Below are 72,089 nucleotides of genomic sequence, written 5' to 3' on the forward strand. Positions count from 1 at the left end.
GAAATTTCTCAGAAATTTTCAAAAAACAACTTTTTAAGGACCAGTTCAGGTCTGAACTCACTTTGTGAGGCTTACATAATAGAAACCACCCCAAAATGACCCCATTCTAGAAACTACACCCCTCAAGGTATTCAAAACTTATTTTACAAACGTTGTTAACCCTTTAAGTTTTCCACAAGAATTATTGGAAAATAGAGATACAATTTCAAAATTTCACTTTTTGGGCAGATTTTCAATTTTTTTTCCAGTTACAAAGCAAGGTTTAACAGCCAAACAAAACTCTTTATTTTTGGCACTGATTCTGTAGTTTACAGAAACACCCTATAAGTGGTCGTAAACTGCTGTACGGGCACACGGCAGGGCACAGAAGGAAAGGAATGCCATACGGCTTTTGGAAGGCAGATTTTGCTGGACTGTTTTTTTTGACACCATGTCCCATGTGAAGCCCCCCTGATGCACCCCTAGAGTAGAAGATCCATAAAAGTGACCCCATCTAAGAACCTACACCCCTCAAGGTATTCAAAACTGATTTTACAAACGTTGTTAACCCTTTATGTGTTCCACAAGAATTAATGGAAAATAGAGATGCAATTTCAAAAGTTCACTTTTTTGGCAGATTTTCCATTTTTTTTCCAGTTACAAAGCAAGGTTAAACAGCCAAACAAAACTCGATATTTATGGCCCTGATTCTGTATTTTACAGAAACACCCCATATGTAGTCGTAAACTGCTGTACGGGCACACGGCAGGGCTCAGAAGGAAAGGAATGCCATACGGTTTTTGGAAGGCAGATTTTGCTGGACTGTTTTTTTGACACCATGTCTAGAGTTGAGCGGACACCTGGATGTTCGGGTTCGGCAGGTTCGGCCAAACTTGAAAAAAAAAGTTTGTGTTCGGGACCCGAACTTGACCCCGAACCCGAACCCCATTGAAGTCATTAAAATGGCTCTAAAATAGTCCTGGAAAGGGCTAGAGGGCTTCAAAATGTGCTTAAGAGCATGGCAACTGTGGATAGGGAAATAACTTAAAATAACATACAATACAGAAAAATTAAAAATAACAATCTGGATCTAGGAGTAGGAGGTTGAGGAGGCGGTGGATGGGTGTATGTGGCGGTGTAGGTTGACAAGGCGGTGTAGGTGGAAGCGGTGGTGAAGGAGGAATAGGTAGCCAACACTGATTTGTGTTATTTTTTATTTTTAAATTATCCCCCAAAATATTGGGACATATAACAAAATAAAACTAAGAATAAGTGCACTTGATTACAAGAAAGGATGGTTGAGGCTGGTATAAATGTCTATTCTGCACAAGGTATGGACAAGTCCTTTGGGATCCATGCCGGGTTCATTTTATTAAACGTAAGCTTGTCCACATTGGCTGTGGCCTGTGATAATGCTCTCTGCCGTGCTAAACACACGTTCACACTATACACTAGCTGCAGGGCAGGTCAGCATCTCCAAGGCTGACAAAGCTTTTCCACGTTTGGGCCATGCTAACCCTGCCTTCTCAGGTGCTGTTGGTGCCCCAGCTGCGTTGGCGCTTCGCCTTGTGCTTCCTCTGTGCCCCCGCTGTCAGGTGGGAATGCTATCATCAGCGTGTGCTTGTAGTCGCGCATCTTCCGATCAGTAACAGATGTTCTCACTAAATTTAGTTCCCTGTCAGCAACGCAAAGCAGAGGTTCATTCATGGCAAAATGGGGTTCATGTCACCCAGCAATAGAACAGAGGATTTTGAGAGATTTAGGCCCGTGTCACCCAGGCACAGCAGGGGTTCATTTACGTCAAAAGGGGGTTCATGTCACCCAGCAATACAACAGAGGATTTTGAGAGATTTAGGCCCCTGTCAGCAATGCAGAGCAGGGGTTCATTCACGGCAAAAGGTGGTTCATGTCACCCAGCAATACAACAGAGGATTTGGAGAGATTTAGGCCCCCGTCACCCAGGCACAGCAGGGGTTCATTTACGTCAAAAGGGGGTTCATGTCACCCAGCAATACAACAGAGGATTTGGAGAGATTTAGGCCCCTGTCAGCAATGCAGAGCAGGGGTTCATTCACGGCAAAAGGGGGTTCATGTTACCCAGCAATACAACATAGGATTTTGAGAGATTGAGGCCCCTGTCAGCAATGCAGAGCAGGGGTTCATTCACGGCAAAAGGGGGTACATGTCACCCAGCAATACAACAGAGGATTTTGAGAGATTTAGGCCCCTGTCAGCAATGCAGAGCAGGGGTTCATTCATGGCAAAAGCGGGTTCATGTCACCCAGCAATAAAACAGAGGATTTTGAGAGATTTAGGCCCCTGTCAGCAATGCAGAGCAGGGGTTCATTCATGGCAAAAGGGGGTTCATGTCACCCAGCAATACAACAGAGGATTTGGAGAGATTTAGGCCTCTGTCAGCAATGCAGAGCAGGGGTTCATTCACGGCAAAAGGGGTTTCATGTCACCAAGCAATACAACAGAGGATTTGGAGAGATTTAGGCCCCTGTCACCTAGACACAGCAAGGGTTTGTATACGCCAAAAAATTTAAAATGTCACCCGACAATTGAAAATAAGATTTTTTTCAATTTAGGGCACTAAAATTGCCACTTTTTAAAATTAAAATGGCTCTAAAATAGTCCTTGAAAAGGCTAGAGGGATGTAAAAGGCAGTAAAATGTGCTTAAGAGCATGGCAACTGCTCTGCAAACAAATGTTTATATGGAAATAACTTAAAATGAAATAAAATAACTAAAAATGACAAATTATTAACCTGCAACTCAGAGAAGGAGGTGGATATGGAGTCGGAGGTTGAGGAGGCGGTGAATGTGGTTTAGTAGGTGGAGGCAGCAATGGAGGAGAAACAGGTAGCCAACAATGTTTATTTTTTATTTTATATTGGGTAGGTAGCCCCCAAAATATTGGGCCAAATAAAAAAAAAGAAAACAAAGAATCATTGCACTTGACTGTAGTAAAATAATGTATGTTTGATGGTGGTATAAATGTCTATTCTGCACAAGGTACAGACAAGTCTTGAGGGATCTAAGCCTGGTTCATTTTAATGAACGTGAGCTTGTCCATGTTGGCTGTGGACAGGCGGCTGCGTCTGTCTGTAATGACGCCTCCTGCCGTGCTAAATACACGTTCAGAGAGTACACTGGCTGCAGGGCAGGCCAGCACCTCCAAGGCCTACAGGGCAAGCTCTGGCCATGTGGACAATTTGGAGACCCAAAAGTTGAATGGGGCAGAACCATCAGTCAGTACGTGTAGTCGTGTGCACAGGTACTGTTCCACCATGCTGTTCAAATGCTGCCTCCTGCTAACACGCTCCATATCAGCAGTTGGGGTCGGTTGTTGCGGCGAGGTGACAAAGCTTTTCCATATGTTGGCCATGCTAACCCTGCCTTCTGAGGTGCTGGCGCTGACACAGCTACGTTGGCGACCTCTTCCTCCTCCCCTGCCTTCGCCTTGTGCTTCCACTTGTCCCCCGGCGTCAGTCGGGAATGCTCTCAGGAGCGCGTCTACCAGCGTGCGCCTGTAGTCGCGCATCTTCCGATCACGCTCCAGTGAGGGAATTAAGGACAGCACATTGTCTTTGTAACGGGGATCCAGCAGGGTGGCCACCCAGTAGTCAGCGCACTTTAAAATGTGGGCAACTCTGCAGTCGTTGCGCAGGCACTGCAGCATGTAGTCGCTCATGTGTGCCAGGCTGCCCAGAGGTAAGGACACGCTGTCCTCTGTTGGAGGCGTATCATCTGCGTCCTCTGTATCCCCCCAGCCATGCACCAGTGATGGGCCCGAACTGCGTTGGATGCCACCCTGCTGTAAACATGCTTCATCCCCATCCTTCTCCTCCTCCTCCTCCTCATCCTCCTCCTCCAGTAGTGGGCCCTGGCTGGCCAAATTTGTACCTGGCCTCTGCTGTTGCAAAAATCCTCTTTCTGAGCCACTTCTAAAAGACTGGCCTGAAAGTTAGAGATGACCCCTCTTCCTCCTCCTGGGCCACATCCTCTTCCATCATCGCCCTAGGTGTTTTCTCAAGGAGACATAGAAGTGGTATTGTAATGCTGATAACGGCGTCATCGCCACTGGCCATGTTGGTGGAGTACTCTAAACAGCGCAACAGGGCACACAGGTCTCGCATGGAGGCCCAGTCATTGGTGGTGAAGTGGTGCTGTTCCACAGTGCGACTCACCCGTGCGTGCTGCAGCTGAAACTCCACTATGGCCTGCTGATGCTCGCACAGTCTCTCCAGCATGTGCAAGGTGGAGTTCCACCTGGTGGGCACGTTGCATATGAGGCTGTGGGCGGGAAGGCCGAAGTTACCCTGCAGCGCTGACAGGCGAGCAGCAGCAGGGTGAGAACGCCGAAAGCGCGCACAGACGGCCCGCACTTTATGCAGCAGCTCAGACATGCCGGGGTAGTTGTGAATTAATTTCTGCACCACCAAATTCAGCACATGCGCCAGGCAAGGGATGTGCGTCAAACCAGCTAGTCCCAGAGCTGCAACGAGATTTCGCCCATTATCGCACACCACCAACCCGGGCTTGAGGCCCACTGGCAGCAACCACTCATCGGTCTGTTGTTCTATACCCCGCCACAACTCCTGCGCAGTGTGGGGCCTGTCCCCCAAACACATCCGTTTCAGAACGGCCTGCTGACGTTTACCCCTGGCTGTGCTGAAGTTGGTGGTGAAGGTCTATCGTTGACCGGATGAGGAGGTTGAAGAAGAGAGGGAGTAGGAAGAGGAGGCAACAGGAGGCAAAGAATGTTGCCCTGCGATTCTTGGTGGCGGAAGGACGTGCGCCAAACAACTCTCCGCCTGGGGCCCAGCCACCACTACAGGGAGTGCAGAATTATTAGGCAAGTTGTATTTTTGAGGATTAATTTTATTATTGAACAACAACCATGTTCTCAATGAACCCAAAAAACTCATTAATATCAAAGCTGAATATTTTTGGAAGTAGTTTTTAGTTTGTTTTTAGTTTTAGCTATTTTAGGGGGATATCTGTGTGTGCAGGTGACTATTACTGTACATAATTATTAGGCAACTTAACAAAAAACAAATATATACCCATTTCAATTATTTATTTTTACCAGTGAAACCAATATAACATCTCAATATTCACAAATATACATTTCTGACATTCAAAAACAAAACAAAAACAAATCAGTGACCAATATAGCCACCTTTCTTTGCAAGGACACTCAAAAGCCTGCCATCCATGGATTCTGTCAGTGTTTTGATCTGTTCACCATCAACATTGCGTGCAGTAGCAACCACAGCCTCCCAGACACTGTTCAGAGAGGTGTACTGTTTTCCCTCCTTGTGAATCTCACATTTGATGATGGACCACAGGTTCTCAATGGGGTTCAGATCAGGTGAACAAGGAGGCCATGTCATTAGATTTTCTTCTTTTATACCCTTTCTTGCCAGCCACGTTGTGGAGTACTTGGACACGTGTGATGGAGCATTGTCCTGCATGAAAATCATGTTTTTCTTACCTTGCAGACTTCTTGCTGTACCACTGCTTGAAGAAGGTGTCTTCCAGAAACTGGCAGTAGGACTGGGAGTTGAGCTTGACTCCATCCTCAACCCAAAAAGGCCCCACAAGCTCATCTTTGATGATACCAGCCCAAACCAGTACTCCACCTCCACCTTGCTGGCGTCTGAGTCGGACTGGAGCTCTCTGCCCTTTACCAATCCAGCCATCTGGCCCATCAAGACTCACTCTCATTTCATCAGTCCATAAAACCTTAGAAAAATCAGTCTTGAGATATTTCTTGGCCCAGTCTTGACATTTCAGCTTGTGTGTCTTGTTCAGTGGTGGTCGTCTTTCAGCCTTTCTTACCTTGGCCATGTATCTGAGTATTGCACACCTTGTGCTTTTGGGCACTCCAGTGATGTTGCAGCTCTGAAATATGGCCAAACTGGCGGCAAGTGGCATCTTGGCAGCTGCACGCTTGACTTTTCTCAGTTCATGGGCAGTTATTTTGCGCCTTGGTTTTTCCACACGCTTCTTGCGACCCTGTTGACTATTTTGAATGAAACGCTTGATTGTTCGATGATCACGCTTCAGAAGCTTTGCAATTTTAAGAGTGCTGCATCCCTCTGCAAGATATCTGACTATTTTTGACTTTTCTGAGCCTGTCAAGTGCTTCTTTTGACCCATTTTGCCAAAGAAAAGGAAGTTGCCTAATAATTATGCACACCTGATATAGGGTGTTGATGTCATTAGACCACACCCCTTCTCATTACAGAGATGCACATCACCTAATATGCTTAATTGGTAGTAGGCTTTCGAGCCTATACAGCTTGGAGTAAGACAACATGCATAAAGAGGATGATGTGGTCAAAATACTAATTTGCCTAATAATTCTGCACGTAGTGTACATTTACCCAGTGTGCAATTAGGGAGATATAGCGTCCCTGGCCTTGCTTACTGGTCCATGTATCTGTGGTTAGGTGGACCTTGCCACAGATGGCGTTGCACAGTGCACACTTGATTTTATCCGATACTTGGTTGTGCAGGGAGGCCACGGCTCTCCTTGAGAAGTAGTGGCAGCTGGGAACGACGTGCTGTGGGACAGCAAGCGACATGAGCTGTTCGTCTCTACCAGATTGAATGACAGCATTTCAAAGGTCAGCAGTTTAGAAATGCTGGCATTCAGGGCCAGGGATCGAGGGTGGCTAGGTGGGAATTTACGCTTTCTTTCAAAGGTTTGTGAGATGGAGAGCTGAACGCTTCCGTGTGACATGGTGGAGATGCTTGGTGACGGAGGTGATGTTGTTGGTGGTACATACTCTGTTTGCTGGGCGGCAGGTGCCAACGTTCCTCAGGAGGTGGAGGAAGAGGCTGAGGCAGCAGCAGAAGAGGGAGCAGGAGGGGCCTGAGCCCTTTCTTGGTTTTGAAGGTGCTTACTCCACTGCAGCCCGTGTCTCGCATGTAGGTGCCTGGTTATGCTAAGGTTCAGAACGTTAATGCCTCACTTCAGGCTCTGATGGCACAGCGTTCAAACCACTCGGTTCTTGTCGTCAGCACATTGTGTGAAGAAGTGCCATGCCAGGGAACTCCGTGAAGCTGCCTTTGGTGTGCTCGGTCCCTGTTGACAGTGGCCAGTAGCAGGCGAACTGTTTTGGCGACGACTGCTCTGCTTTTGCACCCTGCTTCCGCTTTTGCTATGCTGTTGGCTCGGTCTCACCACTGCCTCTTCCTCCGAACTCAAAGTCAGTGGCAAGACCTTAATTCCATGTGGGGTCTAGGACCTCATCGTCCCCTGCATCGTCTTCCACCCAGTCTTCCTCCCTGACAACCTTTTCGGTCTGCACACTGCAGAAAGACGCAGCAGTTGGCACCTGTGTTTCGTCATCATCAGAGACGTGCTGAGGTGGTATTCCCATGTCCTCATCAGGAAACATAAGTGGTTGTGTGTCAGTGCATTCTATGTCTTCCCCCCGGGGAAGGGCTAGGTGGATGACCTTGGGAAACCTTGCCAGAAGAGTCTTCAAACAGCATAAGAGACTGCTGAATGACTTGAGGCTCAGACAGGTTCCCCGATATGCACGGGGGTGATGTGACAGACTGATGAGCATGGGTTTCAGGCGCCACCTGTGTGCTTTCTGCAGAAGACTGGGTGGGAGATAATGTGAACGTGCTGGATCGACCGTCGGCCACCCAATTGACTAGCGCCTGTACTTGCTCAGGCCTTACCATCCTTAGAACAGCATTAGGCCTGACCAAATATCGCTGTAGATTCTGGCGGCTACTAGGACCTGAGGTAGTAGGTTCAGTAGGATGTGTAGCTGTGGCAGAACGGCCACGTCCTCTCCCTGCACTAGATGTTCCACCAACACCACCACCACGACCATGACCGCGTCCCTTATTAGATGTTTGCCTCATAGTTAGCGTTCACAAAGCAAAGTAAAAAGTGGTTAAGTATGTTAAAAATAATTAACCACCAATATAAACCCTGATGTAGGGTATTGCACTCTATTTTTTTTTAAACTCTATATGACAGCGGTATTTGTGGCCTAAATGTAACACTCACTTATGCACATCTAATCCTAGATGTGCAGTATATTAGAGGGTTTTTTCACCCCAGTAACCAAAAATCCGTATTTCTGGCCTAAATGTGACAGTCACTTATGCACGCCTAATCCTAGATGTGCAGTATATCAGAGGCTTTTTTCACCCCAGTAACCAAAAAGCCATATTTCTGGCCTAAATGTGACAGTCACTTATGCAAGTGTAATCCCAGATGTGCAGCATATTAGAGGGTTTTTTCACCCTAACCAAAAAGCTGTATTTCTGTCCTAAATGTGACAGTCACTTATGCTTTTCTAATCCCAGATGTGCAGTATATTAGAGGGTTTATTCACCCTAACCAAAAAGCTGTATTTCTGTCCTAAATGTGACAGTCACTTATGCATGTGTAATCCCAGATGTACAGTATATTAGAGGCTTTTTTCACCCCAGTATGCCAAAGCCGTATTTATGGCCTAAATGTGACAGTCACTTATGCTTGTCTGATCCCAGATGTGCAGTATATTAGAGGGTTTTTTTTCACCCTAACCAAAAAGCTGTATTTCTGTCCTAAATGTGACAGTCGCTTATGCTTGTCTAATCCCAGATGTGCAGTATATTAGAGGCTTTTTTCACCCCAGTATGCCAAAGCCGTATTTATGGCCTAAATGTGACAGTCGCTTATACATGTGTAATCACAGATGTGCAGTATATCAGAGGGTTTTTTCACCCCAGTAAGCAAAAAGCTGTATTTCTGTCCTAAATGTGACAGTTCAAATAGAGGAAAGGGAATATCCCACGGCGCAAAAACCACCCAGTGGTTGGAATAAAGTGAGGGTTCTTTTTATTGAGCAAGCGGTACAATGAGTTTCGGGGATATATACCCCTTCTTCAGGTACAAATGACTTGCATTAGGTATGCAAGTCAATTGTACCTGAAGAAGGGGTATATATCCCCGAAACGCGTTGTACCGCTTGCTCAATAAAAAGAACCCTCACTTTATTCCAACCACTGGGTGTTTTTTGCGCCGTGGGATATTTCCTTTCCTCTATTTGAACTACTGGCTTTCTGAGGGATTCCAGGCATCCCTGAACAGAAGTATTCATCCCTGGCTGCATACCATCCGCTGTGAGGGGCTTGTGCCAACCTGATACATGTCTACATTAGAGTTGTGCCTAATATAGCACAACTCCACCAGGTGAGCCTCCTTTCATTGGAGATACTACTTTTATCTATTTAAGACGTTATTACCCTATGGTGCGCCATTTTTTGTTCTAAAGCGGAACGAAGCCTGCTTTTATTACTAAATGTGACAGTGACTTATGCACGTGTAATCACAGATGGGCAGTATGTAACCAAAAAGCTGCATTTCTGTCCTAAATGTGACAGTGACTTATGCATGTGTAATCATAGATGTGCAGTATATTATAGGCTTTTTTCACCCCAGTAACCAAAAAGCTCTATTTCTGTCCTGAATGTGACAGTCACTTATGCATGTGTAATCACAGATGTGCAGTATATTACAGGCTTTTTCACCCCAGTAACCAAAAAGCTCTATTTCTGTCCTGAATGTGACAGTCACTTATGCATGTGTAATCACAGATGTGCAGTATATTACAGGCTTTTTTCACCCTAACCAAAAAGCTGTATTTCTGTCCTAAATGTGACAGTCACTTATGCGTGTCTAATCCCAGATTTGCAGTATATTAGAGGGTTTTTTCACCCCAGTATGCCAAAGCTGTATTTCTGGACTTGCAGATAGCCTATGCTGGTGCACTATCATTGCATAAAATGGCTGCCGATCAGGTATTGATATTGATGAAATGAAATGAAGAAAAAAAAGTTCATTTTCAGCAGTAGTTGGTTCAGGGCAGGCTTAAAAAAATTGTTCACTGCACCCACAAAACACTTTTTCTGTAGATCGCTGAGTACATAAACCAGTTCTTGATAAGATTGCTCCCTGATCTCTCCCTCACAGAAGCCTCTACCTACACTAATCCAAGCAGAGTGACGGGCGGCGCTAAGTAACTCCAGCTTAAATAGAGGCTGAGTCACATGCTGCAGTTGGCCAATCACAGCCATGCCAATAGTAGGCATAGCTGTGATGGCCTTTTGGGGCAAGTAGTATGACGCTTGTTGATTGGCCATAAAAATCGCCGAACACCGAACCCGAACTTTTACGTAAATGTTCGGGTTCGGATCCTGGTGCCGAAAAACCTAAAGTTCGGTACGAACCCGAACTTTACAGTTCGGGTTTGCTCAACTCTAACCATGTCCCATTTGAAGCCCCCCTGATGCACCCCTAGAGTAGAAACTCCAAAAAAGTGACCCAATTTTAGAAACTATGATATAGGGTGGAAGTTTTGTTGGTACCAGTTTAGGGTAAATATGATTTTTGGTTGCTCTATATTACACTTTTTGTGAGGCAAGGTAACAAGAAATAGCTGTTTTGGCACATTATTTTTGTTTTTTGTTATTCATAACATTCACCTGAGGGGTTAGGTCATGCGATATTGTTATAGAGCAACTTATTACGGACGCGGCGATACCTAATATGTATACTTTTTTTTATTTATGTAAGTTTTACACAATGATTTCATTTTTTAAACAAAAAAAATCATGTTTTAGTGTTTCTATAGTCTGAGTGAAATATTTTTTTCAGTTTTTGGGCGATTATCTTGGGTAGGGTATGAGTTTTGCGGGATGAGATGGCGGTTTGATTGGCACTATTTTGGGGTGCATATGACTTTTTGATCGCTTGCTATTACACTTTTTGTGATGGTTTATTTAGCACAATTTTTATTTTTTTATTTTTTACGGTGCTCAATTGAGGGGTAAGGTCATGTGATATTTTTATAGAGCCGGTCGATACAGACGCGGCGATACCTAATATGTATACTTTTTTATTTTATTTATGTAAGTTTTACACAATAACAGCTAGGGTCTAATTTTTGGCGGAATGAGGTGACGGTTAGATTGGTACTATTTTGGTGGGCGCAAGTCTTTTTGATCGCTTGCTGTTGTACTTTGTGTGATGTAAGGTGACAAAAAAATTGTTTATTTAGCATTTGTTATTTTTTACGGTGTTCATCTGAGGGGTTAGGTCTTGTGATATGTTTATAGAGCCGGTCGATACGGACGCAGCGATACCTAATATGTCAACTTTTTATTTCCCTATTTTGTATCAATTTTTTTAAACTTTATTTGGGGAAAATTACGTTGTTGTCTATTTTTACTTGAAACGTTTAATTTTTGGGGGGAAAACTTAATTTTTTCAACTTTATTTTCACTTCATTTTTTGTCCCACTTTGGGACTTCAAGGTTTGGGGGTCTAATCCTTTACAATGCATTCCAATACTTCTGTATTGGAATGCATTGGCTGTATGAGTAATACTGTGTGTATTACTCATACAGCTCCCGGCCTGTGAGATCTAGGGGGCTGGATCTCACAGGCTCACCACAGGAAGGCAGCACTGATGCCTCAGGAAGGCATCGCGCTGCCTTCCATGCCATCGGATCCCCCCTACAGCCCCACGGGGACCCGATGGCACCGCAGCCGCCCGCCACATTTAAAGCCGCAGGTCTGAATTGACCTGTGGTTTGCGGCGATTGCTGACACGGGGGGGGGGGGGGGGCGGTGATCGGAAATACACAGTGAGCGGAAATGCACAGGGCGTACAGGTACGCCCTGTGTCCTTAAGTACCAGGACATCAGGGCATACCTGTACGCCCTGTGTCCTAAAGAGGTTAAAGTGAATGGGGCCTGGTGCGAACTTGCATTTGATAACGTTCGCGAATCGTCCTAGCCGATGTTCGTCTATCATTAGCTATGAATTTCCTTGCCAAGAATAAAGTTACTAAATCCATGATATTGGATGACATTACATGTATAATAAAACTATATGCATAAAATCGGCTTCTTCCTCGTGACATCTCGGACAGTCTGAATAGGGGATTCTGTTCATGCTATGCAGCCAAATTGAGGTCAAATAAAATTGGTGCAAAAGGGGAAGCTGAATTAGCTTATCATTGGCAGCTGGGGATACGTGCAGATGCAATCCCATCTCCTCCTGCCAGTTTTCTTTAGTCACAGAAGGGATGACAGCATACCATTTATCTTTAACTGGGAGAGTGGAATGTTTTGTACTTTCATCAAGTAAAAATGTGAATAAAGCAGAAAATAAGGCCTCTAGGGTCTAGTGACTGCAACACTCCATAAGCAGGTAATAACCAAAAATTGCAATGTGGAAGTTGTATATGTTATGTGTGATGTAATTTCAAATAATTATGCAAGTAAGTGTGAGGCAAATTAAATTGTTCAGAGAGCTGTTCCAAATACAGTTAAATAGAATTACTAAAATTGTCTCTTATGGTATGAACTCCAGGCAAAATCCAATAGCTAGCATCAAGGAAGCACAGTGCAAAATATGTAGAATTTGAGAATTAAGAACATACCATATGAGTTTATTTCTGTATATACAAAATCTGATAAATTAATCTTGAAGGGCCATGGAAAAAGGACCACAATAAGGCCAGTTGAGAAAAATGTGCTAGTTGTCATTCAGAGGAAGAGATAAAGTAGGGGAATATCAGCTACTACGATAACTTGCATTTTTTTTTACATCCTTAATCTTTTAAAGGTCTTTTCCAGGAGTAAAATACTGGTGACCTGTCCGAAATCAATATCTGATTCACGGGGGTCCAATTCCCAGCACCTCCACCCATCAGCTGTTTGAAGAGGCCATGGCACTCCAGTGAGCGCTGAGGACTCTTTATAGGCCAGTGACATCATATTCATCATTTGTACTATGTTCAGCTCAGTTCCTTTCAACTTGCAATGCCAAACTCAGCCACTATACAATGTACAGACTGTGCTTGGTATGCTGCAAATTGGTAACAGCACTCATTGAAGAGCTACAGCCTCTTCAAAGAACTGAAGAATGGGGGTGCCAGGTGTCAGACCTCCACCTATCAAATATTAACAACTTAGGGTCCAGTCACACGTCGGTATTTTTGTACATCCGGAATTGCTGTCCGTTTTTTACGGATCCGTTGTTCTGCAAAATGTATCTGTATGTCATCCATTTTTTTGCGTATCCGCAAAAAAAAAGGAAACATTAATAAATTGTTATATGCGAATAAAGTTGATAGGATATCAATAAAAAAGTTAATAAAAGTAAAGTGACGCGACAGCTCAGGCGCAATTTTGTTTGGTTTATTGTGTCGTTCAGAGCTGTAAGAAAACTTTTCTTGACATAGGCATTGTTTTCTAGCATTCTCTAAAACGATAATCATGCCGAAAGATATCAATGTAGTTCTCTTCTGCTGGCATCTATCTTGGCGATTTGGACAGCAAGCAGCGATGCTGGACGAAGAACCAGAGAGGAGGAGGCGACAGTGGGTTCATCCTATTGTCGTTCAGCGTCATCGGAAGGGACAGTTCCACACATTATACAATGACCTGTGACAGGACCCCATAAAGTTCCAGAGTTACTGCTGTATGTCCATGGAGGCTTTTGATAGTCTGCTGGTGTCTCTACATCTGGACCTGAACTTCATGGACACAAGTATGAGGCGCAGTATCTCTGCAGAGCAAAGGCTTGTAGTAATGTTGAGGTAAAAACTATGAAAAATTTATATTTTGTAATGTATATAAAAAAATACATAATTTTTTTTTAGATTTTTCTTCCCACAGATTCCTTGCAACTGGAAACTCTTTTACATTGCTGCACTTCAAGTTTCTGCTTGGGATCTTAACTCTCTCTGGGATCGTCTGTCATACCTGTAAAGTCATCTGTCAGCGACTCAGAGAAGCGGTGATGCCCACCCCCAAGGCAGAAGATTGGTAAAATCCTTCGGCGACACAAAGCCAATCAGCGCAGTTTCCAAACTGCATTGGGGCACTGGACGGCAAACATATTCGTGTAAAGAAGCCGCCTCAATCAGGGTCCCAGTACTTCAATTACAAGCAGTATTTTTCTGTACTGCTGATGGCCTTGGCTGACAGTAATTACAGGTTTGTAATTGTGGATATCGGGGCCTAAGGGAGCACTTCTGACACCCGCATCTTTAGTGCTTCAAGAATGGGTGAACCAGCTTGCCCTGCCAGAGCTAAGAAGACTTCCCTGCATCTGCAGGTCCTCCAGCTCCATTTGTGATTGTGGCTGATGAAGGATTCACATTGTCATCCCCCCTGATGCGGCCCTTCCCTAGACACGATCTGGATGACTGGAAGCACATCTTCCACTATCGACTAACTCGTGTCCGTCGATATGTGGAGTGCGCTTTTGGAATACTGTCCACAAAGTGGAGAGTGTTCATGTCATCCATACAGATGAATCCGGACAATGCCACCCTGGTGATGCAGGCCTGTGTACTCCTACACAACTTTACCAGGATACATGATGCCTCCGCTAATGAAGATATTGGTCAAAATATGACATCTTCTGTCATTTTAGAGCAGAGCCGGACTGGACGACCTGGAACAGCAGGACTAGCTGTTCCGGAACTCTATGACAACTTTTTCTGCAGTCCAGAGGGGGCATTACCATGGCAGTTGGAAGCCATCATATGGTAGTCGTTGATTTCAGCTTGATTCTGGATTGTAAATTACTATAAATTTAAATTTTCTCAGTTAGTTCTAGTTATAATCGCGAACATTCTAATCGCAAATTTTTATCGTGAATATCGGCACTTTGAGAATTTGCGAACATGTAGAATATAGTGCTATATATTTGTAATCGCAAATATTCTAGATTTTTTTCATCAGTAACCTCCCTTCTTGCTTGTGCGCCAATGAGAAGGCTGCAAAATCTTTGTCAGAGCTTAGCAACATCCGTAGCAACCATTAGGATAGTTGCCTACCCCTTTACTATATAAGAACCTCCCCAGCAGCCATTTTCTGCTGTTTTTTTGCAGTTCTGAGAGAGAGAGCGGGACATTGTTGTCCTCTGTGCTTTCATCTGGATCCTATTCCTTATCCTATCACATTAGATAGTTAGCGTAGCTCATATATATAATACAGATAGTTAGTGGGAGATAGTCAGTGTAGGTTATATCCTGATATAGTGTAGCTGATAGGAATTACTGTTTCTCTGCTGTCCATACATAATCCGAATGCACACGGCCGTGAGCGGTCCGTGGTAAAACGTCCTAGATTCCTGCTGAGAGCAAGAGCGCACGGCATCATAGGTTGCTATGACGCCGTGCGCTTCATGCCGCCGCTGCACTACAGTAATACACTCGTATGATCTAGTGCTGTAATGTCACAACAATACTTAGTGCACCAATCAGTAATATATACTCAGACCTGATAAAATGTGAAGTTGCGTGTATTGCACAAAAAATATGCACATCATTAGTGCCGATTTGCGCAATCGCTAAAATAATTACTGGAGTTCACAAATTCTAGAATTAGCTAATTTATTGCTAACATTATGCGAAAAATTAGCGAAATATCACATAAATTAATATTACCTATGCCCCTTATAACTAGTTAATTCCTCTATTGTTAGTTTAGAGTAAGGACTCACAAGAAAATGAGGACCCTTGACTATCAATTTACACTAATTATATTGATAGTGATTAATATTTTTAGTTTTTTTTATAACTTTTTTTAGAATTTGGTTTATATACCTTCTAATACCTCATTACAAATAACATCTTAAAAAGTGTTATGGCAATTACACCATTTTTTTAAGGCACAATGTTGATGCCAATGTTTGACTCGATAGAGAAAAGATTAAAGTTTTTAAGAAAAACATATATTTTTTTTTTTTTACAATGCTGCAACAGAAAAAAATAAAATAAAATAAAATGAAAAGTGTAAGAATATAACGTTTTAATTACCAAATAAAAGATAATCAACAAAGATTTTTTTTGGAAGACTCATTATTGACTCAATAAGTACTATATAATAAAAATAATTTATTTTAGGCACCTTTCACATGAGCCATTCATACGCAGCATGTGTCTGTTATGCTGGGTTCAGACCTGAGCGTTCGGGATGTCGCGCTCTGTATGCACAATTGTACCAGCGTTTGCAATCGTGCATACAGAGACAAGCGAACGCCCATTGTCGCCCGTTCCCGCTGAAGTCTATGTACTGGAACGCGCGACAAGACCCCCTAAAGAAGCTCATGTACTTCTTGGGGCGTCGGGCGTTTTACAGCGCGATCGTACGCGCTGTAAAACGCTCAGGTGAGAACCCAGCCTTAGAGCACACGTCCTGAACTTTCATCACTTCTTGAATCGCATTGCATATATTGATTTATGATGCTATGCATCCCTGAATTTATTGTATCACTGACATAATGCAGTCACTCCAGTAAATTCTAATCAATATATGCTATGCGACCACGACAGTGCAGAAAGTTCTGGACGGGTGCTTTCCCTGACACACGCTGCAAAGTCAGATGCATGGGGCTATGGTAATCCTTTGATGTCCAATCAGTGGTCCTCCATCTCTTACAAAAGGGCTCATGCACACGCAATTCCAAAAGGGGCAGTTTAACGTTAGCAAGTGGCATTTATCATGTAAAGGAAGTTAATACAAGGCACTTACTTATGTATTGTGATTCTCCATATTGCCTCCTTTGCTGGCTAAATTAATTTTTCTAGTAAATTATACACTTCCAATTTCCATGGTTACAGACCACTTAAAGACCCGTGACATACATGTACGGGCAGGGGTCTGGCAGTCACTTATAGACGGACCCCTGCTGCATGCACCGGCATCAGTGAAATCACCGATGCTGGCACATTAACCCTTGATGTGCAGCGGTCTGCGCTGATCACGGCACGTGCGATGTCGGGCGGGGATCGGAGCTGCCATCGGATCCCCGTGCTGCTGTAACTGGGACCCAATGGAATGGAAGGCAGCACGATGCCTTCATTAGGCATCGGGGCTGCCTTCAGGGGGAGAGCCTGTGAGATCCACTGTATTACAAATATAGCCAATGCATTCCAATACAGAAGTATTGGAATGCATTGTAAAGGGGATCAGACCCCCCAAAAGTTGAAGTCCCAAAGTGGGACAAAAAATTAAGTGAAAAAATAATTGAAAAAATAAAGTTTTGCCCCCCAAAACTTTAAAGTTTCAAGTAAAAAATAAAGTTACATTTTTTTGTACAAAATAGGGAAAAAAGAAAAGTAGACATATTAGTTATCTCCGCTTCCGTATTGACGAGTTCTATAAACATATCACATGACTTATCCCCTCAGACAAATGCCGTAAATATAAAAAATAATAACTATGCTAAATAAACAATTTTTTTGTCACCTTACATCACTAAAAGAACAACACTAAGTGATCAAAAAGGCGTAGGCCCGCCAAAATAGTACCAATCTAACCTTCACCTCATTCCAAAAATAATTTGCCTCTACCTAAGACAATCTCCCAAAAAATAAATAATTATGGCTCAATATATGGAGACACTCAAACATCATTATTTTTTTTTTAAATGTTGTTATTGTGTAAAACTTAAGTAAATAAAAAAAAGTATACATATTAGGTATTGCCACGTCCATAAGAGCCTGCTCTTTAAAAATATGACATGACCTAATCCCTCAGGTGAACACCGTAATTTTTTTAAAATAAAAACGGTGTAAAAAAAATGCCATTTTTTGTCACCTTACATCACAAAAAGTGTAATAGCAAGCGATCAAAAAGTCATATGCACCCCAAAATAGTGCCAATCAAACCTGTAAACCTAAGATAATCGCCCAAAAACTGAAAAACTATGGCTCTCAGAATATGGAAACACAAAAACATGATTTTTTTTGTTAAAAAAATGAAATCATTGTGTAAAACTTACATAAATAAAAAAAAGTTGACATATTAGGTATTGCTTTGTCTGTAATAACCTGTTCTATAAAAATATCACATGACCTAACCCCTCAGGTGAATACCGTAAAAAAACAATGGTGTGAAAAAAGCTATTTTTTTCACCTAACATCACAAAAAGTCTAATAGTAAGCGATCAAAAAGTCATATGCACCCTATAATAGTACCAATCAAACCGTCATCTTATCCGAAAAAAATGAGCCCCTACACAAGACAGTCGCCCAAAAAATAAATAAAACTACGGCTTTCAGAATGTGGACACAAAAAAAATTCAAAAATGCTTTGTTATGTAAAACTGAGACAAATTTGGTATTGTCGCGTCCGTAACAACCTGCTCTATAAAAATACCACATGATCTAACCTGTCAGATAAATGTTGCAAATAACACAAAATAAAAACGGTGCCAAAACAGCTAGTTCTTGTTACCTTGCCTCATATAGAGCAACCAAAAATCCCTAAAATAGTACTAACAAAACTGCCACCTTATCCTATAGTTTCCAAAATGGGGTCACTTTTTGGGAGTTTCTACTCAAATGGGACATGGTGTCAAAAAACCAGTCCAGCAAAATATGCCTTCCAAAAACCGTATGGCGCTCCTTTACTTCTGCGCAATGCCGTGTGCCCGTACAGCAGTTTACAACCACATATGGGGTGTTTCTGTAAACTACAGAATCAGGGCCATAAATATTGAGTTTTGTTTGGCTGTTAACCCTTGCTTTGTAACTGGAAAAAAAAATATTAAAATGGAAAATTGGGCAAAAAAGTAAAATTTTGAAATTGTTTCTCTATTTTCCATTAATTCAATTAATTCCATTCAAGTCCCAGTGGATCGCGGAACAGGAGCGTGTCTTACATTACCCCCCCTCGAGGAGGCAGCTCAGAAGACTCCAAATGGTCTTTCCCTGGATTCTCACGGTGGAAAGCTGCCACTATTTCATCCGCATGAACCTGGCGGGCAGGTACCCAACATCTCTCCTCTAGACCATAACCCTTCCAGTCCACTAAATACTGGAGGGACCTCTGGACAAAACGGGAGTCCAAAATCTTATTGACCTCGAATTCAGGCACCCCTTGAACCTCCACCGGAGATGGAGTTCGGATGAAGGAAGCTGAATCGGCTGCCGATTTGAGCAGTGAAACATGGGGATGTTCACTCCTTGAATCGACGGAGGAAGAGCAACCTTGTAAGTAACCCGGTTGATATTCTGTGTCACTGGGTATGGACCAATGAATCTAGGCCCCAACTTGGCATACTGTTGGCGCAAGGGAATGTTCCAGGTGGAGACCCACACTGGATCTCCTACCTTAAACTCTTGCTCCGCAGTGCGATGACGATCAGCTAATCCTTTCTGTTGTGCCAACGCACTACGAAGATTCCACCACACCAGCAACCAAATGGGTTGTCTATTCTGGAACCATTGGTCCACCACCGGTGAGTCAGTGGAGGCCCTTGCCAGAGAGGAGAGACTTAACTCCCAGATGCTCTCTATTGTCAATGTAATAATTGCATTTGGCTGGCGAGAGCTTCCGGGAGAAAAAGGCACAAGGATGAAGCCTCTCAGGATTTCCAGAATACTGAGAGAGAACCCCCCCCACACCAACCTCAGAGGTATCAACCTCGAAGACAAAAGGTCGAGAAGTGTCTAGATGAGTGAGGTTTGGTGCGGAGCAGAAAGCCTGCTTCAGCATCTCAAAGGCTTCATCAGCCTTTCTCGTCCACTTAGATGGGTTTTCCCCCTTCTTAGTGAGTTTCGTGAGAGGCACTACCACAGCAGAAAAGTTCTTAATAAATTTGTGGTAGAAGTTGGCGAAACCTAAGAAACGCTGTAATCCCTTCAGGTCCTTATTCTGAGGCCAATCCAGAACAGCTGAGAGCTTGGATGGATCCATCGCCAATCTGTGTTCAGAGACAATATACCCTAGGAAGGGCAATTCTCTCACCTCAAACAGGCATTTCTCGAGTTTGGCGTATAGGCGATTCTCCCTCAGCTTCTGGAAAACCTGACACACATGATCCGGATTAGTCTGCGGGTCCAATGAGTAGATTAGTATATCGATAAATAGACTACCACGAATCTACCCAAGAAATTCCGGAGGACATCATTGCCCATGGGGGCATTACAGAGACCAAAAGGCATTACGAGATACTCGTAATGCCCGTCCCTGGTGTTAAATGCCGTCTTCCATTCGTCACCCTTTCGAATGCGTGCCAAATTGTAAGCAGCCAGCAAATCGAGTTTGTTGAAGACTCAAGCCCCCGCCATCCTGAGAGAACAAGTCCACAATAAGTGGAAGAGGGTACCGATTCTTTACCGTAATTTGAATGAGGGTGCGAAAATCGATACAGGGTCTCAATTCGCCATCTTTCTTCCCCACGAAGAAGAATCCCGCTCCTGCGGGAGAAGTGGACGGTCGAATGAAACCCTTATCGAGGTTCTCTTTTATATAATCCTGCTGGGCCTAAAACTCAAGCCCAGTGATATTATACAGATGTCCTCTTGGTGGCATGGTACCAGGCAAAAAATCTATAGGACAATCATATGGCCTATGAGGAGGTAACACATCAGCCCACTGTGGACTGAACACGTCCTGGAGGTGGTGATAATGTTTAGGTAACGCACTCAGCACTTCCGTGGATGCGAGTGGCAACACCGAACAAAAGCACCTAGTGAAGCAATCAGAACTCCACTTGCAAATTCGTCCAGAGTGCCAGTCCACTACTGGATTATGAAGTATCAGCCAGGGGAGACCCAAAATCATAAGAGTGGATGGCATGTCCACGGTTAAAAGGTTTAAGACCTCCCGGTAACCAGCCCCCACCGTTACCTGCAACCCGAGTGTCATCCACAACGACAGGCCTTCTTGAAGGGGAGACCTGTCCAGAGGGGTGACGGAAAAGGCTGCTTCCATCTTGAAGACTGGAATCTGTAGCTGTCGAACCAAGGAAGAGTCAATAAAATTTCCGGCAAGGGTGGAAATAGGATAGTCCCTCCCATGCCTCCAGTGGCGGATCCAGGGAGGCAACGGGGCAATTGCCCCCCCCCCCCGAGCTGGGGGTGGCGGGGCCATTATGGAGGCGCTCATCCCCATAGTCATCTGTATCGCCGCCCTTAGGACAGCGATACAGATGGTTGTGCTGAGGCAGGGGAGGGAGAGGCGTGTCCCTTTCCCTTCCTCTGATAGGCTGCAGGCACTAAGCCGGCAGCCTATCAGAGGCCGGCGCAGGCGGTGCAATGATGTCATCGCGCCACCTGAGCCGTACAGGGCGGTACACAGGCCAGAAGAGGCCTGCATCGCATCGCTGACATGGAGGTATGTGTTGCTGTTTTTTTTAATATATACAATACTTTTACTGGCACATGGGGGCTGTTATTGCTGGCACATGGGGGGGCTGTTATTGCTGGCACATGGGGGCTGTTATTGCTGGCACATGGGGGGAGCTGTTATTACTGGCACATGGGGGTGTTATTTCTGGCACATGGGGGGCTAGTATTGCTGGCACATGGGGGGCTGTTATTGCTGGCACATGGGGGTGTTATTGCAGGCACATGGGGGGGCTGTTATTACTGGCACATGGGGGAGGCTGTTATTGCTGGCACATGGGGGGATCTGTTATTTCAGGCACATGGGGGGCTGTTATTGCTGGCACATGGGGGGCTGTTATGCTTGGCTCATGGGCAGGCTATTATTACTTGCACATGGGGGGCTGTTATTGCTGGCACATGAGGGGCTGTTATTGCTGGCACATGGGGGCTGTTATTGCTGGCAAATGGGGGGGCTGTTATTACTGGCACATGGGGGTGTTAATTCTGGCACATGGGGGGCTAGTATTGCTGGAACATGGGGGGCTGTTATTGCTGGCACATGGGGGGAGCTGTTATTGCTGACACATGGGGGAGCTGTTATTGCTGGCACATTGGGGGCTGTTATTGCTGGCACATTGGGGGCTGTTATTGCTGGCACATGGGGGGCTGTTATTGCTGGCACATTGGGGGCTGTTATTGCTGGCACATGGGGGGCAGTTATTGCTGGTACATTGGGGGGCTGTTATTGCTGGCACATGGGGGGCTGTTATTGCTGGCACATGGGGGCTGTTATTGCTGGCAAATGGGGGGGCTGTTATTACTGGCACATGGGGGTGTTATTTCTGGCACATGGGGGGCTAGTATTGCTGGCACATGGGGGGAGCTGTTATTGCTGGCACATGGGGGGAGCTGTTATTGCTGACACATGGGGGGAGCTGTTATTGCTGGCACATTGGGGGCTGTTATTGCTGGCACATTGGGGGGCTGTTATTGCTGGCACATGGGGGGCTGTTATTGCTGGCACATTGGGGGCTGTTATTGCTGGCACATGGGGGGCAGTTATTGCTGGCACATTGGGGGGCTGTTATTGCTGGCTCATGGGCAGGCTATTATTACTTGCACATGGGGGGCTGTTATTGCTGGCACATGAGGGGCTGTTATTGCTGGCACATGGGGGCTGTTATTGCTGGCAAATGGGGGGGCTGTTATTACTGGCACATGGGGGTGTTATTTCTGGCACATGGGGGGCTAGTATTGCTGGAACATGGGGGGCTGTTATTGCTGGCACAAGGGGGGAGCTGTTATTGCTGACACATGGGGGGAGCTGTTATTGCTGGCACATTGGGGGCTGTTATTGCTGGCACATTGGGGGGCTGTTATTGCTGGCACATGGGGGGCTGTTATTGCTGGCACATTGGGGGCTGTTATTGCTGGCACATGGGGGGCAGTTATTGCTGGCACATTGGGGGGCTGTTATTGCTGGCACATGGGGGGCTGTTATTGCTGGCACATGGGGGCTGTTATTGCTGGCAAATGGGGGGGCTATTATTACTGGCACATGGGGGTGTTATTTCTGGCACATGGGGGGCTAGTATTGCTGGAACATGGGGGGCTGTTATTGCTGGCACATGGGGGGAGCTGTTATTGCTGACACATGGGGGGAGCTGTTATTGCTGGCACATTGGCGGCTGTTATTGCTGGCACATTGGGGGGCTGTTATTGCTGGCACATGGGGGGCTGTTATTGCTGGCACATTGGGGGCTGTTATTGCTGGCACATGGGGGGCAGTTATTGCTGGCACATTGGGGGGCTGTTATTGCTGGCACATGGGGGGCTGCTATTGCTGGCACATGGGGGGAGCTGTTATTTCTGGCACATGGGGCTGTTATTGCTGGCACATTGGGAGGCTGTTATTGCTGGCACATGGGGGGCTGTTATTCCTGACACATGGGGGGAGCTGTTATTGCTGGCACATTGGGGGCTGTTATTGCTGGCACATTGGGGGGCTGTTATTGCTGGCACATGGGGGGCTGTTATTGCTGGCACATTGGGGGGCTGTTATTGCTGGCACATGGGGGGCTGCTATTGCTGGCACATGGGGGGAGCTGTTATTTCTGGCACATGGGGGCTGTTATTGCTAGCACATTGGGAGGCTGTTATTGCTGGCACATGGGGGCTGTTATTGCTGGCACATGGGGGGCTGTTATTGCTGGCACATGGGCAGGCTATTATTACTTGCACATGGGGGGCTGTTATTGCTGGCACATGGGGGTCTGTTATTGCTGGCACATGGGTGTCTGTTATTGCTGGCACATGGGGGTCTGTTATTGCTGGCACATGGGGGGCTGTTATTGCTGGAACATTGGGGGCTGTTATTGCTGGCACATGGGGGGGCTGTTATTGCTGGGACATGGGGGGCAGTTATTACTAGCACATGGGGGGAGCTGTTATTTCTGGCACATGGGGGCTGTTATTGCTGGCACATTGGGGGGGCTGTTATTGCTGGCAAATGGGGGGCTGTTATTGCTGGCACATGGGGGGCTGTTATTGCTGGCACATGGGGGGCTGTTATTGCTGGCACATGGGGGGCTGTTATTGCTGGCACATGGGGGGCTGTTATTGCTGGCACATGGGCGGCTGTTATTGCTGGAACATTGGGGGGCTGTTATTGCTGGCACATGGGGGGCTTTATTGCTGGCACATGGGGGGCTGTTATTGCTAGCACATGGGGGGCTGTTATTGCTAGCACATGGGGGAGCTGTTATTTCTGGCACATGGGGGCTGTTATTGCTGGCACATTGGGGGGCTGTTATTGCTGGCACATGGGGGGCTGTTATTGCTGGCACATGGGGGGCTGTTATTGTTGGCACATGGGGGGCTGTTATTGCTGGCACATGGGGGGCTGTTATTGCTAGCACATGGGGGGCTGTTATTGCTGGCACATGGGGGGCTGTTATTGCTGGCACATGGAGGGCTGTTATTGCTGGCACATGGGGGGAGCTGTTATTTCTGGCACATGGGGGCTGTTATTGCTGGCACATTGGGGGGCTGTTATTGCTGGCACATGGGGGCTGTTATTGCTGGCACATGGGGGGAGCTGTTATTTCTGGCACATGGGGGCTGTTATTGCTGGCACATTGGGGGGGGCTGTTATTGCTGGCGCATGGGGGTCTGTTATTGCTGGCACATGGGGGTCTGTTATTGCTGGCACATGGGGGGCCATTATTGCTGGCACATGGGGGCTGTTATTGCTGGCACATGGGGGAGCTGTTATTACTGGCACATGGGGGAGGCTGTTATTGCTGGCACATGGGGGGAGCTGTCATTGCTGGCACGTGGGGGAGCTGTTATTGTTGGCACATGGGGGGCTGTTATTGCCCACACATGGGGGGGCTGTTATTGCTGGCACATGGGCAGGCTGTTATTACTTGCACATGGGGGCTGTTATTGCTGGCACATTGGGGGGGCTGTTATTGCTAGCACATGGGGGCTGTTATTGCTGGCACATTGGGGGCTCTTTATTACTGGCACATGGGGGTCTGTTATTACTGGCACATGGGGGGCTGTTATTACTGGCACATGGGGGGGCTGTTATTACTGGCACATGGGGGGCTGGTATTACTGGCGCATGGGGGGCTGTTATTACTGGCACATGGGAGGACTGTTATTACTGGCACATGATTGGGGGTTGCTCTTGTTACTGTCACATTATTGGGGGCACTATAGGTGCATCTACTGAGGCCACATAGAAGGGGTATTTTATATGGGGCGCTCTGTACTGTACAATTTTATACTGGGACACATTATGGTGGGTACTATGGGGAAGGGGGAGAGGAGTACTCAAGGGGGGCACTAAGAAAGGATATTTTATACTTGCTAATTATGGGGGACTCTGAGGGCATCTACTAGAGCATTTTATACTGGTACATTATGGAGGAAGGAGGGTGTGGAGCACTATGGGGGCATTTATTTGGGGCACTATATAGAGGTATTTTATACTGGCACATTATGGGGGCACTATGGGGACATTAGCTCACCCGGGGGCATTACAAGGGGGTATTTTTTGCACTGTCACATTATAAGGAGAATAATTTCTACTGGGGGGGCATTATGGTGGGCTTTATTACTCCCACATGGTATGACCCCCTAGTAGCAGAACCAGCCTCTCCCTGCTCTGCTATCCCTCTGCTCCAAATCCTTATTATGAAATCTTTCTCATTAGGATAAAACACATCAGCTCCGCCGATCCCCCGGCCAAAGTGTTGAAGTGGCGTCATAGATCCCCAAGGGCCAAGCCAAGTGATTGTAAGTTTTCATGTGAAATATGTTTATGTTATACACATATAGGATACACTGTGCCACACAATATACAGTATACCTCTACACTGTGGGGTCTGTTCTATAAGCACCATTGTTTTGTGGCCAGAAAATAATCTGGAAGTGCCCCTCCTGAGACCACGCTCTAGATCCGCCATTGCTTGCCACTCAATAGAAACGAGTATTAAAAGCCTACTTCTTTTAAGAGGAGGCAGCAGAGTACCTGGTGGATTTTTCTTGATTCCCACTAGATTTCCTCGATTCCCACTAGGCTTTGTCGTTTCCCAGCATGAGTAATGGGCATTTCTTTAGCTGGTGACCAACTCCTCCACAATATAAACAAAGACCCTCATTTTGACAACGAGCCCTCTTAGTAGGGGTAAGACGAGAGGACCCCAGTTCCATGGGTTCCTCAGCCAGTTTACTGGGTCTTGGAGATGGGCTGGATGTTACGGGGTGAGAAGCCTGCTCCAGACGACGTTACCGAATTAGACGATCAGCGTTGATTGCTTGCTGGATTGCCACATCTAGTGATGGTGGGGATGGTACAGATAATAGCAAGTCTCTGACAGAGAGTCAGAGAGTCCTAACAGGAACTGGTGCCGGAGAGCGGCATCCCCCCAGCTGGTAAAAGTAGCCCAGCAACAAAATTCTGCAGCAAATTCTTCCACTGGGCGTTATACTTGTTGGAGGTGTTCTAGCAGGGTCTCAGCAGTACGAGTACGGTCTGGATCATCATACAATACACTTATGGCATGAAAGAAGACCTCTACTGAGCCAAATGCGGGATCTGCTGCCGGGAGGTTAAAGGCCTAATGTTGTGGGTCCCTCCTCAAAAGAGACATAACTATGCAGATTTTCTGCTTGGTATTACCCGAAGATGTAGGGCGCAGTTCAAAATATAAGTGGCAGGAATCACGGAAGTTGAGAAACTCCTGCCTATTTCCTAAAAAAAACTCAGGTAGAGGTATCTTGGGTTCCACTGGGCGTTCTGCTGGAGTAGTGTCGGGCAACCCCTGAACTCCCTGAAGGAGGAGTTTAAGCTTGTCTCCGACTGTTGCCAGTTGTGCGTGGATCTTATTGAGATTCACAGCAGAGATGTTCATCCTATGTTCCTATGCTCCGGTCAATTCCACTAGTTGCTGCTGGATACGATCCATGGTAACTGGAGGTTGGGGCCCACTGTTCTGTAATGGTGCAGAACCCCAAGCAACCAGACAAAGGTTAAACAATAGTGGATTTATTAAATAAACAGCAGTACAGTCCAAACCAGTAAGCATATACAGGTGACCAACCCGAATAATAACCTCTGCAGGGAAACACCAAGGGGACAGCCCGTAACCAGGCCAAAGTTCTTATGTGCAGTATTAGTCCGTGTAATGTGGTTCCTAGGGATGAGACGTCAGGATTTCTAGGGTCCAATACAAGGTCATACATCAGACAAACTGTTCAGCAAAGATGAGGTATCCATAGGCAGTCTCTAGAAATAAATCGAGGAAGGCAAAGGTCATGGACAGGTAAGTCTGGGAGAATATGAACTGCAACATACACCCGTGTTGTCAGAACAACAGTGGGCACTGACCAGCCAGGGAGATCACCTTTTAAGTACCTTCTAGCCAATCACAAAGTGCCATGTGTCTATTCCTTATAGATCATATAATGATCCTAATCCCTGAACTTGTGCGGCCTAGGCTGGTCCTTAGTCACATAACCCATGCCTGCCCTCTAATCTACTAGAATTTACGTACAGGTATTTTCTTTGTCAGCAGCCAGCGTAGCGAATAAGATGCGTGTACGTTGGGCCGCGTATCGTTTTGCCAACCTCCTCTCGAGCGTGCACACGGACACTCGAGCGACCCAGCATGAATACACGATCGCGTCGGCACGGACGCCAAAACGGAACCTGCAGGTGATGCCGTAGACAGGACAGACCGCCACCAGTCTGGTCAATCTGCCTCCGAGACCCCGGCGGTCTTCCCCTCCAGTGACCATGCGGATGCACTACCGCGAGCAGTACCAGGACAACATGACGTACCGGTACGTCATGTGTTCTGAAGAGGTTAAGTAAATTTCACAGGCTGCTAAATGTTCATTAAATTTGTAAAACTGAAAGTGAAAACACAATTTATTGTGAAGATTAACCCATTAATTTTCTTTTTCTTCCTGATCTGTAATAATAAATGTCACTTTTCAAATGACAACTGTAAAAAACGTATTTCATTTTTCCTGTTTCTTGAAATATATACAGTATATCATTTCACATTTTGTTATGTTGTGGCCTTGTGCTAAAATAAGGAAATCAATTAAAATTTTGCCCCATAAATCTGCACTCAATACCTCAAAATAAGAAAGTAAGGGTACTTTCACACTTGTGGCAGAGGATTCCGGCAATCCGGACACAAACGGATGCATTGGTGTCATCCAGAAAAATGGATTCGTTATTATTTTTTTGGGAAGGTATGCGTAGACCGGAAAGCCGGATCAGTTTTACTGGAACACTTATACAACTCAATGTAAATTAATGCACTTGGTTCCTGACATCTATCCGCACCTCCCTTGGATTTTGAACAGCCGAGTGAGCACTGACTTTGCTTGTACCTTTACTCAGAGAGAAAATTCAGATCCTGCTAGTAGAGCATCTCAGTTCTGAACAGAGAAAAGGACTCCATATTTTTTAATAAAGACCAATTAAAAAAATTTTTTTTAGCTCATAATGAGTACAATGATTAAAATGCCCCCAAAGGTGTACATAGCCTTTAAAGTTTCACTAAATATGCAATTCTTTTACACTTCAGTGTTGGAATCCTGTGTGGAATATGCCAACTTTTGCCATTCCAGTTCCCGTTTTTCCAGCTCAGAAATGCATTGAAATACCGTATCCGTCTCTCCGGTGTCATCTGGAAAAACGGATCTGGTATTTATTTTTTTCACAAATTTAAAGGTCTTCGCATGCGCGGACCAGAAGAACAGATCCGTCAATGCAGCAATTTTAATGCTGGATCTGGCACTAATACATTTCAATAGAAATTAATGCCAGATCTGGCATTCCGGCAAGTGATCAGTATTTTTGGCCAGAGAGAAAACTGCAGCATGCTGCGGTATTTTCTCAATCCAAAAAACGTAAGAGGGACTGAACTGATGCATCCTGAATGGAATGCTCTCCAAGGGACTGAACTGATGCATCCTGAATGGAATGCTCTCCATTCAGGATGCATAAGGATAAGGCCTCATACACATGACAATTTTTTTTTGCGGTCCGCAAAAACGGGTTCCGTAGTTCCGTGATCGGTGTCCGTTTTTTCTTCTGTGGGTCTTCCTTGGTTTTTGGAGGATCCACGGACATGAAGGAAAAAGTTGTTTTGGTGTCCACCTGGCCGTGCGGAGCCAAACGGATCCGTCCTGACTTAGGCTACTTTCACACTAGCGTTCGGGGCTCCGCTTGTGAGTTCCGTTTCAAGGGTCTCAGAAGCGGGCCTGAATGGATCCGTCCAGCCCTAATGCATTCTGAGTGGATGCGGATCCGCTCAGAATGCATCAGTCTGGCACCGTCTGTCCTCCTCTCTGCTCAGCAGGCGGACACCCGAACGCTGCTTGCAGTGTTCGGGTGTCCGCCTGGCCGTGCGGAGGCAAACGGATCCGTCCAGAGTTGCAATAGAAGTCAATGGGGGCGGATCCGTTCAAAGGTGACACAATATGGGGCATTTTTCAAGCCTCCCATTGACTTTCAATGTAAAGTCTGGACGGATCCATCTGAATACAAATTGTACTTAGACTTTTTTAGTAAAATATAATGCAAATATAATGCAATGTTCCGTCTGAACGGATACCATAGTTTGCATTATAGGAGAGGATCCGTCTGTACAAATACCAGACGGATCCGCTCCGAACGCAAGTGTGAAAGTAGTCTTACAATGCAAGTCAATAGGGGCGGATCCGTTTGACGTTGACACAATATGGTGCAGTTGCAAACGGATCCGTCCCCCATTGGCTTTCAATGTAAAGTCAGGAGTCCCTATTATACCATCGGATCAGAGTTTTCTCCAATCCGATGGTATATTTTAACTTGAAACGTCCCCATCACCATGGGAACGCCTCTATGTTAGAATATACCATCGGATTTGAGTTAGATCATGGAAACTCAGATCCGACAGTATATTGTAACACAGAGGCGTTCCCATAGTGATGGGGACGCTTCAAGTTAGAATATACTACGAACTGTGTACATGACTGCTGCCTGGCAGCACCCGATCTCTTACAGGGGGTTGTGATCCGCACAATTAACCCCTCCCCCCAGCCCCTCCCTCCCTCCCTCTATTGTATTAATTTCATTGGTGGCCAGTCCCCCCCCCCCCGATTATTGGTGGCAGCGGAGAGTTCTGATCGGAGTCCCAGTTTAATCGCTGGGGCTCCGATTGGTAAGCATGGCAACCAGGATGCTATTGCAGTCCTGGTTGCCATGGTTACTTGGCAATATTAGAAGCATCATACTTACCTGCTGCGCTTTCTGTGACCGTCCCGGAGCTCCTACTACTGGTAAGTGACAGGTCTGTGAGGTGCATTGCTTAATGATCTGTCACTTACCAGTAGGAGGAGCGCCCGGCCGGTCACAGACAGCGCAGCAGGTAAGTATGATGCATAACAGACATAACAGTGTGCCAAATTTTGCAACAATCAGAAATTCGGTTGAAGCTACAGCCACATTGTGTTAACATTATGTGGGTGTTTCACATTCACCAGCACTTGCTTCTAAAGCCCAGAAACGCTCAGTGAGTCAACAAATGGGACTCTCTGCTATAGGCCACCCATGCAACCAGATTGCCAGAGCCTCTGTCAGTTACAAACATGATTAAACCTGTGGCTAATATTAACCTTCGTCCATTGCAGACCCTCGAGTTGCAGTGGAAGCTGCCACTAGAGGAATAACAGTGCTACTGGCAGGAATGTCTGGCCTGGTTATAAATTAAGGCCTGTCTGCAACCGCCGATCGAGCTGTAGATGCTCCACACACAGGCTCCAGCCACTGCTTCTGGTTCTAATAGGTGCTTGTGTTTAGCACCCAGAGATCCTGCATCATGAACTATAATCACTGGAGCTCACCAGTGCTTCAGTTATGCCGCCAGCTGCAGGAGTAAACAACAGAAGCCACAATGCGTGTATCCACTCGTCGATCTAGAAGAAGCAGAGGAGGAGTACCACTCTCTGATTTTAGGATCCCTAATAGACTCAAGAGGGGGAGATAAGTTGGACTCTCCGCTATTTGTCTTTGTTTTTATGAGAACTATTTTGCCACCCTTCTTCTCATACTATAAGGGACTACACTTTTATCTGTCCAAGTTACACCTGTTTTGCCCATTCCACCCTTTCTCAGGTTCATGTTTTATCTTGTCTGAGATGGGGGGTGTAATGATTGAAGAAGAGAGAGGAGCACCCAAGGAAAAGATTAATGTACCAGAGCTCCTTCTGCCCTCACCTATGTTTCTGCGACTCTGTTTGCAAAAGCTGCAAGTGGGTGTCACGGATGATGTTGCAGATAGCTGGAAGTTATGAATAAACATCCGACTGGCTTGATCCCAAACTAAGGAGCATATAGGTGACCCCTATAAAACCCTAAGAGCTCACCCTGACTGCTAAGCACATACAAGGGTCTCAAAGGTAGACGATTGTATGCCCAGGTACCTAAGACTTTGTGACACCTGAAAACCCTATAATAGTGAGGGGACACGACCACCGGCTCCCTGCACTACATATGGAGGAAGTCAGGGTCACCTAGAATCAAGCCAGCAAGGAAACACAATACATGAAAGGATTTATCTGAACAAGCAGCAGCAGAAGCCTCCAGCAGTGAACACTTCAATCCAGGAAGTAGAATAAACCGCAAAGTGAGGCAGTATGGGAGGGAATAGAAAGGAAAGAGGATTAGTCTAAATAGGTGACACCTGGGAGAAGGAAATGAGATGAGAAAGTGAAACCAAAACAAAGAACATCATGCAAGAGGTAGAGAAGGACGTCTGTCAGACCTTCTCACAGAACTGGCGGTGACAGTGGGAGATCCACAGTTTTTTGCTACTGTATGTGTCACGGGGTAGAGTCGCGGGTATAAAGATAGAGCGGAGGTGCACCCCCTAAGCTGCCACCTGGTCCCCTTTCCCTGCCTACTTGCACCTCCTGCCCTAGGTGACAGGGCGCAACTGGGCGACAGTCCCTGACCTGAGTAAGTGCAAGCAGAGAGATAGAGACAGCAGGGAAGCAGACAGCCAATGAGAGGTAGCACTAGAGCGGACAGAGAGGTGGAAAAAGCAAGGTACCACCAAAAACGGAAGGGCGAGGCGGGTCAACTAGCCGGGGTCAGTCCAGGAGGTCACATCAGTACAAGAGAAGAGGCAAAGACAAAATCTAAAAGCAAGCCGAGGTCAAAATCCGAGAGGTAGCGTTAAGGTTCAGGGAGCAGGCAGAAGATGTGTCAGGAAGCAGATCAAGGGTCAAATCCAAAGGTAAGCTAAATAACAATAATAATACACAGCCTAAGGGACCAAAATCACAGGCAACCTGTAGCCAGCAGGTTGCCTGTATTTATAGTGGGGAGTGAGGGTTATGTCACGTGGCCAGCGTCACATGACCAACAGACAAACAAGTCGAGCACCGAGTGATCACCTCGGCGCTCAAGGCAGACCTAGGAGCAGGGAGCCTCCCAGCTAGCAAAATCCTTGCTCGTGATGCTAAGCAGCAGGTCTGCGGCTGATGGGAGACCGAGTGCGCCTTCGGCGCCCCATTACAGTGTGTTTGCGTTTTTCGACCCAATACTCGGACTCAGATGCACTTAAGTGGTGTTATGCTTGGCTTCTGTGTTACCAGGACTCTTACCAAGAACCAAGGCCCAAGACATTTCCAGATGTGGCACCTCAGGACTCTCACAAAATTGAGTCCCACAGCCTGGGACACATTGTTTCTTAAGTTTGTTAGAGCCACCCATCTGTTTGCAACATCTCCCACTTCCCCTTGGTCATTAGCTGATATGTCCCCCTAGTAGTCAGCATTTTCTTAGTCTAGGCAATAAGTAGAAAATGTATGCAATCATGTACTTAATTTGATTTCTCGACAGCAATGGGGGGGGGGGGGGGGGTGTTGCATGAACAGTGGCCCAAGGGCACCCTGACTTATACTGTGTGCAGTTTCACAGATTTGGCAGTTGCATTTGCATTTGCTATAAAGACAGACAGCAATGTCCGGTGAAAATCTGTATCAAAGACAATGCTGGAAGGTGAGGGACTGCAGATAAGACACCCATCACCCAAGACCAGTTACAATACAAGTCTAGATCTGATAGTAAACATCTAAACTTACAAGTGCTAAATTGCAGTTTTACTGATCCCAGAAAATTGCAATTGGAATCCGCTGCTATTGAATGTACCTGATGTCCGTTGCACTTAGTAAAAGAGACTATTTATTATACGTTTACTTCTGGTCTCATTTTTCAAAATTACATTTCCACTGCACTGATCCCCAGAGCCGGCCTAAAGAAGCACACCATGACATAACACTTCAGCTGGGCCACTACCATTCCCATCCTCTGCACTGGGCCTCTCTGCACATGCACAGTCTGCATAGCCACTGCTCATCTTGCAGCATTAGAGCCTATGTGCTAACGCCACTACTCGGAGCAATGTCGCAGGTGCGAGATTGACACACAGGGGAAGGGATAGTAATCTTACCAAATATAAGCTCATAATCATGATTTGCAAACAAAAGTTTATGTGTTTAAAAGAATGGGAGTATAACACAGCACAACACAACACAACACAATCCAACACTGAATTAATGTAAGAGTTTTGTGGAATTGGAAGCCTCTGATCAAAGATCAAATCATTTGTGGCTACAAAGAAAATGTGCTGAAGGAGTGTTCTCGAAAGATCTAACCTTAGGTAATTCTCTCTGGATGTACAGAGCATCAGAAAAAGATTTATGTAAAAGATACATTTTGATGTACAAAAGATGAAATATTTTTTTCCTGGGACAATAAGGAAACATTTTACTCAACTCTCCTGACTGCAAGGCATCATAAACTATTAGTCTTTAAATTGTACTTTAAAGTACTACTTAACCTAAAGAAAAAGCTGATCTTCGTGAAAATCTCAACAATTTTTTTTAGAATTTGGTATTATTCGCTTCTAACAAGCTCTGGTTGTTTTAGTCATCAAGTGAACATTTATTTGTAAAGGATGAGTTAGGTTTTCACCTGGTAAGGTGGATCCACAAAGCCTCTTATCTGGAATAGCAGGTCCTATGCAGAATGGACAAGTGGTGCTGGTGCATCATGGCTGGGAAGCTTGTGATGTGTCAGAACTGGTAGCATAGCAGAACTGATGATGTAGAAAAACTCTAAGGGGGACATTTATCAAGATCGGCATATTGTACTCTGGTATTGATTCCCCCGGCGCTTCTGGAGGATAGGCCAAATTTATGCAGAGGTGCACGCCTCTTTTATATTTAGAGCATCTTCCAGCCATGTCAGGTGACACACTTAAATCTACGTCAGCCTCCTAGCTGCTGTAGATTTAAGTCTTTACTCACCCCAGAAAATTGGCGTGAAGAAAGATAAATGTGGTGAGCCTGCACCACCACCCGCTCCTTACCAACGCTACGCCCCTTTCCTTGTAGCTTTTGACTAACTGTACCGAGCCAGTGATGTACTGGGACTGGAGATGAAGCCGAGCTGCTACAGAGTTGGCGGAGTAATAGCGGTAAAGATGATGTAGGACTGGGTTGAGCCAAGCCAAGGAGGGGAACAAGGCAGTGCTCAATGGAACCAGGACAGGTGAGTAAACAGGATGTAACTAGGGATGAGCGAACCCAAACTGTATAGTTCGGGTTCGTACCGAATTTTGGGGTGTCCGTGACACGGACCCGAACCCGGACATTTTCGTAAAAGTCCGGGTTCGGGTTCGGTGTTCGTCGCTTTCTTGGCGCTTTTTGAAAGGCTGCAAAGCAGCCAATCAACAAGCGTCATACTACTTGCCCCAAGAGGCCGTCACAGCCATGCCTACTATTGGCATGGCTGTGATTGGCCAGAGCACCATGTGACCCAACCTCTCTTTAAGCTGGAGTCACATAGCGCAGCCCGTCACTCTGCTCTGATCAGCATAGGGAGAGGTTGCAGCTGCCACGTTAGGGCGAGATAAGGCAGTGATTAACGCCTCCAAAGGACTTCATTCAGAGATCGATCTGCAGCTGTGGATGATTGAACTGCTGCTATTGAATTGCTCACTGTTTTTAGGCTGCCCAGAGCGTTTTTCAGTCACTTTTTTCTGGGGTGATCGGCGGCCATTTTGTGTCTTGTGGTGTGCCAGCACAAGCTGTCACCAAGTGCATTTTTTTTTTAATAATTCTCTTTTTATTAATACGTTATCCACATAATAAATCATACATTACAAATATTTAAGTACTTTTGAAAAAGAGGCGTACCACACCAACTGGTCAGCAAAGTATTACATCGCATGTCACACATATAACCTGTCTCTTATTTAAGCAATGGTCTTCCAACCTGACTTATCACGTATTGTGAGACATACAATACACATACACTGTTGATTCAAAAGTTCTGTAGTGGAAGTCTTTTCACGAGTAAGAAAACATAGAACACATAGAACACTGAATCGATGTATAAAAAATTAAATACAATGAAATGTTGAGTAGGTTCACTCTAATAGAAGCTATATCCTTATAGCTTTTGGACTAGAGCACTATATTATACTTTAGTCTGGATACCCAAACCTTTCCCACAAACTTATATTTATCCCTTTAGATGATATGTTGTTTGACTTTAACTCCACCCTCCCTTGTTAACCCCTAGAGGGTCTCCTAATTCCACCCCCCCCCTCCCCCCTCACAAGGAGGGAAGAAGAGCAGTGGAAGAACGAGAGCCCAGTACACAAAACCAGATTGTGTTCACTCACGTTGTTGAGCTTCCATGTGCAACTTCCATGGGCCCCAAGTGTCCAGAAAACCTTGCCTATTATGGTTTTCCCAGCTCGCTAGCTCCTCCATTCTACATATGTGATTCATTTTATCGTACCACATTGTTATACTAGGTGGATCAGTGTTTCTCCATAATGATGGAATAAGTAATTTGGCCGCTGCAATCATATGTGTCTGAAGGTTATTTTTATGGGGAATAAATTTGCCTTCTGGTTTCCATAGTAAAACTAGAGAAGCAGAGAGTGATAAATGTCCTGGGCAGATCTTATTGATGGTGTCCTCCACTAATTTCCAGAATTGCTTAATTTTCGGGCAATACCACCATATGTGGGAAAGGCTACCCAGACCTTCTAAGCATCTCCAGCATTCACTCGAGTTACTGATGTGGATTTTATATAGAAATTCAGGTGTACGATACCATCTAGTGAGGGTTTTAAGTGAGTTCTCTTGCACTTTGACACATCTAGAGAATCCGTGCGAATGTGACATAATAAAGGATCTGCTCAAATTATCTAAACTGATACCTAATTCTTTTTCCCAATCACCTATGTAAGAAGGGGCCAGATCTCCTTTTTTTTCTAAAATCTGTCGGTAAATTAGTGATAGACCCTTAGTTGGTGATTTTGGGAGCAGTACCATGGTCTCCAGCCAAGAGGGGTCAACCTTCTGCAGTCGGTTAGAAGAAAGGAACTTCCTACATGTAACTTCAAAATCCCATCTCTGTATATCTGAACCAACACTCGGCGGTTCACCCCTGAGAGATTTATAGAAATCAGAGGTGGGAGTTAATTTCAGTAGATCCCCCAATCTGAACTCAGACACTGAATCCCAAACTGGGCTAGCTTCCATCACCTTGTCCGAGAGAGTATAGGGTAGTACATCAAGAGGCATAACCGGTGACAATCTCCCTCTACTAAGACACAGTGCAGGTGACTTCTGGCATTCCTTAATAGTGCCTTTGGTAATGACACTTATGAGTCCCAGTGTACCCAAAGAAGGAGCTTTGTGCCATAGCAGACATGCACCTTGTTTCCCTAGTATTTCTCTTTCCATACGCACATGCAGAGGAGGTTCTTTCTGTCTAGCTAAAGCTAACCATCTCTCTAGATGAATTGCCTGCACGTACGCATACATGTCAGGTAATGATATCCCTCCATGTTTCTTTTTCCTGGTGAGCAGGGAGAATGGCAACCTAGCTTTCTTATTAGCCCATAAAAATTTACTAACGATAGACCTTATTTTGTCCAGAAAGGATCGAGGTATCTCTATTGGTAGGGAGCGTAACAGGTATAGCATTTGTGGCAGAACATATGTAGTTATAACATTTTTCCTGCCTATCCAGGAGATCCTGGGTTTCAAGGGTACACCAAGTGCATTTAACCCTCAATGGTGTGGTTGTTTTTTGGCTAAATCCTACATCAGGGTGAAGCTGTCACACCAAGTGCATTTAACCAGCAATAGTCTGTTTATTTTTTGGCCATATACTACATCAGGGGCAAGCTGAGCCTGTCACCAAGTGCATTTAACCCTCAATGGTGTGGTTGTTTTTTGGCTAAATCCTATATCAGGGTCAAGCTGTCACACCAAGTGTATTTAACCAGCAATAGTCTGGTTATTTTTTGGCCATATACTACCATCATTGGCAAGCTGAGCCTGTCACCAAGTGCATTTAACCCTCAATGGTGTGGTTGTTTTTTGGCTAAATCCTACATCAGGGTCAAGCTGTCACACCAAGTGCTTTTAACCAGCAATAGTCTGGTTATTTTTTGGCCATATACTACATCAGGGGCAAGCTGAGCCTGTCACCAAGTGCATTTAACCCTCAATAGTGTGGTTGGTCAAGCTGTCACACCAAGTGCATTTAACCATCAATAGTGTGGTTATTTTTTGGCCATATCCCAGTCTAATTCTGTCATTAAACCTATACCTGTCACCCAGCACCTAAATACTAGGCCTCAAATTTATATCTAGCTAAATCTGTCGTTATTGCTGTACTGTTGTGGCTGGTCAAGTTATTTAGTGTCCGTCAAAGCACATTTTTTGTACTGGATTGAAATACAATTCCCAATTTAGCAATTTCCTAATTTAGTGGTTTCTGCTGTATCAGAGCTATTTTAAATCTATCCCTAAAAGGGTATATAAGATTCAAGGTGCACATAGGGTCATTCTGAATAACTTCACACACATGCTACTGTGCATTTCCAAGTCTAATTCTGTCAGTAAACCTATACCTGTCACCCAGCGCCTAATTACTAGGCCTCAAATTTATAGTCAGCTAAATCTGTGGTTATTTCTGTGGCTGGGCAAGTTATTTAGTGTCCGTCAAAGCACAGTTTTTGTTCTGGGTTGAAATACAATTCCCAATTTAGCAATTTCCTAATTTTGTGGTTTCTGCTGTATCAGAGCTATTTTAAATCTATCCCTAAAAGGGTATATAAGATTCAAGGTGCACATAGGGTCATTCTGAATAACTTCACACACATTCTACTGTGCATTTCCAAGTCTAATTCTGTCAGTAAACCTATACCTGTCACCCAGCGCCTAAATACTAGGCCTCAAATTTAAATCCAGCTAAATCTGTCGTTACTGCTGTACTGTTGTGGCTAGTCAAGTTATTTAGTGTCTGTCAAAGCACATTTTTTGTTCTGGGTTGAAATACAATTCCCAATTTAGCAATTTCCTAATTTTGTGGTTTTTGCTGTATCAGAGCTATTTTAAATCTATCCCTAAAAGGGTATATAAGATTCAAGGTGCACATAGGGTCATTCTGAATAACTTCACACACACACGCTACTGTGCATTTCCAAGTCGAATTCTGTCAGTAAACCTATACCTGTCACCCAGCGCCTAAATACTAGGCCTCAAATTTATAGTCAGCTAAATCTGTGGTTATTTCTGTGGCTGGGCAAGTTATTTAGTGTCCGTCAAAGCACAGTTTTTGTTCTGGGTTGAAATACAATTCCCAATTTAGCAATTTCCTAATTTTGTGGTTTCTGCTGTATCAGAGCTATTTTAAATCTATCCCTAAAAGGGTATATAAGATTCAAGGTGCACATAGGGTCATTCTGAATAACTTCACACACACGCTACTGTGCATTTCCAAGTCTAATTCTGTCAGTAAACCTATACTTGTCACCCAGCGCCTAAATACTAGGCCTCAAATTTATAGTCAGCTAAATCTGTGGTTATTTCTGTGGCTGGGCAAGTTATTTAGTGTCCGTCAAAGCACAGTTTTTGTTCTGGGTTGAAATACAATTCCCAATTTAGCAATTTCCTAATTTTGTGGTTTCTGCTGTATCAGAGCTATTTTAAATCTATCCCTAAAAGGGTATATAAGATTCAAGGTGCACATAGGGTCATTCTGAATAACTTCACACACACGCTACTGTGCATTTCCAAGTCTAATTCTGTCAGTAAACCTATACCTGTCACCCAGCGCCTAAATATTAGGCCTCAAATTTATAGTCAGCTAAATCTGTGGTTATTTCTGTGGCTGGGCAAGTTATTTAGTGTCCGTCAAAGCACAGTTTTTGTTCTGGGTTGAAATACAATTCCCAATTTAGCAATTCTCTAAATTAGTGGTTTCTGCTGTATCAGGCCTACTTTAAATACATCCCTAAAAGGGTATATCAGAATCAAGGTGCTGATAGGGTCATTCTCAATAACTTGACACACACGCTACTGTGCATATCCCAGTCTAATTCTGTCCGTAAACGTATACCTGTCACCCAGCGCCTAAATACTAGGCCTCAAATTTATATTCAGCTAAATCTGTGGTTACTGCTGTGCCTGTATTAGTGTAATACGGTACCTAAATAGATAGCCAGGTAGTGTTGGGTGTCTGTAAAAAAAGGCCTGAATTTGAATTCAATACATTGGGCCAAATAATATTTTTGTTGTTGTGGTGAACCATAACAATGAGGAAAACATCTAGTAAGGGACGCGGACGTGGACATGGTCGTGGTGGTGTTAGTGGACCCTCTGGTGCTGGGAGAGGACGTGGCCGTTCTGCCACATCCACACGTCCTAGTGTACCAACTACCTCAGGTCCCAGTAGCCGCCAGAATTTACAGCGATATATGGTGGGGCCCAATGCCGTTCTAAGGATGGTAAGGCCTGAGCAGGTACAGGCATTAGTCAATTGGGTGGCCGACAGTGGATCCAGCACGTTCACATTATCTCCCACCCAGTCTTCTGCAGAAAGCGCACAGATGGCGCCTGAAATACAACCCCATCAGTCTGTCACATCACCCCCATGCATATCAGGGAAACTGTCTAAGCCTCAAGTTATGCAGCAGTCTCTTATGCTGTTTGAAGACTCTGCTGGCAGGGTTTCCCAAGGGCATCCACCTAGCCCTTCCCCAGCGGTGGAAGACATAGAATGCACTGACGCACAACCACTTATGTTTGCTGATGATGAGGACATGGGAATACCACCTCAGCACGTCTCTGATGATGATGAAACACAGGTGCCAACTGCTGCGTCTTTCTGCAGTGTGCAGACTGAACAGGAGGTCAGGGATCAAGACTGGGTGGAAGACGATGCAGGGGACGATGAGGTCCTAGACCCCACATGGAATGAAGGTCGTGCCACTGACTTTCACAGTTCGGAGGAAGAGGCAGTGGTGAGACCGAGCCAACAGCGTAGCAAAAGAGGGAGCAGTGGGCAAAAGCAGAACACCCGCCGCCAAGAGACTCCGCCTGCTACTGACCGCCGCCATCTGGGACCGAGCACCCCAAAGGCAGCTTCAAGGAGTTCCCTGGCATGGCACTTCTTCAAACAATGTGCTGACGACAAGACCCGAGTGGTTTGCACGCTGTGCCATCAGAGCCTGAAGCGAGGCATTAACGTTCTGAACCTGAGCACAACCTGCATGACCAGGCACCTGCATGCAAAGCATGAACTGCAGTGGAGTAAACACCTTAAAACCAAGGAAGTCACTCAGGCTCCCCCTGCTACCTCTTCTGCTGCTGCCGCCTCGGCCTCTTCTGCTGCTGCCGCCTCGGCCTCTTCCTCCGCCTCTGGAGGAACGTTGGCACCTGCCGCCCAGCAAACAGGGGATGTACCACCAACACCACCACCTCCGTCACCAAGCATCTCAACCATGTCACATGGCAGCGTTCAGCTCTCCATCTCACAAACATTTGAGAGAAAGCGTAAATTCCCACCTAGCCACCCTCGATCCCTGGCCCTGAATGCCAGCATTTCTAAACTACTGGCCTATGAAATGCTGTCATTTAGGCTGGTGGACACAGACAGCTTCAAACAGCTCATGTCGCTTGCTGTCCCACAGTATGTTGTTCCTAGCCGGCACTACTTCTCCAAGAGAGCCGTGCCTTCCCTGCACAACCAAGTATCCGATAAAATCAAGTGTGCACTGCGCAACGCCATCTGTAGCAAGGTCCATCTAACCACAGATACGTGGACCAGTAAGCACGGCCAGGGACGCTATATCTCCCTAACTGCACACTGGGTAAATGTAGTGGCAGCTGGGCCCCAGGCAGAGAGCTGTTTGGCGCACGTCCTTCCGCCGCCAAGGATCGCAGGGCAACATTCTTTGCCTGCTGTTGCCACCTCCTCCTACTCAGCTTCCTCCTCCTCTTCTTCCACCTGCTCATCCAGTCAGCCACACACTTTCACCACCAACTTCAGCACAGCCCGGGGTAAACGTCAGCAGGCCATTCTGAAACTCATATGTTTGGGGGACAGGCCCCCACACCGCACAGGAGTTGTGGCGTGGTATAGAACAACAGACCGACAAGTGGTTGCTGCCGGTGAGCCTCAATCCCGGCCTGGTGGTGTGCGATAATAAGCGAAATCTCGTTGCAGCTCTGGGACTAGCCGGTTTGACGCACATCCCTTGCCTGGCGCATGTGCTGAATTTGGTGGTGCAGAAGTTCATTCACAACTACCCCGAAATGTCAGAGCTGCTGCATAAAGTGCGGGCCATCTGTTCGCGCTTCCGGCGTTCACATTCTGCCGCTGCTCGCCTGTCTGCGCTACAGCGTAACTTCGGCCTTCCCGCTCACCGCCTCATATGCGACATGCCCACCAGGTGGAACTCCACCTTGCACATGCTGGACAGACTGTGCGAGCAGCAGCAGCAGGCCATAGTGGAGTTTCAGCTGCTGCACGCACGGGTCAGTCGCACTGCGGAACAGCACCACTTCACCACCAATGACTGGGCCTCCATGCGAGACCTGTGGCCCTGTTGCGCTGTTTTGAGTACTCCACCAACATGGCCAGTGGCGATGACGCCGTTATCAGCGTTACAATACCACTTCTATGTCTCCTTGAGAAAACACTTAGGGCGATAATGGAAGAGGAGGTGGCCCAGGAGGAGGGGGAGGAGGAGGAAGAGGGGTCATTTTTAGCACTTTCAGGCCAGTCTCTTCGAAGTGACTCAGAGGGAGTTTTTTTGCAACAGCAGAGGCCAGGTACAAATGTGGCCAGCCAGGGCCCACTACTGGAGGACGAGGAGGACGAGGATTAGGAGGAGGTGGAGGAGGATGAGGATGAAGCATGGTCACAGTGGGGTGGTACCCAACGCAGCTCGGGCCCATCACTGGTGCGTGGCTGGGGGGAAAGGCAGGATGATGACGATACGCCTCCCACAGAGGACAGCTTGTCCTTACCCCTGGGCAGCCTGGCACACATGAGCGACTACATGCTGCAGTGCCTGCGCAACGACAGCAGAGTTGCCCACATTTTAACGTGTGCGGACTACTGAGTTGCCACCCTGCTGGATCTACGGTACAAAGACAATGTGCCCACCTTACTTTCTTCACTGGAGCGTGATAGGAAGATGCGCGAGTACAAGCGCACGTTGGTAGACGCGCTACTGAGAGCATTCCCAAATGTCACAGGGGAACAAGTGGAAGCCCAAGGCCAAGGCAGAGGAAGAGCAAGAGGTCGCCAAGGCAGCTGTGTCACGGCCAGCTCCTCTGAGGGCAGGGTTAGCATGGCAGAGATGTGGAAAAGTTTTGTCAACACGCCACAGCTAACTGCACCACCACCTGATACGCAACGTGTTAGCAGGAGGCAACATTTCACTAAGGCCCCATGCACACGGCCGTTGTTCACGGCCGTGTGCGGGCCGTGGAACCGCGGCCTGGATCCCTCCTGAGAGCAGGAGCGCACGGCGTCACTAGTTGCTATGACGCCGTGCGCTCCCTGCTGCCGGCACAGTACAGTAATACACTGGTATGATCTATACCAGTGTATTACTGTACTGTGCCGGCAGCAGGGAGCGCACGGCGTCATAGCAACCAGTGACGCCGTGCGCTCCTGCTCTCAGGAGGGATCCAGGCCGCGGTTCCACGGCCCGCACACGGCTGTGAAACACGGCCGTGTGCATGGGGCCTAACATGGTGGAACAGTACGTGTGCACACCCCTCCACGTACTGACTGATGGTTCGGCCCCATTCAACTTCTGGGTCTCTAAATTGTCCACGTGGCCAGAGCTAGCATTTTATGCATTGGAGGTGCTGGCCTGCCCGGCGGCCAGCGTTTTGTCTGAACGTGTATTCAGCACGGCAGGGGGCGTCATTACAGACAAACGCAGCCGCCTGTCTACAGCCAATGTGGACAAGCTGACGTTCATAAAAATGAACCAGGCATGGATCCCACAGGACTTGTCCATCCCTTGTGCAGATTAGACATTAACTACCTCCCCTTAACCATATATTATTGTACTCCAGGGCACTTCCTCATTCAATCCTATTTTTATTTTCATTTTACCATTATATTGCGAGGCTACCCAAAGTTGAATGAACCTCTCCTCTGTCTGGGTGCCAGGGCCTAAATATATGCCAATGGACTGTTCCAATGTTGGGTGACGTGAAGCCTGATTCTCTGCTATGACATGCAGACTAATTCTCTGCTGACATGAAGCCAGATTCTCTGTTACGGGACCTCTCTCCTCTGCCTGGGTGCTGGGCCTAAATATATGACAATGGACTGTTGCAGTGGTGGCTGACGTGAAGCCTGATTTTCTGCTATGACATGCAGACTGATTCTCTGCTGACATGAAGACAGATCCTCTGTTACGGGACCTCTCTCCTCTGCCTGGGTGCCTGGGCCTAAATATATGACAATGGACTGTTGCAGTGGTGGGTGACGTGAAGCCTGATTCTCTGCTATGACATGCAGACTGATTCTCTGCTGACATGAAGACAGATTCTCTGTTACGGGACCTCTCTCCTCTGCCTGGGTGTTGGGCCTAAATATATGCCAATGGACTGTTGCAGTGGTGGCTGTCGTGAAGCCTAATTCTCTGCCATGACATGCAGACTGATTCTCTGCTGACATGAAGACAGATTCTCTGTTACGGGACCTCTCTCCTCTGCCTGGGTGCTGGGCCTAAATATATGACAATGGACTGTTGCAGTGGTGGCTGACGTGAAGCCTGATTCTCTGCTATGACATGCAGACTGATTCTCTGCTGACATGAAGACAGATTCTCTGTTACGGGACCTCTCTCCTCTGCCTGGGTGCTGGGCCTAAATATATGCCCTCTCCAATTGATATTGGTTAATTTATATTTATTTTATTTTAATTTTTATTCATTTCCCTATCCACATTTGTTTGCAGGGTATTTACCTATATGTTGCTGCCTTTTGCAGCCTTCTAGCTTTTTTACAGCCTTTTTAGTGCTGAAAAGTTCGGGTCCCCATTGACTTCAATGGGGTTCGGGACGAAGTACGGATCGGGTTCGGATCCCGAACCCGAACATTTCCGGGAAGTTCGGCCGAACTTCTCGAATCCGAACATCCAGGTGTCCGCTCAACTCTAGATGTAACCCTTACTCTGCTTAATGTATTTGATTTTATTCATCCCCTTGTGTTTTATTATTTTTCATTTTTCTTCACCTTGTGATTGCTTTTGCACGAGACTGTAAATGGGGTCACCATCAAACATACACAAGGTTGTCCCTAAAGAGGTTGCATACTCAATTGTGTGAACTTGGACTGTCACCACCCCATTGGGCCTGGGACCAGGTTGCAGCATAGAGATCACACAATAGACACTTTTAATATTAGCAGCCATAGGTATGGCTATGGTGGCCACAAGGACTCATGGATGTGCAGAGTAATTTAAATCATTAATGGAAACACTGGTACAATCTATGAAATGTTTTACACTATTATTCTGTCATAGAAAGGTTACAATTTATTGAGTAAATTGTGACTTTTTGACAGTTTGTCACATTTTCCACTTTTCTAAAATGTGGGTATGGTGTGGGCAGGATGGGTCTAGGTCTATGCAGACCTATGTCATAAGTCACACCTGAAAGGTATAACAACTTCTAGCTGGTGTATCTTTCAGTTTCTGATTCATTTTCATCCCTGGTTGTGTCAAAATTATTAAGAGATGTTTGCCCCTTAATATTACTGGCATACAAAGCAGCAGACTTTGTACGAATATCCGAGTATGAAATGTCAATCCCCCATCATCTTTACATGGGAAATGTGTTTATTGTATCAAAACTAAACTAATGATAGGAGGATAAACCTAATGTTCGACAACCTGACAGAAGAGAACTATAATCTTGATTAACAATCTTTGTCGCCCTCTGTGTTTTTGTGTTCCCACCCCAGATACTTGTAGTAAAAGACCATAGCAGATTTATATCTTGATTAACGTGTATTTCTTTTTATTTCAGAAAAATCTGTCAAGCGGCAATTTATGTGTTAACGTTTTCGGCTCGCAGGCCTTCATCGGACACTGTGCCGCAGTTGGGATAGTGATATGAAGAATAAAGGAACACCAGTGGTAAGCTTATTGGCACCCCTACCACTGGTGTACCTTTATTCTTCATATCACTATCCCAACTGCAGCACAGTGTCTAATGAAGGCCTGCGAGCCGAAAACGTTAACACATAAATTGCCGATGATTTGGTGCGCTGTTTTATAATGAGCAGTAAACTCGCAACGGGGAGGAGACGCAGTCTACTGCTGTGGACTAGGGATGAGCGAACTCGAACTGTATAGTTCGGGTTCGTACCGAATTTTGGGGTGTCCGTGACACGGACCCGAACCCGGACATTTTCGTAAAAGTCCGGGTTCGGGTTCGGTGTTCGTCGCTTTCTTCGCGCTTTTGTGACGCTTTCTTGGCGCTTTTTGAAAGGCTGCTAAGCAGCCAATCAACAAGCGTCATACTACTTGCCCCAAGAGGCCATCACAGCCATGCCTACTATTGGCATGGCTGTGATTGGCCAGAGCACCATGTGACCCAGCCTCTATTTAAGCTGGAGTCACATAGCGCCGCCCGTCACTCTGCTCTGATTAGCGTAGGGAGAGGTTGCGGCTGCGACAGTAGGGCGAGATTAGGCAGATTAACTCCTCCAAAGGACTTGATTAACTGATCGATCTGCAGCTGTGGATCATTGAGCTGCTGATCCTCAATTGCTCACTGTTTTTAGGCTGCCCAGACCGTTTGTCAGTCACATTTTTCTGGGGTGATCGGCGGCCATTTTGTGTCTTGTGGTGCGCCAGCACAAGCTGCGACCAAGTGCATTTAACCCTCAATGGTGTGGTTGTTTTTTGGCTAAAGCCTACATCAGGGTGAAGCTGTCACACCAAGTGCATTTAACCCTCAGTAGTGTGGTTGGTCAAGCTATCACACCAAGTGCATTTAACCAGCAATAGTCTGTTCATTTTTTGGCCATATACTAAATCAGGGGCAAGCTGCGCCCGTCACCAAGTGCATTTAACCCTCAGTAGTGTGGTTGGTCAAGCTGTGACACCAAGTGCATTTAACCAGCAATAGTCTGTTCATTTTTTGGCCATATACTACATCAGGGGCAAGCTGCGCCCATCACCAAGTGCATTTAACCAGCAATAGTGTGGTTATTTTTTGGCCATATCCCAGTCTAATTCTGTCACTAAATCCATACCGGTCACCCAGCGCCTAAATACTAGGCCTCAAATTTATATCCCGCTAAATCTCTCGTTACCGCTGTCCTGTTGTGGCTGGGAAAGTTATTTAGTGTCCGTCAAAGCACATTTTTTGTTCTGGGTTGAAATACAATTCCCAATTTAGCAATTTAAAAATTTAGTGGTTTCTGCTGTATCAGAGCTATTTGAAATCTATCCCTAAAAGGGTATATAATATTCAAGGTGCACATAGGGTCATTCAGAATAACTTCACACACCCGCTACTGTGCATTTCCAAGTCTAATTCTGTCACTAAACCCATATCTGTCACCCAGCGCCTAAATACTAGGCCTCAAATTTATATCCAGCTAAATCTGTCCTTAGTGCTGTAGCTGGGCGAGTTATTTAGTGTCCGTTCAAGCACATTTCTTGTTCTGGGTTGAAATACAATTCCCAATTTAGCAATTTCATAATTTAGTGGTTTCTGCTATATCAGAGCTATTTGAAATCTATCCCTAAAAGGGTATATAATATTCAAGGTGCACATTGGGTCATTCAGAATAACTTCACACACACCCGCTACTGTGTATTTCCAAGTCTAATTCTGTCACTAAACCCATACCTGTCACCCAGCGCCTAAATACTAGGCCTCAAATTTATATCCTGCTAAATCTCTCGTTAGTGCTGTAGCTGGGCGAGTTATTTAGTGTCCGTTCAAGCACATTTCTTGTTCTGGGTTGAAATACAATTCCCAATTTAGCAATTTCATAATTTAGTGGTTTCTGCTATATCAGAGCTATTTGAAATCTATCCCTAAAAGGGTATATAATATTCAAGGTGCACATTGGGTCATTCAGAATAACTTCACACACACCCGCTACTGTGTATTTCCAAGTCTAATTCTGTCACTAAACCCATACCTGTCACCCAGCGCCTAAATACTAGGCCTCAAATTTATATCCTGCTAAATCTCTCGTTAGTGCTGTAGCTGGGCGAGTTATTTAGTGTCCGTTCAAGCACATTTCTTGTTCTGGGTTGAAATACAATTCCCAATTTAGCAATTTCATAATTTAGTGGTTTCTGCTATATCAGAGCTATTTGAAATCTATCCCTAAAAGGGTATATAATATTCAAGGTGCACATTGGGTCATTCAGAATAACTTCACACACACCCGCTACTGTGTATTTCCAAGTCTAATTCTGTCACTAAACCCATACCTGTCACCCAGCGCCTAAATACTAGGCCTCAAATTTATATCCTGCTAAATCTCTCGTTAGTGCTGTAGCTGGGCGAGTTATTTAGTGTCCGTTCAAGCACATTTCTTGTTCTGGGTTGAAATACAATTCCCAATTTAGCAATTTCATAATTTAGTGGTTTCTGCTATATCAGAGCTATTTGAAATCTATCCCTAAAAGGGTATATAATATTCAAGGTGCACATTGGGTCATTCAGAATAACTTCACACACACCCGCTACTGTGTATTTCCAAGTCTAATTCTGTCACTAAACCCATACCTGTCACCCAGCGCCTAAATACTAGGCCTCAAATTTATATCCAGCTAAATCTGTCCTTAGTGCTGTAGCTGGGCGAGTTATTTAGTGTCCGTTCAAGCACATTTCTTGTTCTGGGTTGAAATACAATTCCCAATTTAGCAATTTCATAATTTAGTAGTTTCTGCTATATCAGAGCTATTTGAAATCTATCCCTAAAAGGGTATATAATATTCAAGGTGCACATTGGGTCATTCAGAATAACTTCACACACACCCGCTACTGTGTATTTCCAAGTCTAATTCTGTCACTAAACCCATACCTGTCACCCAGCGCCTAAATACTAGGCCTCAAATTTATATCCTGCTAAATCTCTCGTTAGTGCTGTAGCTGGGCGAGTTATTTAGTGTCCGTTCAAGCACATTTCTTGTTCTGGGTTGAAATACAATTCCCAATTTAGCAATTTCATAATTTAGTGGTTTCTGCTATATCAGAGCTATTTGAAATCTATCCCTAAAAGGGTATATAATATTCAAGGTGCACATTGGGTCATTCAGAATAACTTCACACACACACGCTTCTGTGCATTTCCAAGTCTAATTCTGTCACTAAATCCATACCGGTCACCCAGCGCCTAAATACTAGGCCTCAAATTTATATCCCGCTGAATTTGAATACAATACATTGGGCCAAATAATATATTTGTTGTTGTGGTGAACCATAACAATGAGAAAAACATCTAGTAAGGGACGCGGACGTGGACATGGTCGTGGTGGTGTTAGTGGACCCTCTGGTGCTGGGAGAGGACGTGGCCGTTCTGCCACATCCACACGTCCTAGTGTACCAACTACCTCAGGTCCCAGTAGCCGCCAGAATTTACAGCGATATATGGTGGGGCCCAATGCCGTTCTAAGGATGGTAAGGCCTGAGCAGGTACAGGCATTAGTCAATTGGGTGGCCGACAGTGGATCCAACACGTTCACATTATCTCCCACCCAGTCTTCTGCAGAAAGCGCACAGATGGCGCCTGAAAACCAACCCCATCAGTCTGTCACATCACCCCCATGCATACCAGGGAAACTGTCTCAGCCTCAAGTTATGCAGCAGTCTCTTATGCTGTTTGAAGACTCCGCTGGCAGGGTTTCCCAAGGGCATCCACCTAGCCCTTCCCCAGCGGTGAAAGACATAGAATGCACTGACGCACAACCACTTATGTTTCCTGATGATGAGGACATGGGAATACCACCTCAGCATGTCTCTGATGATGACGAAACACAGGTGCCAACTGCTGCGTCTTTCTGCAGTGTGCAGACTGAACAGGAGGTCAGGGATCAAGACTGGGTGGAAGACGATGCAGGGGACGATGAGGTCCTAGACCCCACATGGAATGAAGGTCGTGCCACTGACTTTCACAGTTCGGAGGAAGAGGCAGTGGTGAGACCGAGCCAACAGCGTAGCAAAAGAGGGAGCAGTGGGCAAAAGCAGAACACCCGCCGCCAAGAGACTCCGCCTGCTACTGACCGCCGCCATCTGGGACCGAGCACCCCAAAGGCAGCTTCAAGGAGTTCCCTGGCATGGCACTTCTTCAAACAATGTGCTGACGACAAGACCCGAGTGGTTTGCACGCTGTGCCATCAGAGCCTGAAGCGAGGCATTAACGTTCTGAACCTGAGCACAACCTGCATGACCAGGCACCTGCATGCAAAGCATGAACTGCAGTGGAGTAAACACCTTAAAACCAAGGAAGTCACTCAGGCTCCCCCTGCTACCTCTTCTGCTGCTGCCGCCTCGGCCTATTCTGCTGCTGCCGCCTCGGCCTCTTCCTCCGCCTCTGGAGGAACGTTGGCACCTGCCGCCCAGCAAACAGGGGATGTACCACCAACACCACCACCTCCGTCACCAAGCGTCTCAACCATGTCACACGCCAGCGTTCAGCTCTCCATCTCACAAACATTTGATAGAAAGCGTAAATTCCCACCTAGCCACCCTCGATCCCTGGCCCTGAATGCCAGCATTTCTAAACTACTGGCCTATGAAATGCTGTCATTTAGGCTGGTGGACACAGACAGCTTCAAACAGCTCATGTCGCTTGCTGTCCCACAGTATGTTGTTCCCAGCCGGCACTACTTCTCCAAGAGAGCCGTGCCTTCCCTGCACAACCAAGTATCCCATAAAATCAAGTGTGCACTGCGCAACGCCATCTGTAGCAAGGTCCACCTAACCACAGATACGTGGACCAGTAAGCACGGCCAGGGACGCTATATCTCCCTAACTGCACACTGGGTAAATGTAGTGGCAGCTGGGCCCCAGGCGGAGAGCTGTTTGGCGCACGTCCTTCCGCCGCCAAGGATCGCAGGGCAACATTCTTTGCCTCCTGTTGCCACCTCCTCCTTCTCGGCTTCCTCCTCCTCTTCTTCCACCTGCTCATCCAGTCAGCCACACACCTTCACCACCAACTTCAGCACAGCCCGGGGTAAACGTCAGCAGGCCATTCTGAAACTCATATGTTTGGGGGACAGGCCCCACACCGCACAGGAGTTGTGGCGGGGTATTGAACAACAGACCGACGAGTGGTTGCTGCCGGTGAGCCTCAAGCCCGGCCTGGTGGTGTGTGATAATGGGCGAAATCTCGTTGCAGCTCTGGGACTAGCCAATTTGACGCACATCCCTTGCTTGGCGCATGTGCTGAATTTGGTGGTGCAGAAGTTCATTCACAACTACCCCGACATGTCAGAGCTGCTGCATAAAGTGCGGGCCGTCTGTTCGCGCTTCCGGCGTTCACATCCTGCTGCTGCTCGCCTGTCTGCGCTACAGCGTAACTTCGGCCTTCCCGCTCACCGCCTCATATGCGACGTGCCCACCAGGTGGAACTCCACCTTGCACATGCTGGACAGACTGTGCGAGCAGCAGCAGGCCATAGTGGAGTTTCAGCTGCAGCACGCACGGGTCAGTCGCACTACAGAACAGCACCACTTCACCACCAATGACTGGGCCTCCATGCGAGACCTGTGTGCCCTGTTGCGCTGTTTCGAGTACTCCACCAACATGGCCAGTGGCGATGACACCGTTATCAGCGTTACAATACCACTTCTATGTCTCCTTGAGAAAACACTTAGGGCGATGATGGAAGAGGAGGTGGCCCAGGAGGAGGAGGAGGAGGAGGAGGAAGAGGGGTCATTTTTAGCACTTTCAGGCCAGTCTCTTCGAAGTGACTCAGAGGGAGGTTTTTGGCAACAGCAGAGGCCAGGTACAAATGTGGCCAGCCAGGGCCCACTACTGGAGGACGAGGAGGACGAGGATGAGGAGGAGGTGGAGGAGGATGAGGATGAAGCATGGTCACAGCGGGGTGGCACCCAACGCAGCTCGGGTCCATCACTGGTGCGTGGCTGGGGGGAAAGGCAGGACGATGACGATACGCCTCCCACAGAGGACAGCTTGTCCTTACCCCTGGGCAGCCTGGCACACATGAGCGACTACATGCTGCAGTGCCTGCGCAACGACAGCAGAGTTGCCCACATTTTAACCTGTGCGGACTACTGGGTTGCCACCCTGCTGGATCCACGCTACAAAGACAATGTGCCCACCTTACTTCCTGCACTGGAGCGTGATAGGAAGATGCGCGAGTACAAGCGCACGTTGGTAGACGCGCTACTGAGAGCATTCCCAAATGTCACAGGGGAACAAGTGGAAGCCCAAGGCCAAGGCAGAGGAGGAGCAAGAGGTCGCCAAGGCAGCTGTGTCACGGCCAGCTCCTCTGAGTGCAGGGTTAGCATGGCAGAGATGTGGAAAACTTTTGTCAACACGCCACAGCTAACTGCACCACCACCTGATACGCAACGTGTTAGCAGGAGGCAACATTTCACTAACATGGTGGAACAGTACGTGTGCACACCCCTCCACGTACTGACTGATGGTTCGGCCCCATTCAACTTCTGGGTCTCTAAATTGTCCACGTGGCCAGAGCTAGCCTTTTATGCCTTGGAGGTGCTGGCCTGCCCGGCAGCCAGCGTTTTGTCTGAACGTGTATTCAGCACGGCAGGGGGCGTCATTACAGACAAACGCAGCCGCCTGTCTACAGCCAATGTGGACAAGCTGACGTTCATAAAAATGAACCAGGCATGGATCCCACAGGACCTGTCCGTCCCTTGTCCAGAATAGACATTAACTACCTCCCCATAACCATATATTATTGGACTCCAGGGCACTTCCTCATTCAATCCTATTTTTATTTTCATTTTACCATTATATTGCGAGGCTACCCAAAGTTGAATGAACCTCTCCTCTGCCTGTGTGCTAGGCCTAAATATATGCCAATGGACTGTTGCAGTGGTGGCTGACATGAAGCCTGATTCTCTGCTATGACATGCAGACTAATTCTCTGCTGACATGAAGCCAGATTCTCTGTTACGGGACCTCTCTCCTCTGCCTGGGTGCTGGGCCTAAATTTATGACAATGGACTGTTGCAGTGGTGGCTGACGTGAAGCCTGATTCTCTGCTATGACATGCAGACTGATTCTCTGCTGTCATGAAGCCAGATTGTCTGTTACGGGACCTCTCTGCTCTGCCTGTGTGCTAGGCCTAAATATATGCCAATGGACTGTTGCAGTGGTGGCTGACGTGAAGCCTCATTCTCTGCTATGACATGCAGACTGATTCTCTGCTGACATGAAGCCAGATTCTCTGTTACGGGACCTCTCTCCTCTGCCTGTGTGTGTGCTGGGCCTAAATATATGCCAATGGACTGTTGCAGTGGTGGCTGACGTGAAGCCTCATTCTCTGCTATGACATGCAGACTGATTCTCTGCTGACATGAAGCCAGATTGTCTGTTACGGGACCTCTCTCCTCTGCCTGTGTGCTAGGCCTAAATATATGCCAATGGACTGTTGCAGTGGTGGCTGACGTGAAGCCTCATTCTCTGCTATGACATGCAGACTGATTCTCTGCTGACATGAAGCCAGATTCTCTGTTACGGGACCTCCCTCCTCTGCCTGGGTGCTGGGCCTAAATATATGCCAATGGACTGTTGCAGTGGTGGCTGACGTGAAGCCTCATTCTCTGCTATGACATGCAGACTAATTCTCTGCTGACATGAAGACAGATTCTCTGTTACGGGACCTCTCTCCTCTGCCTGTGTGTGTGCTGGGCCTAAATATATGCCAATGGACTGTTGCAGTGGTGGCTGACGTGAAGCCTCATTCTCTGCTATGACATGCAGACTAATTCTCTGCTGACATGAAGCCAGATTGTCTGTTACGGGACCTCTCTCCTCTGCCTGGGTGCTGGGCCTAAATTTATGACAATGGACTGTTGCAGTGGTGGCTGACGTGAAGCCTGATTCTCTGCTATGACATGCAGACTGATTCTCTGCTGACATGAAGCCAGATCCTCTGTTACGGGACCTCTCTCCTCTGCCTGTGTGTGTGCTGGGCCTAAATATATGCCAATGGACTGTTGCAGTGGTGGCTGACGTGAAGCCTCATTCTCTGCTATGACATGCAGACTGATTCTCTGCTGACATGAAGCCAGATTCTCTGTTACGGGACCTCTCTCCTCTGCCTGTGTGTGTGCTGGGCCTAAATATATGCCAATGGACTGTTGCAGTGGTGGCTGACGTGAAGCCTCATTCTCTGCTATGACATGCAGACTAATTCTCTGCTGACATGAAGACAGATTCTCTGTTACGGGACCTCTCTCCTCTGCCTGTGTGTGTGCTGGGCCTAAATATATGCCAATGGACTGTTGCAGTGGTGGCTGACGTGAAGCCTCATTCTCTGCTATGACATGCAGACTAATTCTCTGCTGACATGAAGCCAGATTGTCTGTTACGGGACCTCTCTCCTCTGCCTGGGTGCTGGGCCTAAATTTATGACAATGGACTGTTGCAGTGGTGGCTGACGTGAAGCCTGATTCTCTGCTATGACATGCAGACTGATTCTCTGCTGACATGAAGCCAGATCCTCTGTTACGGGACCTCTCTCCTCTGCCTGTGTGTGTGCTGGGCCTAAATATATGCCAATGGACTGTTGCAGTGGTGGCTGACGTGAAGCCTCATTCTCTGCTATGACATGCAGACTGATTCTCTGCTGACATGAAGCCAGATTCTCTGTTACGGGACCTCTCTCCTCTGCCTGTGTGTGTGCTGGGCCTAAATATATGCCAATGGACTGTTGCAGTGGTGGCTGACGTGAAGCCTCATTCTCTGCTATGACATGCAGACTAATTCTCTGCTGACATGAAGACAGATTCTCTGTTACGGGACCTCCCTCCTCTGCCTGGGTGCTGGGCCTAAATATATGCCAATGGACTGTTGCAGTGGTGGCTGACGTGAAGCCTCATTCTCTGCTATGACATGCAGACTAATTCTCTGCTGACATGAAGACAGATTCTCTGTTACGGGACCTCTCTCCTCTGCCTGGGTGCCGGGGCCTAAATATCTGAGAATGGACTGTTCCAGTGGTGGTTTCAAAGGAAAGGACCGGCACTTCGCTGATGTAGATCACAATGTAGATTTATTCAGTCACATATTCAAAATGGCATAGTGACGCGTTTCAGCACAGATGTGCTTTCATCAGACTGCATAAAACATCTTACACTCCAGCTATTTATACATAAATGAAACACAAAGGAACTGACATCATCAAAGAAGCTCCGCCTCCCTCATTAAATCAAATTCGCATATCAAATAATCGCAATGAAAAATTTGCATTGAAAAATTCGCAATTGAAAATTCGCAACTGAAAATTCGCAATTGAAAATTGAAAATTCGCAATTGAAAATTCGCAACTGAAAATTCGCAACTGAAAATTCGCAATTGAAAATTCGCAAAAAACATATCCACTCTATACTGGCGAAGATTTTCAGTCACATAGTCCATTCTTGCAGTGATTAATCACGCTGAAGAAAAAAAGAAATATATTTATCAGATTGCATAAGGCCGAATGCCTTATAGGAAGCAGGACACATTGTACTCACGATTGAGGCCCCTGGGCTCCATTGTCTGAAGACGATGGATCCAGTAAGCCTCCCTTTTCAATAACAATTTATTTCTGTCACCCCCTCGACGGGGTAATGATACACCTTCAATAATCTGATACCTCAACTGCGAGATGTTGTGTTTTTTATCATAAAAATGAAGGGGTATTGGGAGTAATAAATTCTGTTTACGGATAGTAGATTTGTGTTTACTTAGTCTGTCCTTCATTCTCATTGAGGTTTCCCCCACATATAGTAATCCACATGGACATTTAAGAATGTAAACCACAAATCTACTATCACAAGTGAACGTGCCCCTTATTGGAATATTTTCACCTGAGTGAGGGTGGGAGAAACATGAACCCTTTATAACGCTGGAACAATTGACACAGTTTAAACAAGGAAAAGTGCCCCGTCTAGGTGTAGATAAAGTACTCTGTCCTCTTTCTATTTTATTACTTCCCACATCCGCCCGGACTATTTTATCCCTAATATTTTCTGCCCGTTTATAGCATATCATGGGTGGCCTCTGGAACTCTCCTATCCGTGGATAGGACTTAGATAATATGTGCCAATGTTGATTAACAATAGTCCTAAGGCGCTGGGACCAGGGATGGTATTTAATCACTAAGGGGATCCTTGTTTCTTTCTTAGTTCTATCTGGTGGTGTAATCTCAGCTTTATTACGCTGTATTTTCAATAGATCAGGGGGGTAGCCTCGCTCTCTAAATTTATTGGTCATATCGTCTAATCTTGTTTGACACATATCCCTATCACTAACGATCCGTCTAACCCTCTGGTATTGCCGCCCTGCTTCTTACTAGAATTGTTCCAGTGGTGGGTGACGGGAAGCCAGATTCTCTGCTATGGAACCTCTCTCCAATTGATTTTGGTTAATTTTTATTTATTTAATTTTTATTTTAATTCATTTCCCTATCCACATTTGTTTGCAGGGGATTTACCTACATGTTGCTGCCTTTTGCAGCCCTCTAGCTCTTTCCTGGGCTGTTTTACAGCCTTTTTAGTGCCGAAAAGTTCGGGTCCCCATTGACTTCAATGGGGTTCGGGTTCGGGACGAAGTTCGGATCGGGTTCGGATCCCGAACCCGAACATTTCCGGGATGTTCGGCCGAACTTCTCGAACCCGAACATCCAGGTGTTCGCTCAACTCTACTGTGGACGTCTCCTTCTCCCTGGCTGTGAGCGTGATCCAATCAGGGCCTGTTAGTATTGACCTAAAACAAAATAGGTTGATAAATTTGAAGATTTTAATTCAATTTGTGCTAATAAATGTCTTCTGTCATTATGTATTGTCTTCATTGTAGTAGTGATGTTCTCATTCCTGCTGCCTTTTCGATAGGTACTGCTTTCATTGATTTCCAATTACCAGTTAATACATTTGCTGCTGAAGGCTTTGCTCTATTAATTTCTTATTATCTATGCTCAAGGGTGAATCCACCCTACAAATAACATGCAGCAGTGACACTAAATATTTAATGCTTTTTCCTCATAGCTGCAATGTTTCTGCTTTGGGTGCTTACACAAGCAAACATTGGCATACATAACATCCTCTCCGGCATTGTAAAAATCACTGCAGTCTTTGTGCCTTACCTTGAAAAGTAGCTGAATGTCACCAGCAGCTTTTTGATACAACCAGCCAAACGTTAATTGTAATTTAGAAAATATTATAAAAATCAGTGAATCAACCAACACGGATACATGGAATTAGGTGCACTCTTCCGTGGAAACACCCTTGCCAAGTAGTACAAAAGGGATTGAGACAGCAGACAAACGTGGATAGCACTCAACTATCTGGCGTTAGCATGGAAACATATCCCATATATGTAATAAAAAATACTGTTTTATTCAAGAAAACAAATATACATAAAAAATTGAAAATCAATACATATAGATAAAAATCAATGGCATTAGTTGTGTCCGCATGTTAAACATCATATCATATTTCTTTTGCTGAGTACATATTCAACACAAATTTTACTTTTCAATATGATATACAGTATGTGGTAAAATCTTTATTGAAGTATTTTGGTCGAAAAACAAACTTTATTCAGCGGTCAGTCCTGCGGTTATATGCGGTAAAATCTCCATGATGTCTCCATGATAAATCTGCAGCGTGGAGGCCCCGTGTGGCTTCTACGCACTTTCTAAATAATCCTTCAGCAGAGCGAATAGATCCTGGGTGACCGGGACACTCCCTGACCTTCTCAGGAACTGCTGTCGGGAGCAGGGCATTCATTTCTGAGACGTTCGTATAGTGCAGGGGGAATCCGAAGACCCTTTCCATCTCTGTGCTCCATTATATGTGGTGAAATCTTTCTTGAAGTATTTTGGTGGAAAAAAAATTGTATTCAGCGTTAAGCATTGCACAAAACAAATTTCCACCTCCTCCATTAACTTCCTCATCTCTTCATTCTCATCCTCAACACACACACTGACTTGACACCCCCTCAGCTAAATATATATATATATATATATATATATATGGTGCCAGCACCACCTAGGGGCGAGTAAAGGTAAATGACACTGCCAGCCTGTTAAAGGGAATTACAGCATGATACCACAATACATTTGATATGACATTTAGCAAGAGTTTATATAGCACATATACATATAGCACATAGTGGGGTACTGCATCAAGATGAATCAGGCGTGGATCAGCCAGGATTTCCACACAGCAATGCCTGATGCATCAGACTAGAACATCCATGGTGCCACACCAACAATTTGACAAAAGAGACTGGTTTCTTCTGGCTACCTGCCTCAGCTACTATTCTGATGCTGTTATCAGTCTGATGCCACACATCTGATGCCAAGTGCTCCTTCTTTCACCCACCATCTTCAGCGGGCACTGGTATTGCTACCCACCTCCACAGTATGTCACCTTGCCACTCTGTGGCTTCCTGATGCTGCCGACACCTCCAGACTCTGTCATTGTGCTGCTCTCTGGTCTCCTGATGCTGCTGCCACCTCCAGACTCTGTCATTGTGCCACTCTGTGGCCGCCTCCTGATGCTGCTGCCACCACCTCCAGACTCGGTCATTGTGCAACTTTGTGGCCTCCTCCTGATGCTGCTGCTGATGTCGCCACCTCCAGACTCTGTCATTGTGCTGCTCTCTGGTCTCCTCATGCTGCTGCCACCTCCAGACTCTGTCATTGTGCCACTCTGTGGCCGCCTCCTGATGCTGCTGCCACCACCTCCAGACTCGGTCATTGTGCAACTTTGTGACCTCCTCCTGATGCTGCTGCTGATGTCGCCACCTCCAGACTCTGTCATTGTGCCGCTCTGTGGTCTCCTCATGCTGCCGCCACCTGCAGACTCGGTCATTGTGCCACTCGGTGGCCTTCTCCTAATGCTGCTGCTCCTACCTCCAGACCCTGTCATTGGGCCACTGTGTGGTCTCCTCATACTGCTTCCACCTCACTACTATGTCATAGGCCCACTCTGTGGACTTCTCATGCTGTTCCCACCCTCCCCATTTCATGACTGGTCCACTATTTTGACTTTATTATGATTTAGTAGCCAAAAACAGGAGTGGGTACAAAACACAGAAGACATGCAAATATGCCATTCACGTGTCATCTGTGTTTTTAGATCCACTGCGTTTTTTTTTTTTTGCCTTTAGCAATACTGATGGATTATAGAGCAAATGCTGGGTAATTATTCTGACCAGGGGCAGATTAAGTGTATTATAGGCCCGAGGCTGTTTACCCAACCTAAGCTGCCTCCCTCCGTTAACCCACCCATAGCACCCCTCCCCCTTCCCGCGCTACCACCATTCCCTGTTCATGTTCCGCCTCATATTTTAATTTTTGTTGTTGTATATATTAATGAAGGCAATACCACATTTACAGTATAACACCCCCATCCCCTAAAAGTGCATGGTATAGAACGCTGCACAGTACAAATTATACCACCCATAGTCTACAGTATATGACACCTACAGTCATTAGTATATAACAATCCACAGTATAACTCCAAAATGTACCCAGTATATGTCTGTGAAGGTTCTCATTTATCCAGGTCATGGTATATATCTGTAAAGAATAAATCAAGGCAACTGGACGTACTGTAGATTTCTTGAAAACATTTTGTTTGTCTGAATTGAGAAAGCTCGTTGGAAGAACGAGTGAAATGTTTTCAAGAAATCTACAGTACGTCCAGTTGCCTTGATTTATTCTTTACAGATATGTACCCAGTGTAGTATAACACCTCCAGCCTCTTATAGTGCATAGTATACAACACCCCATAGTATGCAGTATATAGTAAAAAACTCCACAGGATACATTATATACTATAACAACGCTCCATATACCGTATATAGTATACAATAGTATGCGATATAAAGTGTATCACCCCACAGATATGGGGGGGGTAAATTATATAATTATCAGGACACAGATCAGACTGTGACCACCCCTCCCAGACATAGAACTACAACTTCTATATCTGCAGCAGAAAAGGAAGGGGCTCTGCGCATTGTGGATTAGGCCTCATGCACATGATCGTATGTATTTTGCAGTCCGCAAAAAATACGGATGACGTCCGTGTGCATTCCGTGTTTTGCAGATCCTTGTCCATAATGCAAACTAAAACGCTAGTGTGAAAGTAGCCTTAAGGCTCGTTCACAGGAAAGTGTGCTGAGTTGCCATATTGTGAACCGCATTTGAGGATCCGCAGTACACGGGCACTGTTCCGTGGCTATTCCGCATTTCAATGGGTCCACAAGTCCAGAGTTGCGGAACGGAACACTACGGAAGCACTACAGAGTGCTTTCAGGGGTTCTGTTCCGTGCTTCCGCAGATAAATTGCTCTGTCTTTTTTGGGGAATGGAAGGATCGCAGACACATTCAAGTGAATGGGTCTGCGATCCCCATGCGCCTGCACCACGGACGGTGCCCGTGCATTGTGAACTGCAACCGTGTGAACGTGTTAATGAGCCCTTATTCATACATAAAACACTGAAAAACACATGAAAAAATCTTGAACACTGAACCTAGAAATGAATGATAAAAGTAAATATATGAGATAAGCTTGCACATGTGGCTTGTCAGTCTGCAGGTGTATTGTAGGGTATCAGACCAAAGCTTAGATTTCCACAGGTCTACTGTCTATTCCTTGTGTTCTTTAGCCCAAACAAGTCTCTTCTGCTTGTTGCCTGTCCTTAGCAGTGGTTTCCTAGCAGATATTCTACCATGATGGCCTGATTCACACAGTCTCCTCTTAACAGTTGTTCTAGAGATGTGTCTGCTGCTAGAACTCTTTGTGGCATTGACCTGGTCTCTAATCTGTGCTGCTGTTAACCTGCGATTTCTGAAGCTGGTGACTCGGATGAACTTATCCTCCGCAGCAGAGGTGACTTTTGGTCTTCCTTTCCTGGGGCGGTCCGCATATGAGCCACTTTCTTTGTAGCGCTTGATGGTTTTTGTGACTGCACTTGGGGACACTTTCAAAGTTTTCCCAATTTTTCGGACTGACTGACCTTAATTTCTTAAAGTAATGATGGCCACTCGTTTTTCTTTACTTAGCTGCTTTTTTCTTGCCATAATACAAATTCTAACAGTCTATTCAGTAGGACTATCAGCTGTGTATCCACCTGACTTCTCCACAACGCAACTGATGGTCCCAACCCCATTTATAAGGCAAGAAATCCCACTTATTAAACCTGACAGGGCACACCTGTGAAGTGAAAACCATTTCAGGTGACTACCTCTTGAAGCTCATCAAGAGAATGCCAAGAGTGTGCAAAGCAGTAATCAAAGCAAAAGGTGGCTACTTTGAAGAACCTAGAATATGACATATTTTCAGTTGTTTCACACTTTTTTGTTATGTATATAATTCCACATGTGTTAATTCATAGTTTTGATGCCTTCAGTGTGAATCTACAATTTTCATAGTCATGAAAATAAAGAAAACTCTTTGAATGAGAAGGTGTGTCCAAACTTTTGGTCTGTACTGTATGTCGTGACGCCGCATATTTGCTGTTGAGTAGGGAACCTGTTCTTCAAAATTTGAATCCCACCCCTGGTTCTGTCCCTTTAATTCTGTTCCCTTTCATTATTACCATTCTGTGTAATGATGTGCCTTGCAATCTAATACCCATCCCCCAATGTGCTGATAAGACCCACATTCCTGAGTGATCTCAGAGAAATGCATGTTGCACACTGGAGGGGCTAAAATGTTTAAACTTTGTGACACACATTCACTCAGGGCACTCCATTGAAGACTTCATTCTAGGTAGGATATAAGCATTGATTTTCCCTATCTCTTGTACACCCTGGGGTGCTACGACATGGCAACCGGAGTGCCACACCATATTGCATGTTACATATTTAGGCTAGTGATGTTTATTTATTATTCTGTATGTGATTTGTCTGTGTTATCTCTTAGGCTACATGCACACGAACGTTAGGGCTCCGTGCCCAGGGAAGCCACATGCGGACCACTTGAATGGGGTCCGAGAACCGCATCCGACAGTCCAAACCGCAAAAAAGTAGTGCATGTGGAATTCCGATCCGTGCAGGCCCATTCAAGTGGCCATGGTGATGGATCATGTGACGGACCATGTGATAAGCAAAGTGACGTCACCACAGGTCCTTTTCCTCCTGGTCATCAAAGAAGAAGACAGAAGATAAGCCAGGCTGCGCAAACAAGTGGATGAGGAGAGTTAAATTATTATTATTTTTTTTAACCCCTCCATCCCTATTTTTACTAAGCATTCTGTATTAAGAATGTTATTTTCCCTTATAACATGTTATAAGGGAAAATAATAATGATCGGGTCACCATCCCGATCATTTAACAACCATCCGTGAAAATCGCACCTCATCCGCACTTGCTTGCGGATGCTTGCAATTTTCACGCAGCCCCATTCACTTCTAAGTGGCCTGCGTTGCATGAAAAACTCACAATATAGAGCATGCTGCGATTGTGCTGTTATGGAGATATAACGTCCCTGACCATGCTTACTGGTCCACGTATCCATAGTCAGGTGCCCCTTGCCACAGATGGCTTTGCGCAGTGCACACCTGATTTTGTCCCCCACTTGGTTGTGCAGGGAAGGACGACGTACTGTGAGACAGCCACCGCCATAAGGCCTTTAAAACTATCTGACTCCACTATACGGACTGACAGCATTTCATAGGCCAGTAATTTAGAAAAGCTGGCATTCAGGGCTAGGGATCGCGGGTGGGTAGGGGGGGTACTTCCTCTTCCTCTCCAGTGTTTGGGAGATGGAGAGCTGAACGCTTCCGTGGGACATTGTGGAGATGTTTGGTGACCCAGATGGTGGTGTTGCTGGCAGATCCTCTGTTTGCGGGGTGGCAGGTGGCACTGTCACTCCAGAGGTGGATGAAGAGGCCGAGACTGCAGCAGAAGATGAAGCAGGAGGAGCCAGAAATCTTTCTTGGCTTTTGAGGTGTCTACTCCACTGCAGCTCGTGCTTTGCACTTAAATGCCTGGTAATACAGGTTGCGCTCAGGTTGAGAACGTTTATGCCTCGCTTCAGGCTCTGATTGCACAGCATGCAAACCACTCGTGTCTTGTCGTCAGCACATTGTCTGAAGAGCTGCAACGCCAGGGAACTCCTTGGAGCTGGCTTTGGTGTGCTCGGTCCCTTGCTGCGGTGGGCAGTAGCAGGCATACTGTCTAGGGGATGGCTGCTCGTTTTTGCACCCTGCTTCCTCTTCTGCTGTGCTGGTGGCTCTGTGCGACCACCGTCTCTTCCTCCGACCTACACAGGCCACTTGCATGACCTTTATTCCATGTGGGGTCAAGGACCTCATCATCCTCCACATCATCTTCCACCCAGTCTTCTTCCCTGCCCTCCTTGTCAGTCTGTGCACTTTCAAAAGCCCCAGCAATTGGGACCTGTGTTTCGTCATCATCCCAGACGTGCTGCGATGGTCCTCCCATGTACTCATCTTGAAACATAAGTGGTTGGGCATCGGTGCACTCAATCACTTCCACTCCTGGGACAGGGATAGGTGGATAGGTGGATGGCCCTGGGAAACCCTGCTAACAGAGTCATCAAAAAGCAGAAGAGACTGCTGCACGACTTGGGGCTCAGACTACTTAGCTGATTTGCAAGGGGGTGAGGTGAAAGACTGATGGACATCGGCTGCAGGTGCCAACTGTGGTCTTTCAGCAGGAACTGGAACTGGAGGCACTGTCAGCAACCCAATCTACTATTGCCTGTACTTGTTCTGGCCTCACCATTCGTAGAGCCGCATTAGGCCTGACCAAATACCACTGCAGGTTCTGTCACCTACTCCTACCTGAGGAAGGGGTTTCACTTGTGCGTGTAGCTGGCACAGATCGACCACGTCCTCTCACTGCAACAGGTGCTCCACCAGCAGCACCAGGACCTGGGCCACGTCCCTTATTTGACGCTCTCCTCATATTTCTCAAATTTAGGATCTTGCCCTAAATGGGTGTTTAATTAATAGCAGAATAGAACGACAGTATGTAAAGGTGGTATCTCACACGTACAGATGCAGACTAGGCCGCAATTAAAGTTTATTGCCCAAAAGGGTGTTTTATTAATAGAAGAATATAACCACAGTATCTAAAGGATCTCACATGTCCTGATCCAGACTAGGCCGCAATTTAATTTTTTCAAATTATTGAATAAAACCACAGTATCTAAAAAGGTGTATCTCACAGGTACTGATCCAGACTAGGCCGGAATTTAAGTTTTTTGCAAAAAATGGCTGTTTTGCGTTTTGCAAATATCTGTATAGAACCACAGTATCTAAAGGGTGCATCTCACAATGACATATGCAGCAAAATGAAGTTTTTGGCCCAAAATGGGTGTTTCTTTAATAACAGAATATGACAGCAGTATATAACCCTTGAATTTCACACGTTCGGATGCAGCAAGGGCTGTAAAATTGTGTATTTTGCCCAATAAAGTTGTTTTATTAATAGAAGAATATAACCACAGTATCTAAAGGGTCTATCTCAAACGTACAGATGCAGACTAGACTGCAATTAAAGATTTTTGCCCAAAATCGCCGTTTTTCAAATTATTGAATAGAACCACAGTATCTAAAGGGTGTATCTCACATGTACTGATCCAGACTAGGCCAGAATTTAAGTTTTGTGCACAAAATGGCTGTTTTCAAAATAACTGAATATAACCACAGTATCTAAAGTGTGTTTCTCACAATGACATATGCAGCAAAGGCTGCAAAATTAACTTTTTTGCACAAAATGTTTTTTTTTTTTTTTAAACTGAATATGACAGCAGTATATAAGCCTTGAATTTCACACAGGCTTATGCTACAAGGGCTGTAAATATAGCTGCATGGCAGGGCATAGAACGAAGGGAACTCCATACGGTTTCTGGAAGGCAGATTATGATGGACAGTTTTTTTTTGACACCATGTCCCATTAGAAGCCCCCCCTGATGTAGCCTAGACTAGAAACTCCCAAAAAGTTACCCCATCTAAGAAACTACACCCCTCAAGGTATTCAAAAGTTACTTTACAAACTATGTTAACCCTTTAGGTGTTCCACAAAACTAAATAGCGAATGTAGAAACAATTTTAGAATTTTATTTTTTGTTACATTGCCTCAAAAAAGAGTAATATAGAGCAACCAAAAATCATATTTACCCCTAAAATAGTCCCAAAACAACAACCACCTTATCCCGTAGTTTCCTAGATGGGGTCACTTTTATGGAGTTTCCACTCTAGGGGTGCATCAGGGGGCTTCAAATGGGACATGGTATAAACAAAACCAGTCCTGCAAAATCTGCCTTCCAAAACCCATATGGTGTTCCCCTCCTTCTAAGGCCTCTTTCACACGGGCGTGAGTTTTTTTGCCCGGATAAGAGCCGGGTGTGTTGCGGGAAAATGCGCGATTTTTTCTGCGCAAGTGCAAAACATTGTCATGCGTTGCACTCGCGTGAGAAAAATCGCGCATGTTTGGTACCCAAACCCGAACTTCTTCATAGAAGTTCGGGCTTGGGATTGATGTTCTGAAGATTGTATTATTTTCCCTTATAACATGGTTATAAGGGAAAATAATAGCATTCTGAATACAGAATGCATAGTAAACCAGCGCTAGAGGGGTTAAAAAAAAATAATAATAATTTAACTCACCTTAGTCCACTTGCTCGCGAAGCTGGCATCTCCTTGTGTCTCCGCTGCTGATGAACAGGACCTGGGGTGAGCTGCTCCATTAAATACCGGTTAAGGACCTTCGATGACGTCACTCCGGTCATCACATGGTACGTCACATGATCTTTTACCATGGTGATTCACCATGGTAAAAGACCATGTGATGACCGGAGTGACGTCATCGAAGGTCCTTAAGCTCTATTTAATGGAGCAGCTCACCCCAGGTCCTGTTCATCAGCAGCGGAGACACAAGGAGATGCCAGCTTCGCGAGCAAGTGGACTAAGGTGAGTTAAATTATTTTTTATTTTTTTTAACCCCTCTAACGCTGGTTTACTATGCATTCTGTATTCAGAATGCTATTATTTTCCCTTATAACCATGTTATAAGGGAAAATAATAATGATCGGGTCTCCATCCCGATGGTCTCCTAGCAACCATGCGTGCAAATCGCACGGCATCCGTACTTGCTTGCGGATGCCATCCGATTTTCACACACCCCATTCACTTCTATGGGGCCTGCGTCACGTCAAAATCGGAAAATATAGAGCATGCTGCGATTTCAACTGAACGCACAAGTGATGCGTTAAAAACATCGCTCATGTGCACAGCCCCATAGAAATGAATGGGTCAGGATTTAGTGCGGGTGCCATACGTTCGCCGCACGGATCGCACCCGCACGGAAAACTCGCCCGTGTGAAAGGGGCCTAAGTGCTCCCGTTCGGCCAAACAGTAGTTTACGACCACATACGCGGTGTTTCTGCAAACTACAGGATCAGGGCAACCCATTTTGAGTTTTGTTTGGCAGTTAACCCTTGTTTTACTTCTGGAAAAAATTGATTATATTGGAAAATTTTCCAAAAAATAGAAATTTCTAAATTGTTTCTCCACCTGCCATTAACTCTTGTGGAACACCTAAAGGGTTAACAAAGTTTGTAAACCCAGTTTTGAATACCTTGATGGGTGTACTTTCTTAGATGGAGTCACTTTTTTGAAATTTCTATTCAAGGGGTGCAACAGGGGGCTTCAAATGGGACATGATATAAACAAAACCAGTCCTGCAAAATCTGCCTTCCAAAACCCATATGGTGTTCCCCTCCTTCTATGTGCTCCCGTTCCGCCAAACAGTAGTTTACGACCACATATGGGGTGTTTCTGCAAACTACAGAATCAGGGCAACCCATTTAGTGTTTTGTTTGGCAGTTAACCCTTGTTTTACTCCTGGAAAAAATTGATTATATTGGAAAATTTTCAAAAAATAGAAATTTCTAAATTGTTTCTCAATCTGCCATTAACTCTTGTGGAAGACCTAAAGGGTTAATAAAGTTTGAAAAAACTGTTTTGTATACCTTGAGAGGTGTAGTTTCTAGAATGGGGTCATTTTTGGGAGGTTTCCATTATCTAAGCCTCACAATGTGACTTCAAACCTGAACTGGTCCATAAAAAATGGGATTTTAAAGATTTCTGAAAAATTTCAAAATTTGCTTCTAAACTTCTAAGCCTTGCAACATCCCCCAAAAATTAAATATCATTCCCAAAATGCTACAAACATGAAGTAGACATATAGGGAATGTAAAATCATCACAATTTTTGGGGGTATTACTATGTATTACAGAAGTGTAGAAACTGAAACTTTGAAATTTGCAAATTTTTCCCAATTTTTGGTAAAATTTTTATTTTTTTTATGCAAAAAGATTTACTTTTTTGACCCAATTTTAGCAGTGTCATGAAGTACAATATGTGATGAAAAAACAATCTCAGAACGGCCTGGGTAAGTCCAAGCGTTGTAAAGTTATGAGCACTTAAAGTGACACTGGTCAGATTTGCAAAAAATGGCCAAGTCCTTAAGGTGAAATAGGGCTGAGTCCTTAAGGGGTTAAAGAAGAATTTTTTAATTTTTTTTCCCACATGGAATCAAGGTCATGCGAGTGACCTATGTAGTTCGGAGGAAAAGGCGTTGATCGCACAGAGCCACCAGCACAGCAGAAGAGGGAGCAGGGTGCAAAAGCGGAGCGGCAGTCCCCTAGACAGTACGCCTGCTACTGCCCACAGCAGCAAGGGACCGAGCACACCAAAGCCAGCTCCAAGGAGTTCCCTGGCGTTGCAGCTCTTCAGACAATGTGCTGACGACAAGACACGAGTGGTTTGCACGATGTGCAATCAGAGCCTGAAGTGAGGCATAAACGTTCTCAACCTGAGCACAACCTGCATGACCAGGCATCTAAGTGCAAATCACGAGCTGCAGTGAAGTAGACACCTCAAAAACCAAGAAAGGTCTCTGGATCCTCCTGCTTCATCTTTTGCTGCAGTCTAAGCCTCTTCATCCACCTCTGGAGTGACAGTGCCACCTGCCACCCCGCAAACAGAAGATATGCCAGCAACACCACCATCTGGGTCACCAAGCATCTCCACAATGTCCCACGGAAGCGTTCAGCTCTCCATCTCCCAAACACTGGAGAGGAACAGGAAGTACCCGCCTACCCACCCGCGATCCCTGGCCCTCAATGCCAGCATTTCAAAATTACTGGCCTTTGAAATGCTGTCATTCCGTCTGGCGTAGACGGAGAGTTTTAAAAGCCTTATGGCAGTGGCTATCCCACAGTACGTCGTGCCCAGCCGCCACTACTTTTCCAGGCGTGCCATCCCTTCCCTGCACAACCAAGTGGGGGACAAAATCAGGTGTGCACTGCGCAACACCATCTGTGGCAAGGTGCACCTCACTACGGATACATGGGCCAGTAAGCACGGTCAGGGCCATTAGATCTCCATAAAAGCATACTGGGTAAATGCAGTGGCGGCTGGGCCTGAGGCGGATAGCAGTTTGGCACATGTCCTTCCACCACCGAGGATTGCAGGGCGCTTCAGTTTGCCTCCTGTTGCTTCCTCCTCTTACTCAGCTTCCTCATCATCTACCGGCTCCTCATCCGGTCAGCGTAACACCTTCACCACCAACTTCAGCACAGCCAGGGGTAAACGACAGCAGGCAGTTTTAAAACTTATTTGTTTGGGGGACAAACCCCACACCGCGCAGGAGCTTTGGATGGGCCTTGAACAATAGATCGATGAATGGTTGATGCCAGTGAGCCTCAAGCCCGGCCTGGTGGTGTGCGATAATGGGCAAAATCTCATAGCAGCTCTGGAACTAGCCGTTTTGATGCACATCCCTTGCCTGGCCCATGTGCTGAATTTGGTGGTGCAGAGATTCCTTAAAAATACCCCGATATATCAGAGCGGCTGCATAAAGTGCGGGCCGTCTGTGCGCGCTTTCGACGTTCTTACCCTGCTGCTGTCAGCGCTGCAGCGTAACTTCGGCCTTCCCAATCACCGCCTCATATGCGATGTTCCCACAAGGTGGAACTCCACCTTGCACGTGCTGTCCAGACTGTGCGAGCAGCAGCAGGCGATAGTGGAGTTTCAGCTGCAGCACGAATGGGTGAGTCGCTCTGCGGAACACCACCACTTTACAACCAATGACTGGGCCTCCATGCGAGACCTGTGTTCCTTGTTGCACTGTTTTGAGTACTTTTTGGTAAGAAATACAGGCAGTGTAGATTAGAAAGGTAGGATTTTATGTCATATATTGGAATACACAGTTTACTGTAAAAAAAAATAAGACAATGTATTATATCACAAAAGATAAAATACACAGAAAAATAATCAAATAAGGTAGTGTATTGAATTAATGCTTATAATTGAGTGCACAAGTCTGGGCCATGTAGCTAAAAACAATAGTCCAACACAAAAATATCAGACAATCAAAGTTCAAATTTAATCAATGTTCCAATGTATTGTGCATAAGTTGGAATGTAATGTCACTAGATAGCTTAAATAACTCCATGTAAAAAAAAATAGCAATGCTGAACATTCATGATTGATCATATATAGGAAAATCTAGAAAGAAATACAAGCCCAGTACTCTAAATTGTGCACTTAGAAAAGGTAAAAAACTTGCAACTGCTTTTTTTGGTAAGAAATACATGCCTACTTAAATGTTCCTTGCTGTGAAAACACTATACACTGCTGTTAATACTGTGCGGATTCGCTCTGATAGACAGGGTGTGCGGATACAGTACAGAGGCAAATTACCAGTTCTTAAATCAAACTTCCATTTTTATTCACACATAATGCAAATACAAAATGTCACTTTGCAGTCTTAGTGTTAGTACCTTGGTACTGTATAGGACCTTAATCTCAGGCAACCTTTGGCCAGCAGGCTACCTGTTAAATAGAGGAGGGAAAGAGTCATGTGACGAGGCCAGCATCACATGACTCATCCCCCTGCATACAGCTGAGCGCCGAGTGTCTAGCTCAGCGCTCAAACTCCTCACAGTAACCATGGGAACGGAGGACGCCAGCCTTGCTAAGGAGGCGTGCATGGCTGGCTCCTCCTCGCCCCCCGTTGCTCTGGAGACGAGGACGCAGTGCACGTCCTCGCTCCGAGCTTACCACAGGGTTCCGGTGGTGCTGAGGGGAAGGAGCGTGAAGCCAGCGCCCTGTGACAGTACCCCACCCCCTTCTACGAGGGGCCACCAGACCCAAATTTGCTTTTTCAGATGAGTGAAATTATATTTTTTAATCAACCTCGTAGCCTGAATTCTATTCACTGGCACCCAGGACCTTTCCTCAGTTCCATAACCCTTCCAATGGACAAGGTATTGAAAGGAGTTACGAACTCTCCTAACATTCATGATTTTAGAAATAATAAATTAATTTTGATCATTCACCTGTACCGGTGAAGGGGCTGCCTGTGACGGAACTATGGGCGAAATATATTTTTTAAGCAATGATTTATGAAATACGTTGTGAATACGAAACGAGTCTGGCAGCTTCAACCTGAATGATGCCGGATTAATAATGTCAAGAATTTCATATGGTCCAATAAATCGCTGAGCAAATTTCCTGGAAGACACCTTTAACGACAACTTTTTCCCAACCTTAAAATCGACCCCTTTGGAACGCTTCCTATTCGCTTTAATTTTCTGAATCTCCTGAGCTTTTTCCAGGTTAAATTGAACCCAAACCCAGACTGCACAGTTCTGAAGTTACACTATCAGCTTCAGGGTTAGGTGAGGAAATCGATGAACAAAATTAAATCGAGTATGGAAATCAAAATTACAGAAAAACTGAGACACTCCAGTGAAAGAGTTCACACGGTTATTGATGGCGAACTCTGCCAAAGGAAGATATTTCACCCATAATTGCTGTTTATCAGAGATGTAAGACCTTAAAAATTCTTCCACAGCCTGATTTAACTGTTCAGTCTGTCCATTAGTCTCGGGATGAAAAACTGACAAAAAGGACATTGATACCGCACATCTCTGAGAAATGACTTTCCAAAACTTAGAAACAAACCGAACACCCCTGTCCACTACCCAAACCACAGATTTACCCTCAGAGATAGGCAGGTCAGTAATAAAATCCATAGAAATATGTGACCAGGGTTTACTAGGAATGGGTAGTGGTCGTAACTCACTGGCAGGACGAGTTCTAGGAGTCTTGGACCTGGTGCATACCTCGCAAGCAGAGACAAATGAACTGACATCCCTCAATAAGGTGGGTCACCTATAAGACCTGGACACCAGTTTCCTGGTGGACTCAATACCGGGATGACCACATAAAACAGAATCATGGCACTCACCCAGCAGCCAGAGATGGAAATGACTAGGAACAAATAACTTATCTGTGGGTGTCTGCGCCGGAGCTAGGTGTTGTGCTGCCTCAATATCAGAAGCAAGATCCGCGGATAATGAAGCCACAATGATGTTAGATGGGTTCAGGAGGATTGTCAGGAGGTTGAAACACACAAAAGCTTCGAGATAAAACATCAGCTTTCACATTCTTACTTCCTGGCCTGAAAGTAATAGAAAAGTCAAAACGAGGCGAGGCGAGGATTCAGAAATTTCGCGGATTATATAAATAATACATTTTTATGGTCAGTAAAAAGAGTGATACAATGTTTGGCCCCTCCAAGAAATGTCTCCACTCCTCAAATGCCCATTTAATGGCTAACAATTCACAATTACCAATATCGTGATTCCTCTCAGTAGGAGAAAATTTCCGTGAAAAAAATCCACAAGGTCTAAGATTAGCGAGGTTAGGGGGTCCATGAGAAAGAAATGCCCCCATCCCATCTTCAGAATCATCCACCCCCACTACAACAGGTTTTTCCTGATCCGGCTGACTCAAGACTGGGGCGTTCCTAAAATATTTTTTAAGGGTTTCAAAGGCTTCAGTGGCCTCCAAAGGCCAATTAACAAGGTCCCCCCTTCTTGGTAAGGTCGGTCAAGGGTTTGGCAATTGCAGATTTTTTTTAAAATAAACTTGCGGTAATAATTGGAAAACCCAAGAAAGCACTGTAGAGCTTTAAGGGAGGATGGTCTTACCCAGTCCTGAATAGCATGTACCTTCCCTGGATCCATCTTAAATGAGTGTGGAGTGAGGATATAGCCTAGATACAAAATTTCTTGCACCCCAAAAATATATTTCTCTAATTTGGCAGACAATTGATTTCTTCTTAGAATATAAAGCACTAATCTGATGTGCATAACATGAGAATCACAATTCGAAAAAAAAAATATAAATATCATCAAGATAAACAATCATAAATCTACCAATAAATTCTCTGAAAATATCATTCATGAAATTTTGAAAAACTGCAGGAGCATTACTAAGCCCAAAAGGCATAACTAAATATTCAAAATGCCCCTCAGGAGTGTTAAAAGCAGTCTTCCATTCATTCCCTTCTTTGATTTGGATCAAATGATATGCCCCTTTCAAATTAAGTTTGGAAAACCACGATGCCCCCAGAACTTGATTGAACAGATCGGGGATCAATGGGATCAATGTAAGAGAATATTGATTTTTAATGATTATTGATTTTGTTCAATTCGCAATAGTCAATACAGGGTCTGAGGCCTCCATCCTTCTTTTTAACAAAAAAGAACCCTGCTCCCATAGGGGACACAGAGGGTCTAATGTGTCCTTTAATTAGGATTTCCTAAATATATTCCCTCATGGAATTGTGCTCTCGACCAGATCATTTATATATTCGACCCTTAGGAAACCTGGATCCCACCACTCAATCAATAGCACAGTCATAAGATCTATGGGGGGGGGGAGAGTTCGGGTCAGATGAGGAGAACACATCAGCAAATTCCTCGACATATGA

The sequence above is a fragment of the Bufo gargarizans genome, chromosome 3, assembly GCF_014858855.1.
Source record: "Bufo gargarizans isolate SCDJY-AF-19 chromosome 3, ASM1485885v1, whole genome shotgun sequence".
NCBI classification, from domain to species: Eukaryota; Metazoa; Chordata; class Amphibia; order Anura; family Bufonidae; genus Bufo; species Bufo gargarizans.